General features: G+C 37.7%; 2 long non-coding RNA genes across 2 annotated transcripts in view; both read left to right on the top strand.

Moving 5' to 3' along the window:
* The window catches only part of LOC146435976 (uncharacterized), an 8,005-nt gene extending 4,446 nt beyond the window's left edge, over positions 1-3,559 (top strand). Inside the window, exon 3 of the long non-coding RNA XR_014852866.1 lies at positions 3,008-3,559. This is a non-coding gene — a long non-coding RNA (uncharacterized LOC146435976). The remainder of the gene's footprint in view (positions 1-3,007) is intronic.
* A 10,553-nt stretch (positions 3,560-14,112) lies between these two features.
* LOC146435975 (uncharacterized) lies at positions 14,113-30,742 on the top strand. Its single transcript, XR_014852865.1, has 4 exons — positions 14,113-14,211; positions 20,398-20,583; positions 29,562-29,601; positions 30,325-30,742. It is a non-coding gene; the product is annotated as an uncharacterized LOC146435975 (long non-coding RNA).
* Positions 30,743-72,089: the final 41,347 nt, after the last annotated feature.

The raw sequence follows: 72,089 nt of genomic DNA, 5'->3' as shown, positions 1-72,089 counted from the left end.
TCAAGTCAGGAAGGGAATATTGTATCTTGAAAAAGACCTAAAGGCTCCCAAAGAGAACACATTATTAAGTTGTATGACCATCCTCAAGCATTAGAAGACATGATAATGAGAAGTCACGCTCTATGAAATTAGAGACTACTTTAAAAATTGTTCAGACCACATTAATATCAGGCAAAACGCTTCAACAAGACTCTTATCTAGGAGGGAATTTGAGGCTGTGAAAGTAATAAATTGTTGTCTGTTGTCCACAGATTGTATTGCAGTAACTTGTGTTCATTTTATCATGAGATGTTTTAAAAATCTTGCTTTTGGCCACTATTAAAGGGAAATGGCCTTTCCAAAGATGATTGAAGGCAATAGAATATACAAAGTGGTTTAAAGGGAACATGGATCACATAGAGAACAAAAATTCTCTTGTTTTGGTGTGTTTTGCAAGTAATAAAGTTTGAGAATTAGAGCACTGTCAATATGTGCTGTAAAACCACATGTCCTTTAAGAGGATAATGCTCCACTAGACCTTTTGCCACAAATTACTCTACATAATTGGACCTAAGATCACAAAGAGTGCACATTTACAAGATAAATTGAAAATTAATGAACAAATAATATAGCAATTACCAAATCTTTATTATTTGAAGAATATACACACTACGGGGTCTATTTCTTCCTCAATGAGCATGTGTAACCCCCATTAATTTTAATGGGAGTTAAGCATGCACATCAAAGGAAGAATTAACTCATGATTTTAAAACTGACTTCTAAGATTAAGACCTGCACTTTTGGCTTTGAGTTGAAAATGTGGCATATCTTTTGATATTTATCTCTTTTTAATTGTGTATTTGTAGCTGAACCAATTTGCAAATCATTGTTATCCCTATCAGTACAAGGCAAAGATAAATTGCATTATATACCCTACTTCTTGGACTCCTTGATGTTCTTTTCTGATTAAATTGAACTGTACCAGCAGTATCATAATTAATAATCTATGCTGATCAAGTTGGCAGTGTTAAGGCTGTTTGGTATCTGATGGCAATGAAAAATTGTTCAAGCAAGGTGTGTCATTTGTTGTTTTTTTCACTAATGTGAGAAATTTACAATTAATAATACTGAGTCATGGAGATTTTCAGATAATGTGAACCCTGCAGTTTAGGTCTGGACAAGGTAAAAAACATCCAGTTTAATAAGATTTCTGAGGCAATTCATGAACTATGATATTAAGCCTATGTAAAAAGGATTTTACTCCCTAGAAAGGGATTATGAGATTCTCAGATTGAAACTTTCATTCCCAAATGAATTGGTACCAGTTGTTTTTTCTACATCTCATCTCAGGGAAAGGATATTTTCTTGTGCCCTTCTATGGTTGTCCATTAACTAATATTATTGAAATGGCTTCTGCAATTGTGCATAGCCTTTTTTATATCAATCTAGATATTGTTCCCCATCTTAGGGCAGGAATTAAAAATATTTTAAAGTGTCAACCAACATGGACTAAATGAATACAGATAAAGAACTTCTATGTTTTTTTTTAAAACAGAAAGTCTAAGTCTTTGCTTTTTCAAATGAATTGTCTAGTTGTTTTTTTTTTTTTTTTTACACTGAGACATAGCACTATGTAAGTGGTGGAAAACTCAGAAACATGACTAACAAGAAGGAGACCACTGTGATCTTAATGTCAGAGTTGAAGAAACTACAAAAAATAAATAACAAAAGAAGAAGGGGGAAAAATTAAAAAATTTAAATTCTTTTCCTTTTCTGTTGGCAGTATTACTAGTTAAATTTAGAAAACTTACCCTAGTAGAAGATTGCAATATATATGTTTCATATTCTGTCTGTTGCTCCTTACACTATTACAAAATAGGATCATTTTCCATTTGTTTGGCTGTGTGAATCTACAACTAAAGGAGTGCACTCACAAAAATATTTAACCCCAAAAGTATAGCCATTGAATAGCCTTTTAAATTTCCGTTTATTTTGTTCATCTGTTTAATTTTAAATATTTCAAACTGTTGCAACTATTAGCTGCTATTTGCATTGCCTCAGTTTAGTCCCATTTCAAGCTGGAGAGTGAGATTAGTGGAAGGAAGCCCTAGGTCTCAGTAGTGGAAATCAGTCAAAATAATTTAAATCCTATTAACTTTATCTTTTCAGCAGTGACTAATTATAGGAGGTTCCTCCACATTTCTGTGCTCACTATAAATACCACAATGGACAATATTTTCCAAACCTTCAAACTAAAATATGTGGCTAGCACAGGTTTTTCCCATGAGAAATTTTCTTGTGTTTTATAAATAAAGATAAAGTTTGGATGTTATTGGAACAGTGTCCCAGAACTTGGACAGTGCAGGCCTGGCCAATCAGGCCTGGGGAAGGCTTCTGACCGACCAGTCTGGGTGACTTTTGAGAACTCTATATAGGTGATGAAATCAAAACAATAAAGGTCATTCCTTCTTGCCACTGAGAACTGGTGCCTTCATTACTCTGCTAGCTGCTCAACAGCGACAAAAATGGGGCACTCAGTATCATTAGTCAGTTGTTATAATGCTAAGCAAGGTCTTGCTGTCCTTTCATTATAGAAGTTACATTTGAGATAAGGGAGCTTCACTGTTTTGCTACATCTGTGAATCAGAGGATGAGAACTTAGAATCTGATCAAAAGGAGAGTGTTCTGAGTGATGTCTGTAGCAAGTTTTGAATAGTGAGTAATGTGAAAAAAGTAGGAGACTATTTTCTTGAGAGAAAAAATAACTATGAACTATCAAAATGAGGGTTAGATGAAACAAATTGAAGAAAAAGATCATTAAAAGGGTATCCAGAGAAACCAAAGCATATTAATAATTTTGAAGCAGGTGGTTGAAGATGGATGGTAGTTGCTTGTGCTTGTATAGTCAGTCAAGATAGAATTTCAGAAGGGAAACACTAAACCTGTGGAGGGTCACTCAGATAATTAAGGGGATGGAGCTGAAAATGAATGAAGGGATGCTAATTGAGCTTTTTTGTTAAACTTTCAGAAGAAAAGGCCAAAGAGGGAATCCAGCAAGAGCACACATGCAGCTCAGATACAGGTAAAGGGAAGACAGAGAAGATGAAGTGAGTCCTTTCTCAGAGACTTACAGCAAAAGGATGACAGACAGATGAATGAGAAGTCACAACTTAAGAGTAAGGGAAAACTCAATTGAATATAAAGAAAAGTTTTCAAAAGAAAAGTGGTTAAATTCTGAGACTGTATCTAAGAGAGGCTGTGGATTTTCTATCCTGAAGGATAGAAATAAGGATTTTCACAAAGGTCCTGAACAACCAGGTCTAACTCAGAAGTTAGTCCTGATCAGTGTTGGTGGTTGAATAACTTTCAAACTCCATTTCCAATCTAAATTACTTTGTGATTCTAGATATTTTTACTAAAAAGTAATTTTATTACTTATTTTATGTGTGAAAATGTATAACTTAAGAACCACAGTGTCTAAACCCAAAATTTATTTGGGTTTGCTATTTTTTCTTGAGGGATTTTGGGAAGTAGAGAAAATGGGAAGTTGAGAAAACCGAAGAGAAAAAAAAATATTCATGACAGGTATTTACAGCTGCCTACACATCTCTCCACTTAACGAATTTATATTTCCACAAAAAATTTCAAGATGAAGAAAATAATTTGTTTAAATATTTTTTTAAATATTCACAAAGAGGCTTGTAAATTAACATCCAATTTTGTACACTGGTGAAGCCACATGTTGTAGATGCATTAAGTGCTCTGGTGAAGATATTCCCCATGAAATCTATGATCTTTAGAATACAGAAAGTTATATATAAAACTAAGAAAATATAACTTAGAAAGACCTCCTCAAAAATACTGTCTTAATTAATTGACTTCTACATAATTGCTTATGCAAAATTAATAATCATTAATATTGCTTTTCAATGGAGATGAGAGTATTATCAAAGTTATTTTTTTCACTTAAATGTAGTTATTATTTAGTAATAGCTGTAAAATCCTAGTGATTGTGAAAGGAAAATTGTGTGCTGTGCAAGAAAGTAGTAGTGATTCTTTGCTACGTTTTTTTGGCTTATGTTTCAAAAAACCATTTGCTGAGAACAGTGTACAGTGCCTGGTATTTTTTATTTGGAGTTCTGGATGAATTAATATCCAAATAGAGTATTTGCTTCCAAAATATCTTGGGGTCATTTTGTAATATTTGTAGTTCTGACTGCCTCTGAATTTGAAAGGATGGATTGCACTTGTCACGGTAAAAAGAGCCCCAAAATTCACTTGAATTTCCAAACTGGGTCCCTCAGGTCTTCAGATAGTGCCCTGAGTTTCTGAAGAAAAGCCATCAAAGCTTCAAAACACAAATGCCAAGAATTTGCCCATCAAATGGCTTGATTTAGTGCCACTGTAATCCTTTGGCTCTTTGCCATTGTCTTCATTAGGCTCACTATCGTGACCTGAAAGATTTTTACCATCAGCAGGAGAAAAAGATACTTATGAAACCCTCAACTTTTTTCGGCTGTGCTGTGGTTTTTTAACAGCACCAACTTTCTCTTTTTCCAAGCAGTTTGCATTTTGGGGTCTGACACAGCAAGTGTGCCATAGCAAGAGTACACTACACAAATATCACGGAAAGCACTGGGATAAAAGCTTTATACAAACTTGCCCTGCTTGTCTGAGCCAGACAGTTCTTTATTAATGACACTGTCAAAGTTTCTATTGTGCTCACATTGGAAGGGGAAGCTTCATCCTCACAAAACCAATAAAAGTTGATTACATACATATGAAATCTATGGATTAGGGGCAGGATTCTTGGATCCTTTACAAAGGAAGTGTCATGTTTCATCTTCTGTAGTGGAATGTATGGGAATGCATATGTGAAGCCACAGAACTCCAGATAGTCCCTTTCAGTAAAGATCATACAAACAGAACCAAGTTTTCTTTAAGGCACAACTATAGGTTTATAATTTCAAGGGGGAAAATATCCCTTTCTTTTTCCTTTTCGTCTTCAGTGCCACCTGAAGGCTGTCAAGAGAAATTAATGATTTTGATCAAGAAACAAAACATGGTAGATATTCCTAGTTAATAATAATAAACCAAAAAATTACATTAGTCAAAGTAATTTGAAATGGCATTTTGAGAGGAGAGATATGATGCCAGACCTGTGACTGAAGGGCCAAATATTCTAATGGGACTAGTTAACCATCAAAATAAGAAGTTAGATTTTCAAAGGCAAATATTATGCTACATTTTGTAGAAAATACAGGAAATGTGATTCATAGTAGCATAGGTGTAAGAAACAATATTATTTTCTGTTGAAATATTTGGTTCAGTTGAATTATAAAGCTTTGTGAAAGAAGGTGAATATACAAGCATGGGGGGTTGCATAAAAAAAACCCCATGGAAATCCAATAAATCACTGTGTTCTCATACCAAAGCATTTCTATTCTTTAATTTCAAAGGGGCATTTCAGAAAAGATTTATTTTCTCTGTTACAATCCATCACATAATTATAATATAAAAATATAGGAAATTAGGTGATTTGTGCATGCTAACACAATTTGTCCTTAGAGTTTTTGAAGTCTGCAAGATTTTGCAATTTCAATGATATCCAGACTTTCAGAATCTTTCCTGAGAAAGAAATCCTTCTTTTTATATTTGAAATTCTCTACTTAAACCATTTCTGGTTGACTAAAATGATGCTGAGCCTTTTGAACTTATTCAAATGCTCTGTTCCAGAATGTTTCCTAAGTAGACATCTTTGGCAAATACATTTTTATTACTATAGTAGCTCAGATTATCTTTGTGACATAACATTTTTCCATGTATTCCCATCACCTTCACCATCATCAACTTCTTTTTTAAAATGAAGCCAACTCCAAAGGTAGCTGATGAGCCTCAGTGAAACAAGAAAAGAGCACCACAGAGTAAGTCTGAGACATAAAGTCAAACAAAATAGCCTTTCATAATGATAGGACAGGATTTGGCATAGGCAGAATGTAATCAAAAAAGCCATAATGTGAATCAGATTCCAGAGGTTAAAGGAAAACACCTGACATTATGAAATGTGTGATGAAATATTCTTCACATAATCATGTATTTCGGAAAGCTTGATTGTTACATTACCGAAATTGAAGATAAAAGATGAAATATATATCTAGTGGTCTGGTAAATTACTATAGGGCCACCTTACCTTAATTGAATCTAATGGTATGGGAATTTCCTCCTGTTACTGGATGGGAGGGAGCCCCTGGTCTTTAAGCAGTCAGACCACTGGATTGATGGCAGACTGCATGCAGGAGGAGGACAAACCCTCTCCTGTCCCTGACATTGTGAGATGCTGGTGCTCTTCGTTGGTTACTGGAAATGAAGTGATACACGTTCAGCAGTTCCAGTCTATCTCCAAGAGTTGCTGCGCTCCCCTCTAGGATGCTCTAAGACACTCAGGATATTTAGACTTCCTTATGGTAACTGTTCATATTTTCTTTCTCTCTGGTTTTCTTGCATGAACTATATGGAAATAACTCCAATATCAAGACTCTGGAATGCCATAGACAAAACCCAGGCTTTTAATACTGTAGTATTCTAGGGACAGTTCTTGGGCATTTTTTTACACTGTGTAATTGTAAGTTGCATATGCTACCCTCAACCTCCACAGCTTACAATTAAGTATTCTATCTTACCCAATACTATATAAATAAACAAAAATGTTATGTGGATACAAGTTCTCAAATGCAAAACCACTAAGTCATATGTCTAGGTGCTCAAATGGACATCTGGCAATGTGAAAGGATTCTGCACCAATCTGGAAGCTCATTGTGAAGAAACAAGTCTGTTCTGCCCTGGGGGGTAGGAAAATCATCACATACAGACATACAGATCCTTGTTTGAAAATAAACTCTGACAAACTTTAATCTGTAGTTTCTAGAAATTTGGTAATACCAGGTTGCATCTAGACAGAGTTATTTATAGGAAATGGCCTTTCCTTGGAATACATTTTTTTCACACTGTTTTTAAAGGATTTTTCCTCTTCTTGAAAAGGTATCCTTCTGAAGTTCAGGCCATCAAAGCAAAAAGTTCAAACATAACTACAAAATATGTTTGATGATAAAATATTAAACATTCAGTAATAAAGGCACAGGAAATGATTATATAACTCTGTAGGTTAAACACGACCCACTTAAACAAATAGCTGGAACTAAAAAAGACAGTCTGTAAAATCAGTGTATTTATTCCCAGTGCTCTGAATGACATATGTTTAAATTGATCTCCCAATCAGCTCATATCAGCTTCAGCAGAGTCATCTGATACCTATTTAAATGAATCTCATCTGAGAGGTGCAAGATCACTCCTGGGTGACAATTCCATGGCACAGTGGGATGTATGCTAATACAGCTGAACTCTGGGACAAATTCTTGCTGATCCTGATTTAAATGGAAATAGAAATTTGTTGTCTCTCTAAAATGAGATAGATCAAACTTTGAAAGAGGAAGCAATCTGTTGAGATCTGCATGCTCCTTGATTAAAAAAAAAAAAAAATCCTTGGTTTTCAGGATCCCTTTTAAATAAGATCTGACATTAGACTAGCAGAGTACCTGGACAGTAATCCCAAGTAATTTTTTCAAGGCAGAAAGAATGAGGAAAAGAGATAAACAATGAGGGAGCAGAGGGAATTGTGACTTAATTGGATATTTAAAATATAATTAAAATACATTAAAAGATGATAAAATAATTCCATATATGTAAATACACAGTATCAAGCAAGCTGTATATATTGGCCCCGTTTCAAGGGCACATTTCTGTTCATTAATGTGCATAAGCTTCTGCTTAAGTGCTATTTCTTAGAGGGAATGGTCTTAAGTTCTTATTTAAGTGCTCTCTTGAAACAGGGCCAACATACAACTCCATGCCATTTTCCCTCAGATGCTCTGCCGTTGCTCACTACAGTCACCTATTCCATCTTGACTCCAGTACAACAAAGTCTTTCAGGTAGAAACCATGGCTCTACATTTATTGATGGAGTACAGTCTTGACAGCTCTAAGTCCTGAATGGGGTTTTCTGGATTTTCTGGTGTTTCTTAGCTGAGCTGTTAATAGTGGTAATACAAATAACAGTTAATAAATCAATCTGTTTCTTCCAGGAATTTTGCTAGGAGGCATTAACCCCTTCTCACCATCTCCCAGGCCACACCCCTGCACTCTTTACAATGAGTGCAGCATATTTTTTATTTCTTCAACTGGCATTTGCAATCTGTCCTGACATAATTTACACATTTACACATTTTACAGAGCAAAGCACAGTCATGCAATTTAATTCCAAAAAACATAAGCATAGGAGACTCGGCACACTCGATTAGCAAAGCATATGATCGAGTTTTGCCAGTATGATATCAAAGGCACACGTTTGATTTGAATTTGTGTCAAAATGTACCTGCTGCTCTTCATTTCAAAACAGACATGTGCTGATGTGTTAGCCCATATTCACACACAGGGGGCTTTTATATGCTGCAAACTGCACGTGTAGACCAGTGTCCTTTACAAATGCACTTTCTTTCCCTTCCTTTTCCCTTATCTTAAGGCAGCTGGTCTTCACATCCTGAGGGAGAGGGAAGGCCTGTCACCGCCTGAGAGACAGAGCAGGGGAAAGCAAGAAATCACTATTGAACCTAATGAAATAAAGTTCTGACCCAGATAAAGTCATCTGGGTTCTTCCACTGATCATTGCCCTATTGAGCCACCATTCCAGTTCTATTATTTCTTTTAAATAGGGATTTAATGCTCATGAATGGAAGGTGAATGCTTGAAAATGAAAGGTGATCAGTGCAGTAAAAGACAAATCAATACAGAACCAAAGTGCTCTACTTATCCACAGGGCAAACTAAAGTGAAAGGAAATGTCTTTGAGACCCTCTCAAGCAGTTGTACTAATAGAGATGATGATTAAATTTCCATGCTATTACACTTGGATTAAAAAAAAAATAATCAGTGATTAAACACTTAATAGAAAAGGAATTGGCAGCTACCTAGATGGTGGGTATTTTGTTGTTCACTTTCCTTTAGCTTCATTTAAAGGAAATTTATTTGATTGAGTTTTGTGAATTTTTGATTAATAAAGATTGATAGCTGCAAAGAGCAGTCTTAGAAGGACCAGAACAAAATTTCTCCTGTTATTTATTCAAAGTTCAGTTTCTAGGAATGCAGGGAATTAAGTACTTTGCTTGGGTTCTGGTTCACATAATTATAAATTAATATATTTGGAATAATAGATGGAAAGTTAGTTTGTTCAGCGGGTGTGAAATGGGCTTTTTTTCTTTACCTCTAAATGTGATTAATATTGGAGGCTGAAAATAACATGATAGCAAGAGAAGAGCTCAAGTTCGCAGGTAAAATATCTTTCAATCTCATGGAAATTGCAAAAAATGAAAATAGAATTTGGGCCAGGAACTTTCTGTGCTAATCTGGGACTGACATTTGGGGGTGTTGGTGTCAAGAGATTTTGGTTTTGGGTCATTCTCAGCAGTAGATGAAACAATAAAGGATTCACTTTCTTTGATCCTCCAGCAAACCCTGATTGGCTGGAAGCAGGGAGAGACAGTTAACTTCACCAAGTCAATAAATGTGGCCATCTGGGAGAATGCAAATTTAGACAAATGTGATATATGTGGGATGACACTTTTTCCTTAGAACATGCCACACCATAAAAGCATTAAAAATATATTCGTATGACCCAGAGCATTTGATTAAAGCCTTTAATATGCAATAAATTCAGCCCCAAGCAAACTAAATGGGACAACATGTACAAATTCCAGACTCAGATTCATTCAGGTTTGGTTTTCTGCCTCCTCAGCCTCTCCTCTTCAGACATCTCTATCTGTGTGTCTTCTCAATCCATTTGAGAGGAATCTGTGTAAAAAACTGTAATTCATTGTGCCAAAACTCCTTCTTTATGTGGAAAACTGTTTTTCCTCTTTCAGTTCTTTACATTTCATCCTTTTGAGCCACTGGCTTGACAAAAAGTTAAATATCTTTGCACATGGGTAACTTCTCCTTGGGAGGACTCCCAGTATGTCTAAAATGAGTAAAGCTGACCTGCTCAGGATTTGATCCCCATAGCTACTGGTAAGAATACTTCACGTCCAGCAGCATGTCCTTCCCCAGCTGCAGGAACATCACTGGGGCTCAGCTGGTGCCCAGGCAGGAAGAAATCCAAAGCTGCTCATTGTTCTTGCCCAAGTAGGACCACATGCCATGCTGCTAACCCCTAGATTGCTGGCTGCAAAGCAATATTTATCTGTCAGTCTGTGTCTAGATCTTTAGATTATTCGCAGAGTGTTTTGGCATGATATAAAATGCAATGTTTCCATAGACTGGACTGAGTCTTGAACATGGTCACTCAGTCCAGGGACCTTACTAAAAGTCCACTTTAAAGCAGTGAGTGAACTAACCTGATCCGAAACAGTAGCTATCCTTTTTGTGGTGGCCGAATACCTATGTTGTCTATTCCATGGTAGGCAAGCGGGTAAAACCAGGGATTGCCTTTTCCCTTCAATGTCTGGACAGACATGTGGTACACTATGATTTGCTCCTTATATAAATCCTATTGTGCCCAGGACAGGATAGAAGTTAAAAAACCCCATGTGTGTGAGCAATGTAGCTGCAGCACAGCACCTCCTGGAGGTACAGCTGATGTGGTACAGTTACTTAAGCACTTCCTTTAATGCGGAAATTGAAAGCTCACCCCAGCCTTACTTAAAAATTTTCCTTTATTTCTGGTTTTTTTGTTTTGTTTTTTTTTAAGAGAAGACAGACTAATTCTACCTAAAACAAACACAGGGGACTTGACAGCTTCCATTTTCTTTTGTGAAATGTTGTTTTTGGCAAATTATTTTGACTATTTGCATTGAACAAAATAATTGAAGGGATGAACTTGAACCCTTTATTTTATCTAGCAGTAATGAAATTAGCTACAGGAGTAAAACTTGCCTAACTAAGCCTTTATTTTGTGTGATAGGAGACATAAGGAAACAGATCAAGTGTGGATCAAGATTGCTGCAGAAGAAAAACTGGAGTTACTCAAAGCTACTTGCTCCAAAACAAACCACAGCTCTGTGTGCCTGATCTTCAGATGGTGTAACCTGTCATGGCACTTATATGACCTGCCAACACTAAAACATTTCCTGTCACCCACTGAACAGTCCTGGCTTTGCAGTAGGTGACCAGGCTATCACACCGTGGGCATAGCTGTAATACTGAAATGAGGGGGCAGCAAGATGAGGTGGCAGCAAGATGAGGTGGCAGGCTGAGTGGCATTTGCATATGATGGTGATGGCTGCTGGAAATCATGGTGTTAAGCAGAATGCAGAGGACATGACTGCTACTCTCGGTGAGATACACATAGAAAAAAGTGAAGGTTTCTGAGAAGGAGAAAGGAAGGGGTGGGGGACTCTGAAAGAGCATGAGTCCAAAGCCCAGTTTCCTCTAAAGTCTTTTGTGATCACATCTACTTGTGGTTGGAGAATTAAACATTCCACAGGACCAACTGTGCACTTGTTTGTTCGTTTTTTCTGTTCACACCAGTCCTTTAGCAGCTCTGTGCTATGAAATACACAGTGCTAACCACCACAGACTACTTCATCTGCACTTCATCAGATTAGCACTAGGTTGAAATCTCCAAGACAATATAAATGAGATCAATAAATAGTGCAATCAATCTCAGCTAGTTTTAAGTGTCCAGAGAGAGATTTAAACAGAACTCCTGTAGGATGACACTGCGGTACCAGCAGAGAGAACACCAAACACATTGCATCAATGCCAACATGTGCATCACCCCTTATTGTCCTTCTTGCATTTAAGCAGCAAAGACAAGAGGACTTCCTGTTGATTTATGGATGCTTTTGAAGAAGTATTTAAAACATTGTTTGAATTTGCAGAGATAGGAAAAGAAAAGATGCACCTGTACAGTTCTTCCTTTTATTTGGTTTTCCAAATGGGTTGAGGTTTATCTTGTTTTGCATATCTCTACATTTCTCGGACATTCAAGTAGGAGCTAAACAATCCTTGTTCAGCTCTGAGTGCTTTATCAGTGGCTAAAGAATGAAGTGTAAGGATTTGAAAGGAAAAAGAAGAATAACCCAAAATGCTCCAAATGAGGAAAACAAACAGAACATGATCTCAAATATCTAAAAGGACAGTGGTAAATATCTTAGAAAGCCAAAGCAGCATAGCACAGTCATAAGTTCTGTAGGATAAAATTCTACCTGATGGATAGAACTAATTGAAATCTGTGTCCTGAGAAAAGGTAGAATACTGGGGGTAAATAATCCTGTCCATGGTACGTATTTTGGAGTTTTCTTCATCACTTCATCTTTACACTGGAATCAAAGCAGTTGCAGCAGTCTCACTCTGGAACAATGACTCAAGACCTGACATACACTCCAGAGCAAAAGAGGGCAAGATAATTCAGAACACTCCAAGTTTTTTTATTATTGCAGTTTCCCCAAAATGGCAACAACTGTTTCACTGGGTTAAAAGAATCTTCCTTTTCTTGACAAAAGTCATAAAGTAAGCTTGATTTTTTAAAAGCAGAAAGAAGGTAGGGCATTTCTTATACCTTCTTTTCTTTTTACCTTTCTGTGACCCCTAAGAAGTCACATTCCTCTCACAGTCTAATCAGCATGGGGAATTGCAAAATGAATGGGCTGGAAAATTCCTTTGAAAGGCAATAATAATATTTTTTCATATATGAATTCCAGCTTAGGAGCTCAACAAAGTGAAGTCACGGTTATTGTTCTTTTAATTTTTTTGCTCCTTCACAGAGCTTTTCAAAGGCATTTGCTTTTGCATAAGTTGTAAGTTTATGTTAAAGTCCTGTGCTAGTGTGTGCTACACGTTTTAGTGTGTTCTGTACTGCCCTGGGAGCTAACCCCCCTCCCCCAAAGAACTCTTTCTCAGCCCCTTCATCTGTAACCTTTCTGCAAGTAAATGCTAATTGAAAAAGAAAGAACACCACTAATCTTGGAATTTAAATGCATTTAACAAAACCAATCTCAATCTAAATTGTTGTTTCACCATTCCCTTTTCCCCAACAGATGTCGAGAAACTGCAATTCCTATTAAGAACACTTGACTGTTTACTCAGCAAGAGAACTTCAGGCTCAGGCTGCATCAATCTAAATGCGTTTCAGGACGTCAGTCTTTTGAAAAGTGCAGACTGTTAGTTGGTTATTTTTAAATGTAATCTTCACATAAAAGCGTTGCTGCATTTTTTCTTTTCACTTTGTCATCCGTCTCTCCCTCCTCCCTCTTTTTATATTTTTTTAATGATAACATCAAACATAGATGTCCTGAATTTTTATGTTCAATTCCATTTAAGTTTCCCTCTCACGATGGTGTTTTATTTCATTTTCGCTCCTTTCTTTTCATTTTTGACCAATGAAATATCAGTGAAGACTGTGAACACTGTTACAGGAAAAAATAAAAATCCAGAAATATTATGTGGTAAGAATATTTGACATGAAAAACATGAATTTGTTTTCTTAATGAGCTTTACAGTAAAGCCCCTGTAGGCTTTGACCACAGACCTATCTAAAGTTATCTGTGCAGATAAAGGTGGCTCTGTATGGTTTTGTTTTGTACCCTGGGCGTTGCTCCTTAACTATAATCAGGAAAGTAAACATGTGCAAGGGTTTTTTTTTCCTCTTTTTCCTCTTATCTCTTCACATGATTCTTCAGTTAGTAAATGCAATGTTAGTATTTGCAAACACATCCTTAAGAGATAATCACGGAAGTGTAGTTTAGGCCTGCAATTACAGTCTGACTGCAAACACACAGGGTTACACAGGTATGAACCCCTGTTTAGCACAGGGGTTCCAGCATATTTTACCACAGAATAAATTTCACTGGTTTTACTCATTGGGTTTTGAAACATGGCGGGTCAGTTCTTCACTTGTTATGGGGAGCTGGCAAGGCTGAGGACCACAGGCTGCATTTTGCAGCTGCATCCCCACAGACAGCACTGCAGTGGCTGGGGCAGCCCCACCTCGAGATGTGTGCTGCCTGAAAGGGGGAAGCTGCTTTTCTAAGGTCTTTCAAATACCCTCCATTTTATCTGACAAAAGCAGGTGTGGGGAATGCTCTGGACTACACAAGGTCAGACTGAGACACATGGCTTTAAGCCCCGCTTTTCTCAACTGTTGCAATGCAGAGAAAGTCAGCAAAAGCAAGTCAGCAAATGGCATGTAAGTGAAAAAAGAAACAGTTTAAAATTTGAATGCAAATAAGCAACAGATAATTGGGTGCGTGGGGGTGTGTGGGTGAATGTCTGAAACTGAACTTTTGAACTCTCAAGCAGAAACCTGCTACTTGCTGGCTGCAGTCTGTATGGGCTGGCTGTAAATTTTGGTAACACCTGGACTGAATAAAAGTAGCACATCTTGAATACTCCAGTTAACCAAGAGGAGTTAAACACAAATAGCAAGTGCATGGCTGCTCATCTGTTTGGCTTCTGCATACAGACTATGTAGAGACTGAAAATGGCTCCAGAAAGAAAACCTGGTGCCAAAACAAAATGCCAAAGGATGACCACCGTGACTCCTGTCCAACCTCCCAGAAGGCAAGTAAAAATTTAGGAAACATAAACGTAGGGATGGTAATGTGTAAGGGAGTGTGTGAAATAATCAAGTTGGGCAATAGCTCTGCTCAACTGTTCTAGCTCTGTTCTTAACCAACCCATGCTCAGATCCACCATGGGCTTTTTTTTTGATCATCTCACTTGTGGCACGAGGGGGAAGAATGCTGAGCCAAGTGTTAAAGAGTGGTACTCGAGTACTATGAGCATCGAATATTGTTTTTTAAAATAGGGCAGGTGTCTCTTCAAGATTTCTAGGAAAAATGCAAATATACAAGAAGAAAAGTTAAATAAAAAATGGATTACAGTAAAACTTGAAATACTTCACAATAACCGGAAAATGAAAAGAGTTGTAAGGAAAAATTAAACCGAGTCAAATAAAGTGCAATATGCAAAGAAATGTCTCACAATGGCAATCTAATGGATAATTTGCAGTCTTTACTCAGCCACATATCCAGAAATCCATTGGAATCAATTGCTAGTGAGTAGAGCAGGCAGGAAACCATTTTCCACCTGCAACATGTCAAGATATCAGAAACAATTCCATTATGCAGCATGAAAAAGGAGGCAAATCAAACATTGAGAAGTTTACCATGTGGTTTTCAAGTCTTTTTCATGGAAGAATGTGTACTTCCAAGAGTTCACTTGGTCTCTGAAAGCTCCAGAGCAAAATCCAGAAAGTTTTTTATTCTTTCCTTATGCAAATCTTAATTGAAATAAATTATTTTATAATTCAAAAATCTAGTATTTAAAAACTCATCACCACTGAAAGTTTTTTTAGAACTCAGGAAACTCTTCAGGCATCATAGAATTAGCATGATCATGCTAATTGACTACTTTGACTTGAGTACTAAGCGTCTACGAAAAATTTCTCTGCATTTTAGAGAGCCTTGAAAGGAAGTCAAATAATAATTTGGCAAGAATGTATTAAAAGTTTTAGTACAGTTTTAATGATCATTTAATATCATGTTTTTGTAGCAACAGGGTATGTGCATAGCTGGAAAAAGTTACATATATAAATTACATATACAGTTTCTCAGAACAGCCCCCACCATTCTAAATAAGTTTGTTCTAGTAATTTTGTTAAACCAAAGTTGATGGCTCTCCAGTTTCTTTGGATGGCTCTCTAAATTACAGTAGCACAGCCGATCATCCTAGCAGCCATGACAAATGGCTGGGCAAAAAGGGCAGTATACCTTTTAGACACTGCTGTTTAGACAGCATAGCTTAAAATTCGAAACCAATGTATGAAGTCACCAGCAGTATAGTTAAAAATGTTTCTGTAAATCGGATATCTAATTTTGGTCCAAAAAGTAACCTTGGTAACAAAAGTCTTTTTCTGAAAAGACTGAATTAGAACTGAACAATTTTTGTTTCCAAAATGTTAGAACCTAAGGAATTAAGGTTTGTGGTTATGCTTTGCTTTTCTTTAAATATGAAAAATGCAGGTGTTGGTTCTCTGTTTATATTTTCTTCAGAAAGCACATTTATTGTGGTCACTGCAAGGGAAATTCCCTCTCTGTGAGTCTGTGTCTCACCTGGCTTCCCCTCTGACCCTCTCTCACAGAATCAAGGTCTAATGAGAGAATAGGAAATCTTGTACATTCCTGTTTTTCATGAAGAATCATCACCCTCTTTCAAGATGTTAAAATTCAACTCATGGTGTTTAGTTTTCTTCACCAATATGATTTCATTTTGGATTTGTGCTTTTTTTGCGTGGTCTGTGGTGGATTTCTTTCTTTATTCTTTAGTAGGAAGATGCTCTCCACTCCAGTAGCGAGCTGAGTGAAAGAAACAGCATGTGCAGAGGGGCAATAACAGGGGAGGAGGATGGCTGGGTCCATAAAGACATAAATCTCCATCTCCAGCTTGCCAGGCTGCACTCTCAGTGCCACAAGGAAGCACAAGAGCCTCTCTGACCTGTGAGGCAGCACATCAAAAGCTGGAGTCTTTGATGTGCAACTTCAAGCAAGCTGGACTTGCAGCTCTGCTGGCAAAGCATCCAGCCTGGGACTTGGACACAGCCACCTCTAAAGATATCCCGTTGGCATTACAAAACAAATCTTTTGTGTTGAGACGGAAATGTTGCATGTTGAGCCTGGAGCCCACTCAGAGCTTCCTTCTCCTGCCTGCTGGCATGATGGGCTCCCTTAGCAGCTAACCCAACCACATCTTAAAGGTCATTCAAATGGAAAATGTGCCAAGCCCAAAGAGAAACACATCTCTTCTCATACAAGAGTACTCAGTTCCCTCACTGTCAAAGGCCAAACACGACCTTTTTGTTATCACCTATGACTTGCTGCATGAGTTAAGTGGCTACTTACCTTTTTGGTCTCAAGACACTCACAAAAGATCAGGGGAATATTGTTGCTCTGCACAAACCAAGTCATCTCCCACTGATAAAGCACAAATAAGGTGTAATTGATACATCTTCTCTACTGAGGTTTTCTATTGAGAATGAAATGATGTTTTTTCAAGATTAGTCTGTAGTGGGTTTGCAAACTGCAATTAGACAGAAGAAAGTTTTCCTTCAACAATTAAATTTATGCTCTCAGTAGTAGAGGGCTAATGGGTAATGTAAAATAATGCTGAAATATTTAGGAAATTCACTTTAAAAGATTTGTTGGTTCAGTTAGGAGTAAAAGCCTGTAGCCTTGATAATTATTCCACCTACCCCAAATTCTCCATGCTGCAAGCTGTGTTTGAAAATCTTTTGGGAACAGCCATTTTTATACAGCATTCTTCATATCCTGTGCCATGAAAAGTCAGAAAAATTAGAAATATGAATTTAGTTGTCAAAGGCAATAAGGTCTTTAACTTCTGGGCCTTGGTTCAACATTTGTGTATATTTTACTTTTATTCTTCTTGCCTTTAAGTCTCAAATTAAGACTTTGATAGACAAAGCAGCAAAAAGAAAAACAAATACTTTTCTTTTAGCTGCTTCCCCTTTGTGAATGAGTAAGACCAGTTAAGACCCCAACTGATATTCCTATCAGTGGTAGCACTAATGCTACCACTTGTGATACAATGCAAATTTGAATTAATTAATTCTAATTCTAGCTAATAAATTATAATAATTTTTCAGTATAAAAATTTTTAAAGCAAACTATATGTTAATTTACAGATGACTTTTGTGAGGCTCACCTTTATTACTCTTCTCATATAAGGTGAGAGCGAGGAAGGCACAGGTTTATCTGGTGTTGCAGGATGATGTTACAATGATGTTACTCTGTCTGGAATCAGAAATTTTGACTTGAGCTGTGATTAAAATCCACATGATACTTTAAAAACAATGACCAGCTCACTGCTCATGGTCACTCAATAGATAAGTGATATTATGCTTGCCTCAGTCACTACTAGCCCAGAACTCTCTGGAAAGCAGTTTTAGATTGTTAAAAGTAGTTTACCACTGGTGAAACAAAATATGATTAAAAACAAAAACAAATAAACATGATGATCTTTCACAAAAGGTGAACCATTTGTAAAAATTAACAGGCTTTCAAGAAGCATTTGATATAATTTCAACATCAGTTCAAATTTATACCCTTCTCATTAAAAAAAAAAGTAATCAGATCTGCAAGGTATTTATCCTTTTTATTGCTCATCTTCTCTGTAAGGTTTAGCAATACATACCCCACACAGAAATACTAGAGGGCTCATCTCTTATGCCAACTGAGAGCCCTATATTTCATGTTAGGGAGCACTTACTCAAAAGAATGCCCACATTTTTTATGGATGAACTATTCATTCATTTGTGTGAATAATATATTCAAGGGTTCAGAATTCATAACCTGTTTCTTTAAGATACTGCATAATTGTGGATAAAAGATGATATTACAGTGAAAAATACTGCTAATTACCGTTTATTATTATCCATTATTATTTCCATTTATATCTCACTATTTTTAAGTTGCTCATAAAAATTTCTCTTCCTATGACTTAGTCCAGATTGTATGATAATAAGTGAATAAATAATGCCAGCGCTTTCCTATCCAGTTTTCTTTTTTTTTTCTCATGAAACCAGATTTCTAAATGTGAATTGTCACTTTGCATTCCCCACCCCACCCGAAAACACAGCTATAATTTTGTAGACATTGCTAAGTATCTGAGGTGAATGTTTGGTAGAATTCTGCTGGCATGTGACAAACAAACAAATACGTAAACAGAGTAAATACAAATACAATACATTCTGCAGTATTTACCAGGATTCTGAGAACATTTTTTTACTGACCTGAAAAACTATTTTATTTTTTTTCTCATGTTGTGTCACACAAAGCATATTCTCTACAATCTGTGAAGCCTCACGTTAGGCAGAGTGAAAGTTAAGTGAATTTTAGGAGGATTATTTATTATATTGCAAATCACAGCCTGGCACTGTGCATTTCTTCACTGAAATATGCTTTTAGCACTTTAGAAATCCCTTTGTATGCATCTGAGTCGATTAATTTCTCTGCAACTATACGTGCTACTCAATATACTTGTTATGTGTTTGTAGCTCTCGGTGTGTAATGAGACATTTTTGCTGTTGCTGATAATTCTGTAGATTCCATTGTACCCAGACATATGGTGTCAGTTGTGTGAAGGCTTTAGAACCCCTCGGATTGGCTGTGATGTAAAAATTCAATAATCCCCACAGAAAACTTCGGACTTCTCGAACCAGAGTTTAAAATCCTCATGTTCGCTTGCAGACTGGGGAGTTTTAAAAATAAACGGGCCCTTGTAGATAATTTAGCATTAATGGCCCGAGTCAACAAGAAGTGCAAAGCATTCAGCCCCCAGGAAGAGTGATGCATAGTCTGAGATGTGCTTCCACAGGGTATGTGCCAGATGGAAATATGTACAACCAGTGTTTTACCAGTAGCCAGTGTGTATTAAATTAGCGTTATTAAAGGACAACTTTTCAATACTTTAGTAAGGAAGAGCAATTATTTGCCTTCTCTCTGTAGTCCTAATCTGAAGCCAGCAGCAGCCAATTGAAAGACCCCATTGGTTTTGATGGGTTTTCTATTGAGTCAAGCTGGATGAAAGGCAGCTGCAGGGAATTGGAGAGCCCTGGTTTAGCAGATGCTTCTGGCTTCCCCTAAACCCATGCAAATCACCACAGGTCCTTCACATCATGTGTGTCTGGAGTGAAATCACAGCTCCATCACAGTCAGTAAGTCTTACCACTGACTATGGGTGGATTTAAAATTTTTCCCCTGGTATGACCAGGCCAGTTGATTTTATTTGCTCTAGATATTAAATATCCCAGACAAGGGTGTTCTGCCTGGATTGTCTCAGTGGGCTGGTAAGCAGAAGGGTTTGGCTATTAAGTGTCTATAGCCCCGTTACCTGATTTAGAGTATAAATACATACTTTCTATGTGCAGAACCTTGGTGCAAAGCATTTGTTATTGTAGCCGTCTAATAAAAAATATTGGCCAAAGGCCAAAATCAGATGAATAAGGACCATTTTCCTTTGCCATATCATGCCCCTGCAACAGGAGTTGTTAAACATAGTTGAGTACAGATAATGTTTGAACAAAGTAGGCATAACATTTCCTCCATCTTTCTAATACATATATTTTCATGCACTATGGTAAAGCATGGCATTTTTAGGAAAAAGAAGTACAATAGTCTTCCATACATTTTAATGAAATGCAGGGCCTCCACTTATTTTTATGCATTACTTTTATAACTCTTGTCTTTAGGGCAGCAGTGCCCTGAAATCCAGGTAGTAAACAGGTCCCAGAAACACAGAGTGAATCAGCTGAACAATGAACAACAGCTTGTAACTTCATTAGTCTTGTATGTTGCAGGAATACCAGAATGGGTGCAGCCCAGCATTGTGTGACCAGCTAGAAATGTTTCCCATCTTCATCTCTTTCTGAGAAAACTACTTAAAACCCTTGGCTGAGCACTGGCCAGCAAACAGAGGTCAAATATGCAGCACAGAAGCACTATCAGTCTGGCTGAAGAGCCTAGGTATGGGTGTACAAAGAAGGGTAAGTAAACTGGGAAAGCAAAAAAGGTTTCGGTCTTTAGGATCCCTTTAATTGCTTGAGGCTAAATGAATCTTTTAGGTTATGCCAGGAATAATATATCCCTGGTGATGAAAAGACACTTTTTCCTTGTAACACCTTTTGACTTGCAGTCCCTCCTAGCATTAATGCCAGGGGAATTTCCAGATGAGATATTTGAAAGCTTTTTGGTTTTTATGTGCTGCTGGACCAGCATTAAGGGGAGTTACGTGTACTGGAGGATAGAACTCCATTCATATCTATATGATTCCTCCCCTCCTGACTCTGTGCAAGATATACAAATGAGAAAATTCCATTCAGAGTTTCCCAAAACCACAAAAAGACAATGTTTCCTCCCTTGAAGTTGGCATGGAGGAAGAGGAACTGAGCCTTTTCTGAAGACAGCTCTATCTCAGCTGAAGTTCAAAAGATTAGGAGCATCCAGGTAAAGCACTCAGAAAACAAAAAGTTGTCTGTTAAAGGCAAAATTTTTATCAAAATTTGATTTTACTGTCAAATAATTGCTTTTATATGCCAAAAACCCCCCAAAAAGATAATTTTGCTGGAATTATCTAGGTAAGACAAATTTCATTTCATTATCCTTCAAACATAGAAGCCAAATTGCTTGCAAGGTGTAATTTTCCTGGTTTTTTTTTGAGTGGCATATTTGACAATGGGGAGCTGTGTCTCTAGAGCCCAAAACAACCTCATTTGGAGATATATTGTTTCTCTCTCATATGTAAGCAGGAAACCGTAGCTGATATCAGAGGAGTTGCACATGATGAGTTTTATTCTGTGGATAGGAAATAGTGGGATTCAGAGTGCCTGTTACTTTCTGCATGCTAATGCCCTGTTTCTCTAACATAAAGGGCTCTATAAGTTGCAGATAAGTGTTTTGTGAATCAAGCCCTAAATCCTCTCTTTATTTTAACTGGAGACTTTAGCCAGTGCATAAGCACTGTGAGACATTATTCAAACATTTTACGGCTTGCAAAGAAAGTATTTTATTTTTTTTAAAGAACACTTTAAATAAGAGAAAACAAACAGTTTCATTGGGAAAGGCCTGGTTATGGATATCTTCTTTCCACCCCAGTGGCTTGATGTGACTGTTAACCGGCATTTGGTTGCTTTATAACTGGTGCAATTATTTTGTCAAAGGTTGTAGGGGTTTTTTCCTCCTTTAAAAAAAAAAAAAAGTTAGTTTACAGTTTATTAACTTAGATTACTGCTAATAGCTCCCATGGGTCTTTCTACTGAAACAAGGACCGGGATAACTGATTTCTTAAGGCCAATCTGGAAGACTTTAAAACACATTAATAGCTATCACTGAAACAGCAGGAGGAAGAATAGTCTGTCATTTGGGTTTTTTTCTTTTTTTTTTCTTTTCTCTGCATAAACTTTTCCCCCAACTTTATCTATTTATCTATTATTGTGTCTTGCTCTTTCTCTCCCCTTTTATCTTTTCCTTCTATTTACAGCTATTAACAGGCTAAGTTTTCAGTGAGTGCAAATAATCAGCAAGGACTCTTTTTTTGACTGTTCAGGGAGCACATTAGCACATAAATTGGAAACAAAGACTGGTTCAGGGAAAAAAGTAAAATGATACTTTAAAGTGAGGAGGCAGGCCTGAAGTCAGAACACCCCAATTTCAAAGAAGTATAGATCCAGTACAGAATATTATTCATTATTAACATTTGATTTTTTTTTAAATTGGGGTTTTTTGATGCATAAATATTTGTAAAACCAACACACACAGGTTAAATAGTAAGGCATGTAAGTGTGTAGTTTACATATCTTTGAAGAAGGCAATCATTTACTGTACAGGCTTATCAGAAGGAAGGGTATTTCCCTTCTTCACAGCTTTGGCATGACTTCTTCGGTCATATCTTTCAATCCTAATCCTCAGCTTTGTGGCCAAAAGAGAATGCATGAATGAAGGCTGAGCAGAAGTGTTTACTCAGTGTGTCTGAACCAGCACCTAGGATATCTGCTGAAGGCTATAACAAAAACCTTTTGCTTACTTTTATTCCCTTGTCACAGTTGCTATAGTGTATAATAGAGGAAATTTGATTTTCTGTGGAAAGATTTTGGGCAGTTAAAACAGCTGGGATATTTGTTATCCAGCTACTAACATTGCAGTACTCAGTGCCAAACATCATGAGGAAGGGATGAGACCAGGAATAAGAGTGTAGATATAAACAGGGAAATTATAATATTCTGAGTGTTCTTGAAGTTGTGTTAGGCAGTCTGGAGCATCAACCATCCAGATGAGATGCTGAGTGAAATTTCATGTCTTCCTGTTTTTCTTGCCTGAGTAGTGAGAGTCATGCACTTGTTACTTGTCTTGATTTTCATGGGTTTGGTGCACTGCCTGATTAGAGAAGGAACCTTTACTAGGTTTGGTGCTATACAAATAAAAGTAGCCTATAATTGTCCTTTCCTGAAAGATTTTATAATTAAAACCTTCTGATTTCTATTATCTGAAATAAAGAGGAATCAGGGTGGGGATGGGAAGAAGGGATGCTCCTCTGATATCTAATGGGAAGATGCAATAAATGAGAAATAGTGGCTTTGAGACCTGAAAAGATCAAGAAAGTTCAGCTTAGATGTTTGAGTTTTGTTCTTCCCGCTACTTTGCAGGGGGCTTTTGATCAGATACAGCATTGCACGCATGTGGGAAGTGAACTGAGACAGTTATTAAATCATCACTCTGCCTCTGCCCTTCAAGACTGGGAACTGGTGTTTGTCATAGCAACATACTTTGAATTGTCCATGATATTATTAGCCAGAATGCAGAACATGAAGGAAAGATCTAGCCTACCTGCAGCAGAGGTGTATTTTATAAAACAAGTAATAAAGAAAGAGCACAGAACTACTTCTTAAGGGTAATTTTGGAAAATGTTGCCTGGGAAATAGATTAAATTATGCAGAGTTCAGTTATTGGCATCATCAGGTGCCATAAATCAGCATAATTCCTTCAAAGTTGGTTTTATCATATTTACAGTATTTTGCTGTGGTCTGTATTTTGCTTAGCTGAAAAGCTTTGCAGACATATATTTTCATTAAAAATGTATGCTTCCAGGAGTTTATTTCAAACCTATTCAATACTTTAGTAAAAATGTTTTATTTTCAGTCCTGAATGGGGGACATACCATTGTCCTCTCTCTTCAGTGCTTTCTGGTTTTATTTTTTATGGATTCACAAATGTATACTGAAAGACCCAGAGTTATCACACAGACAAGTTATGGCATAATCCCATTTTCCTGGAATGAGTTTTGCATATAGTTCTGTAGTGTGCTAAAATAGGGTCCACTTATATGAGAAAATCAAAAAGTAAAAAAAAAAAAAAAAAGCCCAATGGATTTATTGGGAAAATACACGTCATTTTCTACTACCAGCTCTTTTTGACACTCAACTGTTGATGTTCAAGCACTCCTGTAGTAAAAGTGACTACAGTCTGTGACAGAGAATACAGTAATGAAATGGCATACTTTTCTCTTACACTGAAATTTCAATAAGGGTGGAATTTTGCCTCAAAAAGAGGGCAGTGATCTTCTCACAAACACTGTCCTTTGTCCTGAGGCACACAAAATCCCTAAATCCCTAAAATATTTTATCTAAAGATAATTTTGCACCAGCCCAGGCATGAAAAAGAAAAGTATATCAGATGCAGCTGGAAAGGTCCTGTTGCTCAGGGAGAAGGTAAATTAAAGGTTTCTATCTTATCTGTATTTCAATTACAATTTTATTTTTGGTCCCTGACAGTGCAGACAGTTGAAGTCTTGGGAAGTGGAAACACTCACAGGTGTAAGAAAAAAGGAATCTTTAATGGTGGAGATGTATATATTTGAACTATGTGGCTTTTCATGCAGGGTATACATGACATTTAAATAAAAATGTGGACTCTTTTGGGGGGCCTATCTGTTTGAGCTCACTTGAAGATTTCCTTTAGTCTACCTTTTTTTTCCTTAGCAATAATGACCTAGTTTAGGAGTCTGCAGCTCTGTATGACTCATTCTAGGGGTCATCCTTAGCCAAACCAGTTGTGCAAGGACCAAAACAGTTAGTCACAAAGGGGCTGCTCTGACTTTGCTGTCCATGGTGCATATCCAGAGAACTGGATGGCAAAGTCTTGAGATAAATATTTTTTAGCTCTGGGAAACCTGGCTCTGTGGGAAAAGACCAGAGAAGACTTCCACCTGTTTAATGATGATATAAGTCTAGTTCTTGATGAAGGTGTTGCCATTTAATCAGATGCCTTGGGCATTGTGCTTTTGATAATTGCCTTACCAAAGATATCCAAGACCAAGTTCTCTGGTGTAGCATCAATCTCAAATAATAACAGAAGTACAAAAATGGTCAGTTGACAAGACCAGTGCTGGCGAGTGTGCAAAGAGCACACTCTTGGTCTTCAATGAAGGGATTTTTTCTGTAAATAGAGTACCTTACAGTCATTGTCCAGAATTGATTTATCAATATATTCTGGTGGTTTAGCACATAGCAGCCATAAACCTGGTTTCATGGGTCAGAATATGCAAGTGAATCTTGTTCTTCAAAAGGATCCTAGACCAATAGGAAGATGACGAAACATCCATCCTTTGCCTATATTTAAATTTTGAACACCATGTTAGGCAGGGTATTTTTCTTTTATTGTTATCAGGAGACTTTGGGAGACTGAGAGGGGCTGGTGGTGGGAGAAGCACAGTGTCCCATGAGCAAACACCATCCAAGCACTGGAGTTTAGGTCCCTCAGCTGAAGAAATGTTCACAAGCTCAATGCACCTTGGAGAAACATGAAAATTCTTTTTGGCAGTACAGGAAGAAGAAGGATGAGTTGGAGCTCACCTTTATGGTTCCAGAAAGGTTAAGAGGGACTGCTAAAATCCCGTAGTAGATTTGGGGTAAATATGAGTCTCAGCTGGGCTGCAATTGCTAAAACTAGTTTCTACTTGGAGCTTTACCACAGACAACTCTAGTCTTTTCTGTTTTCTCCCAGATAAGAAATGCTCTGAAAATGATCCTGCTGACCGAGATTTCAGTACCTTCTGATTTTAGCTGCAACAATGCTATTTTAAAGTAGAGGGTTAACATCACTGAAAACTGGTGAGAGAAAGAGGCTAGAGAAGGTGAGAGGAGGTGAGAGAAAAAGGCTCGAGAAAAATTATAATCGTGAAAAAATGTCAAACACCAAATCTTTTCAAGTCTCGTAATTTTCACTTGCTTAAAAAAGTTAAATATGAAAAGATCCAAACCTTTTTAAATAGGATGATTCAGTGAGTATATCTCTTATTGTCTGTGCATACATGCACACACATGCATTTATGCTCTACGCTTATACTTGTATATTTGCACCTGTGTGTATCAATAAGAGTCCATGCATATACAAAGTTTATTTTCTGCCTTCTCATTTGGGAGAGGAAGACTGAGAAGAATGTTTTGCCTTCTACTTTTCCTCTTGAAAAAATTTCCATGTATCTGTCTCAGATTCACACAAAAACATTCACTAATGCAATTTCCAGTCAACACGCGATGTGAACAGTTCCATGACTCGTTGCATTCTATATTTCATTATCTTCAGCAAAGTGTGTGTCTCCTCATTGGTATCACAGAAAAACATCAAGGTTTTCATGTGACACAGTTAAAATTTGCAGTGTGTTCTCAGAAAGTGTATCTTGCAAACATTTCAGGGTCCGGTGGTATCCTATGGAGAAAGACCTGCAGAAATCACCAGGATGGAATGATGAATGGATTCTGGATTATACTGCAGTCAAAAAGTATCAGAAATCTATCTAATACATCTTCTACTGTTTAGTGAACAGGGCTCACATTAGGTAATGGCAGCAGCAAACATTAAAGACAATTGTATATGATGTAGTATTCGGTCAGATTCGTTCACAGTGTATAGTCATTTCCAAATGGCATTTTGCTGTTCTTTGTTCTGCAGCAGTGTCTAATATTTCTAAACATTTTTAGGCTCTGTGACACCTTAATGGTATACAATAACAGTATGCCTCCCTCTTAGAAAAATGGATACTCTCATTTTTCTAAACATTGTGCCTTTACCTTTAACCATTTCCATTTAAATGCAAATTTCAATCATGTCCACCTCTCTGTATTCCAACAGAAACCTGGGGAAAAGACTATACGTTAAATCCTCATTTCTCCATAAAGGGAGCTGTTTCCTTCAGGTGTGTCACTCCATGTTATCTATCTTCCTTCTCATTTTACACATCATCATTGTGGCAAGTTTAACTTGCAGAATTCACAAATAAAAAACAGTTTTCTTTTTTGTTGAAAACTCTGTTGGTTTTATGTGCTAAAAGAAAATGGGCATTTTCAGTTATATTTATTTCCCGTTAAATTTGTCTGACATAACTGTCATGGAAATTTCCCATTCACAAGCCTTTGAATTATTCCCGGCATTTGCAACTGTTTATACACTCAAAAGTTTATAATTTCCTAAACAACTGCAGACAAATTAAGTTAATTTGTATCATAGACTTGAATTAATCTTGCAATTATTGTTCCAGTTTAAAGTAAATAATTGAATTTCAGGGTTAAGGATAAAATGTGATGCTATGAAACATATGTGATACTGGTGTCAGTTTCCTTAATGTCTGTTCTTCACATGCAGCTTAGCAACACATTTGAGCAATTCATTAAGGTGTCTCTGCTTAGTGAGTCTTCGGAGAGAAAGTTGCATTTGAATCTGGTGTGTAAAAAACACTCAGAAAACAGCCAACCGAAACAAAACATCTCCCTCCCCTCTCGCCCCTCACCAAAAAAACAAATCCCACACCCTTTATCTGTAGTTAGTCCCTCTTGATTTACTTTTGACAAGAGAGGGCACTGTGATAACATTCTAAAGAGTGGACATATTTGTATATTCTTGCCTCTGAGACAGAAAGGAAGCCAGGGATTAACCCCTGAACCAATTACTTTACAATACAGCAACTACTTCAACACAAAGCAGGGTGGGGGGGAAGAGAAAATTTAACTAATTAGTGCAAGTCACAATATTCTTTATGGGTGTTACTTAGTTGTAAGAAAAATTGTATAGTGGGCTCCTTGAAAAAAAAAAAGGTCTGATTTGGAGTGTGTTTATTAATTCTCACTTTGAGTCAGCTTTTACTGGCTGAGAAATTTAGCTGAAGACACTTGATGGCTTCAGCCTTGCAAGAGAATTAAACATACTAGAAATACTGTGCAGGTATATTTTTCCAGCAACATTTGTTAACCTATATTAAACACATTCATGTGGATTTCTAACTCTTCAGCATATTTCTGGTATTGGGGGGTTCTAAGACCACTTTATATAGGTCAGAAATATCTTGTGCCTGTCATTTTAAAATTAACCATTAAATATTCTAGCCATGACATACAAATTGCCTTGCAAATAACTTGCCTTCTTTATTAATTGGGATTAAATTTGAACACCATTTCAAATGTAGATAATAAGTTAGGGGCAGTTCAGTTCTGAGGTGGCCACGGTTCAAGGAAGGAGGCAATTTAAGAATTTATGCACCTGCACTTTGAAAACCATATTCTTTTTAAGTGCCACAAGTTGGGTACCTGGAACTGTTAGTTATTTTCAGAAAATCCTGCCTATGTGTGGCTTATTGTTGTGGTTTCAGGAATGGCTTTCCCCAGTTTACTGCTATGCCCCCCCCCCCACCCCCCAAGACTTTCCCAAACCAGACACTCCTTGCTTCCCCTGACCTCCCCTTCCCCTTCCCACTCTGGGGGTAGACTTGAGAGCTGAAGCCACAAAAAGACAAAAAATTTCAGGTTGAATTAGGAACAATTTACTGGAAACAGCAATTAGATAAGAAAATGAACACTAATAGCAACTATATTAATAACAAAAGTGTGCAAAAAGAGACAATGCTTCATATACACAAATGTTCACCTCCAAGCCTGACCAGACCACAGCCATATTTTCCCAACTGGAAGAGGAACACTTTTTTTCATGGGAACCAGAAAAAAGAATGCCTTTCTCCCAACCCCTGGCAATGATCTAAGATGGTATCAAATAATATTTGGGCCATGCCCACTCAATACAGTGCATGGCAACCCAGAAATTCTGGGCTCAAAAGATCCGACAGGCTCAGCCCAGCCACTGTAAAAAATTAAATTTTTCCTCATGGGAACCAGGACACTTTTAAATGGAAAACTGTATTGATGGTAGGGGCAGGACAGGTTTCTCCTGTCTTGCTGCCATATTCCAAGTGCATCCTTGGTGAGATATTTTTGCTAAGAATTAATGTCATTTGAAGGAAAAAAAAAATTAGAGGATTTATCAGAATTTTAAATTTTAATAAATGTCTTTTGGACCCTTAATTAATTTTTTTTTCTGCAACAACTACTGGAAGCATTCAGAGAAATCAGTGTTTCCATAAATATTGTAGTTTATGTGAAATATATATGCTTAATCCACAATATTTTTTTATGTTTCACTGTATGTTTGGATATGAGAGAACAGATTTCTATGATGAGAAGAGATAGATTAAATTGATTATGCAAGCCTTTGGGCCTTTGACTTTAGCTGTTCTGGGTTGACATCAATGGCCCAGAAGAGATATGTGGGAATGACTGTGTTCTGTTAAAGAAATTTTACTTTTTCCTGGTAATACTAAGTTGGGGAAAAATCCCCGTGGTAGGTTGGGGAGTTATGTGACTACCTTGGCTTTCTTGCTTATATTTGTTTATGCAAACTTCATACAATGAGTCTTGAAAAAATGGGAAGAGGTCCTTTCCTTTTCAAAACAAAAACACTGATGTCCTTACCCTTAAATATTTTTTTTTCTCAAAAGTGTGAATTCTCTTTCTCCTATAGAAAAGCTATGGGAAAATGACAAAGAAAGAAATACTCTGAAAGTTTCAACTTTCTGAATTCAGTGAAATAAACAGGACTATTTTTTTCCTGCTTTATAATTATGTTTGTTTCTTTCTAATTCACACAGGCTGGAGCAGATGACTACATGACACTAGGTGAGACAGCAGGTGAGATTGCTATTTCCTGCAGGAGTGAGAAGACATCATTTGAGTCTACTTCTCCCTTCTATTTTATTCTTCTGCTTTTGAGCTTGAAGGATATATTAGCTAATGGGTAGTTCCCTGCTCTCTGTCTTCATCCAGAAAGAGACAGAGAAAATTAACAGACAGTGCTTGAAGATTAGCTATCATTAAGTCGAGCTTTGACATATGTGGCTAATTGAAAGAATACCAGGTACAACAGGAAATGAAGAATAATGGGTAATACTTATGTAGAATAAACTTGTTTAGCCTTAAATCCAATAAAAGCATGATAGTGCTTAGATAAACTTCAGGGAGTTAAGATCTTATACTCTTCATGCACCGATTACTGTTAAAAACTCTGTATCCCAGATGGTAATTCTTTGACAAATGTTATTTTTTTTTTAAGTGACAACTGATAGACCTTGTTGTTAACAAAATTATAATCCTTTTCTTTAGTCTGGTGCAAAAACTTGTTTCTTGGATACTTTTTGTTTATTTTTGCATTTTGGCTTCCCTCAACTTATTTGAAAGGTAGACAACTGCAGATTTGGACCTGAGTGTTTCAATAGTTGATGTTTCCACATGGGTCACTGTAGAAACAGGATGGAGTCATGGAGAGCTGAATTATTGCAAAGTTGAAGCTGAAAAGGAAAGGCTTTATAGATCCAGACTGCTTATGTCTCATCTGTGCTTTCATCTCTCCAACAGTCATTGCACAGGTGTGCACAACAGACAAACCTACTTTGCCAAAGTGCAAAGCACACACGTTAGCTTCTGGGACCTTGTCAGGATTACACAAAAAAGGGGCTTAAGGCATCTCTGTAAAATCCAAAGGTTTGTCATTCAACCTGGAATTTGGTCTGATATTTTCTATTTGCACAACTTTCAGGAAAGTGTATTCACATGATAAAATGTGATTTAAAAGTACTGTAATCAAGAACAAATAGAAACTTCAGAAAACATTTTGGCACATAATTTGAAATACAGTGCAGATAACTCATCAGTATATATTGGTGGCTTTTATGAAATAAGCCCATTTTCTTCAGGCAAATACATAGGGATGCATTCTCTTTTTCTGCCTATCCCTATGCTATGATAATGATGCATGGAGCAGTTTGTGTGTGTGTGTGTGTGTGTGTGTGTGTGTGTGTGTGTGTGTGTGTGTGTGTGTATGTAGGTGTGAGTGTGGGGAGTGAAGGTATTTAAGCAAGCAGCCTCTCTATTACATATTTATATTGAGAGCATGCATATAGCTCTAGCACAAAAAAAAAAAAAAAAAAAAAAGAAAAAGTAAAAGAGAAAAACCCCCACCAAACCAAAAAAAAACCCCAACAAAAACCTTTGCAAGCCCTAGGCTTGTATTCATCTGTGGCATGTGGTTGACTGGCAGGCTGAATTTTGTCATGAATAATGTTTAAAAGGCACTGGCTTTCTTCCATAAGCAACACATAACTTTTCTGATCCACATCTAAGGAGGCAAGTATGTAAACTAGACACTTAGAACCTGATCATCTTTGTGTAGCTATTTTCCTTCTTCCTATTTTCAGTTGGCTTTGTCTAAAAATGGGTCAGAGTTAGCAGTTACCTATGAAGATGCTATAATGCTGATGAGTTTTAGTTTGCTGCTTGCTCTGGTGGGTAGAAGAAGGCAAACCTATTCCATGGGTGAATGGTGAGCAGCCAGGTCAGCAGCTATCCAAACTGACCCAGATGGTGAGGTTCCATGGGTTTATTCCACTGGAGATACTGCACCACACAGCTCCACTGTACAATATGTCACACACAAGAGGCTATCACAGCTTCTTATGATGTCTTGTACATCATAGAACAGAATTTGACTTTTCAAAATTAACCTGTTTTAAGATCATAAATTGTGCCAACCATTCATCTGCATGGGGGAATCACATCTGAAAATTAAATCTTGGAGTGTGATCCATCTGTTTTCACTGTCAGGCTCAGCCCCAGGAACTCCTAAGCAGTTGTTGTTGTTGCTGCTTTTTAATAGGGTAGGACAGTAATGCACAGTCCTCCAGATGTGTCCTGATCTTGTCTTGAGATTCACACACTTGACCTCAGGTTGACATTGAAAACCCATCTGAGGCCCAACAGAATTACAGTGCCCTTCTTAAAGAGGAGAAAAAAAAACTTCTGAAGTGCTGGAAAACATTCGGTAGCCAGTGGATGGCTCTGATATAAACTTTAGTAACCTCGTGAGAGTGGAGAGAAAAAGGAGGGAGTTTTTCTGACTTCTAGTGTGGCACAGCACTTGTTCTTGCCTCCTGAAGTCTGGTTATTGAATACTGAATCACGTGACAAGGAGGCCTGTGTTGTAGCATATCAGAAATATAAAGATAGATCATTTTCTTACCCCAAAAGTTTGGTAATTATTAGCTCAATAAAAAGCAGGTCTTTTTTATTTTTGCCATCATCTATGGGTAGGAGTGAGCAGCAGATAATGCACTGTCAGAGCATTTCTAATTTTAACTAATTCTAATTTTAGTGTGGGTATTTCTCAGATAAGCAAATAAAGGTAGTGAAACTGTGCATTGATACAACTCAGACAATGAGCCTCTGGACTTACTGTAAGTGCTGATAATACAGACCCAATGCCATTCAATGTCTAAGTCATTTCAAACAACGATATTTAATGAGATTTGAGTCTACACTGCCCTGAGCAGAACATTAATATAACACAAGGCACTGAACTACTCTAATGTCCCATTCACTTTATACAAAGCAATGCGAGGGTGACTCCAAATGACAAGTTGGCACTATGATTCCACTTCTGTTCCTTAGAAATACCAGGTGCTGTGCTGAGAAGCAACCAGCTTTACCTTTTTGGAAACCTGAAGCTTGTTTTCTTACTGGCTACAGTGGACCTCTAAGGCTAGTTTTGTAAACCACCCAAATAAACCTTATTTTTATAGGAAATAAGCACAGAACAAATAGGAGAGGAAATATTTTACATTGGAATGTTTCTGATAACTGCAACTTTAAGAAGAAAGTTGACATGAAGGACTGCCTTCATCATTAAAGAACTGCATGGTACAAGCTGCCCTGCCTTAATCACAGCTGTCATGAGAAAAGGAAATAGATTTTTAGGGTCCAGATAGGATTTCTCCTTGGAAATGTCAGGAATGATTGATGTAAGACACAAGTAAAAAGCTACTCACTAAACGTGTGTTGTCTACACTTTGAATCCTGCCTCCCCCCACCCGATATGGTGTTGTCATGATTTTAACAAGTCACAGGAAGAGTTAAGCTGTGCTTTCTGAATAAATTAGTACAGTCACAAAATGACACTTCCCTGACCTTTGCAAAAGGTGGAGAGTATAACGGTAAGACATACAGGGCTGTTAAACAATGTCGGGTTTTTTTTTTTTAACCACTCTGACAAAAGGTGCAAGCTCTTTAAAACAGTTTCCTAATGCACTTCAGCAAGAGAGCTAACTGACTGTCATAAGATGACATGCGTAACACAGAGATCCTGCTACACATTTTGATGCAAAGGAACACCCTGTTAGTTGAAAATCATTGCTAACTGGATTCAGATGTTAGAGATGAAGTACACAGAGCACAGTACATTTGGTAAAGCTTAAAGAAGCTTAAAAAAAAAAAGAACATAAATCTTTGGCTGTGGCCTTTTATCAGCTCTTAATTTGTCATGGTATTTTAATTACTGACACTGTAAAAATTTTGATCCATATGTTAGGGGAGATGATGCTTATTTCTTGCTCCTTCTCTCAAAAAAGAGTTTTTAAAAGTTATCAGGCCTGCATGCATGTGGAAGTTTTAAAAGCTTGCCATGGGCTGCTTCAAAGTTCTCTTAGCTCTGTGCCATGCACACCAGAAAGAAATGCACATTCAGAAAGTTTTACCCATATTGGCTTTAGAAGTTAGAAATTCAAACCTTAAAATTACATAAATGGTGACTCCAGTTTGATGGGACCTGAATTTTAGAGAGCTTCTGCTCAGAATTGCTGTAAATTGTATTTTAATTGTTTCAAGACAGGTATTCAAATAGATAAGTGTACGATTTGGGTTGTTTGAAAATAAAGAGCAAACCTGATCTCTTGTGTGGTGAGAGACTGCTTTTCTTCCTTTTCCATTTTTCTCTTTTTTTTATTTTTGTGAGGTTGTTGCCCTTTTAATCACCTTATTTTCAGGACTTACATGTGTGACTGCTGAGACATACACAAAATATGATCAAATTGGTACATGAAGCTAAGGGAAGCAATAAGGTATTCTCAGTACTGCATGACTGCAGTTAAGTCATTTTGAAATCAATAATCCCCTCGCAATTCACTGTGCCACTTGACTGGACATACAGATGCAGATGCCCTTGTAAATGAATTTACATGGCACTGTGCTTGTAGCCATATAATCTTTCTTCCCTTCTCAAGTCTGTCCCATTTTTCCTTGCTTCCGTTATGCATATGAAACTCAAATTAAGATTGCACGTAAAGTTGACTAGCTATTCCAGGTTATTTATTGGAAATGAAACTATATAAGCATAAAATATATGGTTTGTTTAAAATTGATTTACCTAACTCTTTCCATAGTCTCAGGCAAATACAATTGTTATACAGCAGAGAATTGTATTGTAGGGGAAAAGAAACAGAAGAAAAAGAAGGTATCAATAGATAATTTGCTGCTAGTTTATGGGGGCTTCAATCTGGTAATGAAGAGGGTAATTCATCAAATGGAAAAATTAGACACAATACTAAATTTAAAATTTTTATTAGTTACCATAAAGAAAGGTTTTAGCATGAAAACTATGTTTATTTCAAATGTTATCTCAACACGGCTCAGGCACAAGCTTAGGCTGAAGTCCAGGAGATGGATCATCTCTGAGGAATGCAAGGTTCTGGTTAGCAGCTTTCATTGGTCCAATCATGCCTTCTCTGTGAACACTGTATGCCTATCTCTCCACACCTGCCCAAGTGGTGATATCAGGGCATTTTGTATTAGCCAGAAAGAAATCTGTGGTGTATGAGATTCAGCTGTGTCAGAGTCCCAGGCTGCAAGGGAAGATGGCATACAGACAGCCTGAGGTTCATCTGTGCTACAGACACTTGGCCCTGTGGACTGTGCAGTGGAAGTGTGAATCACAAGCTATAAAAAATGGCATGGCTTAGCAAGCTTCTTAAACTGATTTCTAGGGCTGTGATTTCACCAACCATCATTACTGGAGTGTATTGTAACACCATGAAGGAATCCAAGCTCTGACAAACCAGACATGATATTTGATGGTGACATCCCTGCCCATGGTGGGACTAGATGATCTTTAAGGTCCCTTCCACACTAAGCCACTCTATCCATCTATGATTCTTTGTATGATGTGGCCAGAAGTCTCTAGGGTTTTGGCTATCATAAGCTGCAGGTCTGTAAGTATTACCCCTTCAGAAGGAATGACAGCTGAAGAAGAACTGTAGCATGGTAGGTTCTTGCATTGAAGTCTGAGAAATTGCCTGCTGCTGACAGTCGTTGGGAACTGGAATAAAAGGGAAATGATCTTTTGCAGGGCAGCTGAGGAATAATCAATCCCAATGAAATGCCTTCCTTAGTCTCCATACAGACTGGTTTCAATTCTGAATCACGCCTTGCTTTTCACATATTTCTTTTATGTATACATATGCATATGTAGGTATGCATGTATGTATTTAAAATAGGTATGCACACACACATGCAATAATATTTCTCAGTTTATTTTTCCACTCCAAAAATGCCCAGCTTTTTTTGGAATTCTGTTCAGCCACTGGGCCACAGTGACCTTGTGGTAATCAGCTCCCTGGGCTAAGAATATGTTGTGTTCACAACCTATCATTTTTGCTGAATGTTCTCTGTGTTCTTTCTCATTGTTAGGAATAATATCCTTACCTTAAGACTGGGACAATATCCACATGATACTCATGGAAACCAAGCTGTAGAGAAGACAGATAGCTGCCATTGATGGAAAGAGGAGTAGGTAGGAAAAATGGCTATGGTTCATCACATCTAACTTATTAAATAGACTTTGCTTGGGCCCATCTATGCCAAGAGTGCAGAAGCTTTGAGTTTCTACGTTTCCTTTAGGTAGCAGGAAATAACTTCTTTGCTTCAAGGAGGTGGAAAAAGCAGACTACAGAAGGGCTGTGCAACACCGTGAACACTTGCGTGTGCGAATGGGGACATTCCAGCCAAAGATGCATTTATTTTATTGTTAGATACTATTTTCCATTTTCCAGAGAAACAATAGTTTCTTATTACTCTAAGTTGGCATGACATAGTGTGAAAAATCAGATGCTGCTTCATGCAGACTGAGAAAGTCACACACATTTTCACTCTGTCTACAATCTTTCATAACAGCTTCAATTTGGAGAGGGATCTACCTGCATCTTGTTTTCCATTGCATTAAAAAATGCCTCTTTCATTATTTATTTGACAAAAGACAAAGGAAGTGAGATACATGGCCTACATTGGTAAGTCACAAGGTTTTTCAATCTCCAGAGATTTACCTGTTCACCTCATAATCATCACTAAATCCCTCAATGTTGAGTTAGGATATCTTCATATTGCTTAGAAAAAAAAAATCATAGTCATTACCTCCAGTCCTATTATCCCATCCCAAATTTGAACAATTTTTCCTGTCAAACCCTGATAAAAATCAAGGCCATTTGGATGGGGCTTTGTGCAAGCTGGTCTAGTGGGAGGTGTCCCTTGCCATCCAAGGGGGGGTAGGAACTAAATCATCTTTAAGGCTCCTTCCAGCCCAAACCATTCAATGACTCTACAATACTGCCCCTGCTGTAAGTTGTTCTAATTAGGTGTTATGGCTAATACAACATTTGTGTTATGTCTGGTTGCATGAGCATTGCTGAGTCTGGCCTAGTACAAGAAATCACACATTCTGCAGAACATTTAAAAGAAACAACAGAGAAGAACCAGAAATCCTGCACTCCAATAATAAAAAACTGAAGCAGATCTAGGGAGAAAACTTCAATTTCATTCTTGTATTTCAATATTTTGGAATTTACTTCTTCATCTAATCCAGTTGCCCAAAATTCTGCCAAAATTCTTTTTCCTACATGAATGTACACATACATCTTTCTTCCTCTGGTTTTCTACCCCTCCATCTGCTTTTGTCTTTTTCTCTCCCTACTCAGAATTAACAAGAGAGGCCTCAAAAAATTTCTAGCTAAAAAAATTTAAAATTCCTCTGTTTTAATGAAATTACTTTTCTGTGATGAAGCAAAATTTTTTTGATAAAAATATTTTCTGTTAACCTGTTCCTCTGAATTCCATTAAAAAATATAATCATGAGAAACTCAAAGTGAAGTAGAAAGTTCAAATGATATCATCATCATCAGTGTCCTCTTAGAGAAAACCTATCCTAGCTGTCATATACCTGAAACTTTCAGCCTGTGTTTTTGTGCTGAACCAGTTAAAGCAGTGAATTTTTTATAACTTCAAATCTTTGTTACTGATGATCTTCTAAAGATCTACATGACTGCTTTATTTCACTCTTCAGAGGGTTTACATCTATGTATCTATCTCTGTTGATGCATATGTGCCTGTATATATGACTGAAATGAGCATATTTGTTTGACTTTATGAACTACATGCCAGACCACATCTGAAGAACTGCTGAGCTTGCAAAGTGCAGTACCACACTCCTCCTTCCATTCTCTCTCACTTTCTCTCTCAGTGCTGATAGCTCTGGCCCTTCAATGTTTTTAACCATTTCATGATTAAAAGTTCAGAGAACAAAAAGGATTTTCTTTATGTGTGAGTAGTACGTACTCTATAACTGAATTTTATTTCCTGGACTCCAACACAGAAATACGTATATTTCTTGACTGAGTAAGTTACATGATATGGTCAACATTTCAGAAATGTTCAGAGTGAGACTTAGGTCTGCAGAAAATCTCACCACTGGGAAATAGAGACATTTGGAAAATCTGATTACACACAAAGCCAGAAGAGAAGTTTTTGGATGCTTAGAATGCTTGAAAAAACTTATCCTTTTAACATTGCTTAAATGAGTTCCTGAAAAATATGGCCTTAACTGAATGTGTTGAGAAATTTGAATTATGACCCTGCATACTCTTTTCCCACACCTCAGACACATTTCTGCTGTCATTAGTGTTGCTGTCAGTTAGCTTTAGGCTTTAGTTACCATGATTAAAATTAGGATGTTCTTATTTTGGAAGTATTTTTCCTGATATCACACAAGTAAGAGTATTTTTTTCCCCCCAGATTTGCACAGTCGTTGTCAGTCGGTCTTTGCACTGCTGGTCCAGGATAGCATCCTGATTTTCTGAGCATGTCATCTGGCAATGCTGGTTGATGTCTTTGCATGAATCTAAGGAAAGAATGCGCTTTTTCAAAGGGAGACTTTGACTCTGTCAGAAGCAGGCTGTGTGCTAAAGATTTGTTACTCCATAACAAAAGGCGGCCACTGATTTGCAGACGCAGCTCACACTGATGTCAACGAAAGCTGCACATAGAGTTCAAGTGTGCAAAGGGGCCCTTTGCCTCTAATTCATCTCAGGGCTTGCCTTATTTTATTACACAACTTTGAGCTGAATGAGATCGGGATATATTTTTAAAGATGTTGGCTGCAGATCCACGCTGATGAGAGGTGAGAAAATCCTTGCAGTTCCACGGACAAGTCGAAAACCTGCCTGAACAAATTGCCAGTTCAACTGTTCTTAAAGCAGCTGCAGACCAGGGAATTGTTGCACACAATTGAGTGTCAAATACTCTCCTGGTGTGTTTTGGCAAAATTTCATTTGCTTCAGCAGAGGCATGATGATTTTCATCAGCTAAAGATCTGTTTTCAAAGTGCACATATATATTTTGAAGCTTCATCCTCAAAGTTCACAAATTTGGGTTGTGTTTTTTTCTGCTCTCTCTGGGGTAACAGTTTAATTTCACTGAGCTGTTCCTATATTGTTTTATTTTTTCTTGAAGAATACAGACATGATGAAAACTGTAGGGTAGAAGAATCCTATGTTAAGGTGTAACTTCAGAAGTAGCACAGTTCTACACTGGACAGTACAAACAAAGGTGTTTTTTTTTTTTTACCAGCCACTTTGCATACTAAAAAAAGCATTACATTTTCTGTCTCTAACTCGGCTCTCTATAGCCTTTCTTACACTGATACTCAGTGTGGTGCAGACTGATTGACATCAGTCACTGACTTGGATTGCAGTTAAGCCAAAGAAGGAAAACTAGAAAAGTCCTGAAGCAGCCACATGGCAGAGGGGGAGCAGGGGGAAAGGTAAGTCAGAGTGTAAACAACTCCCTAAGTCTTTAGACGCCAGAGTAGAACTTACTTTGAACTAAAAATAATGAACTCTATGCCTGTACAGCAGTCAGAGAATCAGAGCATTGTAAGGTTTGGAAGGGACTCTGGAGATCATCCTGTTCAAACCCCTGCCAAGGTAGTGTCGCCTGAAGCAGGTGACACAGAAATGTGTCCAGATGGTTTTTGGATATCTCCAGAGAAGGAGACTCCACAACCTCCCTGGACAGCCTGTCCAGTGCTCTGTCGCCACAGTCACCTAGATAGGCAGGAATAAGCAGGATGTGCAGTAGAAGACATGCTATTTCCTCAGCCAGTGAAGCACTGTAGGTGGAAAGGTAGAAATTTGTCACAATATTTGGTTATTGTTATTTTGATCATCCTAGAATAAAGTGTAAAGAACGCAGGAATCCTGGTCTCATACAGCTTCTTGAGGAATTTCTGAAGTTGCAAAGTTGGAATTTCCTGCAAAACTCCATTTTCACCACAGTCATGAGCAAGTGATGTTATTAGAGCTGACCAGATCTGAAGAGACACCTGTCTATCATCACATTCACAGAAGATTCATGACAGCTCTGAACTCTATCCAGTGTGGACACCATCTAATTTCAAGGCTAGAGACATCGCAGCCTGTTCACCACAGGGCTCTCTGCAGTGTTGAGTTGGCTCTCAGCCAAGCCTCCTTCCCTGGAAGACACTTGTCTCCTTTCTGTGAGCTACTTCTAGAATTTCCCTCAGCTTGGCTTTCTAAAATATGCAGTATACACCTAAAAACGTTTAAGGCGTGTGACTTGTATGGTCTGGAAAGCTGGAATATTCTCCATTGGGAACCCAGCACTGCTCAGAAGCAGTGTGTTCTCACTCAAGATCATTGCAGAGCAGAGAGGTCACCATAATCAAAAACAGTATCTGTTTGGCATTCAGGCTGAGCTGAGAGTCTGTTTTCCATGCTCATCACTGCTAAATTAGTTATGCTGTTACTAAGTGGGGAATTAGGACTTAGGTTTTCAAAGTTTCCAGCATGAAGTTACCAGTCACTGTCCCAAACTGTCATTTTGGTAATGAAATTAAACTCACCGTGAGAGCATTTAAACAGAAACCAGTATGCATCAGCACAACAATGGATGTGTGTTTCACATACATTCTTTTTCAGAAAGGCTTGAAGAAAAAGTTAATTTTGATAAAATATTAGGTCAGTGTTTCAGATTGTTCAATGACACAGATAGTGAGAGAATTTGTGTGGCCAGTATGTCCACCCAGGCTAAAACCAAACTAGTTTGAGCTGTACAGTGGAGTCTGAAATGATCACCCATTAGCTTTGCAACTCCCAGTGTGTATACTTGCAGGATGAATTCTGTTGTGAGAAATACCCTTTCAACTTTAATTTTCCATGGCTGTTGTAAATGGGAGGATCATTCACCTCTTTGACATAAACTGTTATGTTTTTGTACATTTTTCAATAGCTGCCACAGAAATGGATACATTCTAGCAGGAGGCAGAATTATTCACACATATGTGTGCTCCTTTTGCTCATACATTATACTACATTCTAATTTTATGTGATTGTCATTAATTTACTAAAAAAATATCTTTATTATTTCAGACTCAGAGCAGAGAAACAATTTTATAAGTATTGAAAACAGCCAGGCATCCTGAATATTTCCTTGACATATTTTGGTGTACTTCTAAGTTGCTTTATCTGTCATTAAAGCTCAGCTTGCAGTACTTAACAATCTTGGCCTTGATCCTATAAGCATGCATATGCCTTGCTTTATGCATATAAGCACTCTCATTGAAATCAATATTCATCCACATTACATTAAGTACACACATAAGTGTTTGCAGGATTGAGGCTGCCTTTTTTTTTTTTTTTCCCTGTATTCATACTATTTTCTGCCTGGTGTCTATTGTAGTCTTTTGAGTAAATGATTTGTAGGATGAATAGGGCTCTTCAGATCGCATTCCTCACTGAATGATACAATTCCTCATGTAGTGCCAGGACCCACTCAAGGCTTTTCAGCTCTGGAGGCAACATTAACTTCCACTTCCCCCAAGAGCAAAATTGAATTTTGTGATAATGACACAAAATATTCAACGAGTGTGTGCAGGGAGGTGTTGATGGCTGAGAGAAGCCATTAAGGGCAAGGGAGATGAGGGTCCAGAAAGGCATGAGGATGTTATGGAGAGCAGTGTGTGTGTGCAGGAGTGGTCCATAAGAACTCAGTAGAGCTCCATGTTGTGGAGGGAGACAGAGAAGCCAAGCAGATCATGCGGGAGGAAAGGAAGAACAAAGGGAGGGAGTACAGTGGTTCTTGGTGGCTGTGTATCTTGTCCCATCATTAGCTGGCTGTGGATCATCTACTTGTACAATAAGTTAAACAGATTTCAGAGAGGCTTTCTCCTGGAGACACACAATCTAATGCTTTCATGGCTCTCCTTTCTTCTTTTCTGTGAAAAAGGAAGCATTATTGTGAGAATGAATCTTGGAAAGTTTCATTACAAATGGTTTGTTTTAAATATGAGAAAATATTTCACTTTATTAATATCTTGTGTTAGGATCATTATGGATGACTTAAAATGTTGGATGGAATGGAGGACTTTATGCCTTTTACTAGATCTTGTTTGTCAGGCTATTTAATCTGTCATTTTTCAAGGGTTTGGGGTTTTTTCAAGAATGACTTGTGTGTTAATTCATTGCAATTATTAAAATCTTTCATTTTACAAAGAAAAACCGAATTTGTTTCCTGCCATTTGTGCTGGCTCTTTGTGTTCCATCTACAACAATGAAGAAAGGGCCAGTCATATGCACTGCTGTTTGCAGTACATTTATCTCTGAAGTTTGCCTGTCCCAGAACTGGAATTTTTGTCTTACAAGGGCAATAAGACAGTTTTTTCTGTTATTTAACTTTATGTAGCTGCAGTGAAAAGTAAAATATGGAAGCATTTTTTGGTTCTGGTGTTGAAGCTCTATTTTTAAAACAAAAATATGTTTAACTTTCACCTGAAAATGCTCTGTAAATCTCAAGAGTTATGACATTCTATGATTGTTCATCCACTTAGGTCTTGGCTCATCATTCATTATTTTTCCACTTTTTTCATAGTGTGGGAATCTATTATTATAGATTAAGTTTTAAGTTAGATCTCCAGTTTATTAAGTACATGACTAAATATATTCATCAATTATGCCCTGCTTCATCTGTACACATTTCAATACCTTGGTATTTAAAAACTGAGGAACTGTGCCTGAACAGCATGTCCTTTTTCCACCTCTGTCAGGTTCAAAAAAAAAAAAAAATAAACATCTCCCTAAAATGTTGTTTCTTTTAAATCCTAAGCCTATGTGGCTACAACGAGGCTATTTTCTTAGACGTGAAGGCATTAATCATATCTGACAGATTTTTCCCTTCTATAATAAGCAACATTTCTCATAATAAGACATAAAAATAGGACATGAATTAACATGACACACCACAGAAGATCAGTGAGTACAAACTCAGATTTAAATTTCCAAGTCTTTTGGGGCTATGTTAATTTTTTGCACCATTAAGTAGTTTCCAGTTTCAATCCCCATTTGTTCTTAGGCAAAACCACAACACAAGCATACAATGCATTACAGCCTGCACTGGCAGAAGGTTCCAGCAGCTCAGCCACGCTCTCATCCTCCAAAGGGCGGTGGGTATTGCAGGCATTCCTTCAGCCCCTGAATTACTGCCACCAACATCTGGCCTTCCCAGAGATTTCCAACAATGGAGCAGTGGGGGCAAGGAATTTCTGCTGGTTGAAAGTGGAATTTGGCTTCAATAAAACAAAAAAAACAAAAAAAAAAAAAGAAAAAAAAGAGGGGGATGTTTGGTTTATGAGTTATACACCCTTTAATTTACAGGCTTGTATAATACTTATAACCACTAAATATCTGGAGTTAGCTCTAGATCCAGGACTCTTTTCTACTGTCATGTAACCACCAATACTATTTTAGTTCAAGTGCAAATATATAGTATTAGACTATTTTTTTCAGATTTCCTTGAGAGATGAGACAGAACGGGGAGTGTAGTGGAAAAGTTTTCATTTCTCCTGTGTAGTGGCCTCCAAACACATTATAATCTTTTGTTACCTGGAAAGTATTATGGAGTCAGATTGATTTGCACTTGCAAAAGATAGATAGATGAGAACTTCTGAAGGGACACTGTATTGGTCAGAGGATTCCATATGGTTGCAAGCAGCCTTCTCCCTGGTCTCAAGAAACCTGTTTTTGAGAGTAAATAACTGAATGAAAACAGATTTCTTGGAAAACTGTTGTAATTTAATGCACGTAAACAAAAGCTTTTATAATAATCTCAGTCACACTGGGATTTCTGGAAGAATTACTTGAAACAAATATCAGTTTTCAATTGAGAGGCACCCAAGAGGGTGGTGATGGTGTGGTCTTTTTCTCTTTTCCGTTATTTTTTTATTTTTCTTTCCTTTTTCCCCTTGAAGTGAGAAACATTGCAAGGTTCACAGTGCTCTCACTTAAAATTCCTATCAGACTTTTCCAGCACTAAAACTTCCACAGGATATCAGAGAATCACACAAGAGTTGAGGCTGGAAAGATCCACTGGTTATCATCAAATCCAACCACTATTCTGAGCCTGGTCTACCAGAAAAAGCTTCCCAGGACTGTGTTCAGTCAAGTTTTGAGTATCATCAAGGGTGGAGGCTCCTCATCCTTCCTTGGAAACCTATTCCTGTGTTCAATAGGACAAATAATACTTTTATTATTAAACAGGATTTCTTACATTTCAGTTAAATTTCCACAGCCTCCTTTCCTTTCACTGGTCTCCACTAAGAAATAGTCTGTCTTTACTCCTTAACCTAGGGTTTCCCCCAAGCCTTTTATTCATGAGCCTAAACAGTCCCAGCTTTCTCAGTCTTTTTACAAATGATGGACTCTCCAGGCCATCAATAAACTTTGCATCCCATCAGTGATCTCACTCCAGTAAGTCTGTTTTGGCATCAGGGAGCCCAGAATTGTACCCAACATGTTGAATATCTCACATGTGCTGAGCACTGGTTTCCTCTCTCTATCTGATAACAACACCCTTCCTAACGCTGCCCAGGATTAGTAGATGTTGATCAGCACCGAGGGTACAACAATAATGGTTGTCCTCCAGCTGGACATGGTGCTGCTTATCATGACCCTTCAAGTCCAGAATTCAGTTTTCAGTCAACCTCACTGCCCACTTATCTAGCCAATACTTAGATTCATGGAATCATTAAGGTTGGAAAAGGCCTCTGAGACCATTTTTTCCAACTGTTAATCTAACACTGCTAAGTCCACCACTAAGCCATACCCCTAAGTGTCCCATCTACATATCTTTGGAATACCTGCACTGATATTGACTCAATCACTTCCCTGGGCAGCCTGATCCTATGCTTGACCATCCTTCCAGTGAAGAATATTTTTCCTAATATCCAATGTTAACATTCCCTGGTGAACTTAATGCCATTTCTTCTTGACGTCATTTGTTACTTGGGAGAAGAGGCCAACTTTCACCCCACTACAACCTTGTATGACTTGTACAGACCCTTCACCAGCTCCCTTGCCCTTCTCTGTCCTCAACATCTTTCTTGTCCTGAGGGTCCTAGAACCAGACACAGGATTCAAGGTGTGGCCTCATCAATGCCAAGTATGGGGGAAGATCACTGTCCTGGTCCTGCTGGACACACTATTGCTGATCCAGGCAGGAGTGCCATTGGCCTTGTTGGCCACCTGGGCACAGCTGGCTCATGTTCAGCTGCCATAGCACCCCCAGCTCCTTTTCCACTGAGCAGTTTTTCAGACACTCTTCCCCCACTTGTAGGATTGCATGGGATTGTTGTGACCCCAGCGCAGAGCCCAGCACTTGGCCTTGCTGAACCTCACACCACTGAGGTTCACCAGTCCATCCTGTCCAGATCCCTCTGCAGCGTCTTCCTACCCTCCAGAACATCAAGAGTCTCACCCAGCTTGCTGTCACCTGAAAACAGAATGAAGTTCCCCTCAATCCCCTTGTCCAGATCACTGATAGAGACATTAACCTAGACTGGTGTATTAGTTTGAAAACAAACCAGTGGGAGATCACAAGTCAGGATTATACATTTAGTAGGAAAATGAAAAAAAAAAAAAAAAGTGCAATAATACAAGGAAAAAGCACTGACAAACTCAGATACAACCTGACACCCTGTTAGAGTGGTGGTAGCAGTCCAAGTGAAGTAGATCAGTTGAATCAGTCATCCTGTGGAAGGTCTGGTCTCCACCTGAAGGCCCAGTGGTAGTTCTTGTCCTCTGGGAACCCAGTAGACTGGGCTAACTTGGGCAATTCCAAAACTTATATCCAGGTGGGAATGCTTGGCTCCTCCCTCCTGGGTGGAGCATCTCACAATTGGATGAGATAAGTCAATGAGTCACGCACTTGTTTCTTGTTGGCCCATTGACTGTTATCAAGGGTGAGTCATAGCAGGAGATAACAGCTCATGCCCCACAGCTGGTGGTAATAGAATACTAAATACATCTATATTGTAACCTAGGACAACTGGCCAAAGTGATCCCTGGGGAATATCACTAGGAACCAGCTGAATGTAGCATCATTCACCACCACTCTCTGGCCTCAGCCATCCAGTCAGTTTTTTACCCAGCAAATAGAGCACTCATCCAAGGCATGACCACCCAGCCTCTCCAGGAGAATAATATGGGAAATGATGTCAAAGGCTTTACTAACGTCTAGGTAGACAACATCTAGAGCCTTTTCCTCATTCGGTGAGTCACTTTGTTGTAGAAGGACATAAGGATACTCAAGCAGGACTTCTTCATAGTTTGTCTATGATGATATTGTGGAAGGTTTGGAACTCAAATCATATACACTGTTCTTCCCTCATCCATCAAAATAGTCATTAGATCATAGAAGGCTATCAGGTTGATCAGGCATTATTTCCCTGTTGTAAATGCACACCAACTTAATCCAATCACCACCTTCTCCTTAATATGTTTTCCTTCTCATTAATATGTTTGCAAATAGCTTCCAGATTTTTTTGTGCAAAAGACTGAGGTGGAGTTGACAGACCAATAGCTTCTCAGTTTCTTCTGCTTGTCTTTCTGCAAGACAGGAATGACATTTATTTGCTTCCCATTTTCAGGAACCTTTCCTCATCATCTTGACCTTTCAAATATATAAAAGAGCAGCCTCACAATGACATCTGCCAGTTCCCACTGTGCTTGTGGCTGTATTCTATTAAATCCCACAGACTTGTGTATGTCCAATTTGCTTAAACATTTCCTAACCTGATTCTTTTCCACTAAGGGTAGGTCTTTCCCTCTTCCTAAACTTTCTCACTGCTCTCAGGACTCTGCAATTCCTGAAGGCATGTCTTATTCATAGAATCGTGGAATGGCTTGGATTGAAAGAGCCCTTAAAGACTGTGTAGTTCCAACACTTGCCACGGGTGGATGCCACCCACAAGATCAGGTTGCCCTGGGCTCTGTCCAGCTGTTCCTTGAACATTTTCATGGATGGGGCATCTGCAGCTTCTCTAGGCACCCTCTTCCAGTGCCTCAATGCCCTTTGAGTAAAGAATTTCTTACTAGCACCCAAATGTCTTCTCTTTTAGTTTAAAATAATTTCCCCCTGTCCTGTCTTTAAATGTCTTTGTAAAATCTCTTTCCCTATTTTTTATACAGTCATCTATGTGCTGAATGGCAGCAATAAAGTCTTCTTGGAGGCTTCTCTTCCCAGGTTGTTCTCAGACTGAACAACCCCAACTCTGTCAGCCTGTCTTCATAGGAGAGGTTGTCCAGCTCTCTGATCATCTTTGTGGTCCTCTGGACTCACTCCAGCAGCTCCATGTCCTTCTTACATCGTGGCCTCCAGAGCTGGAAGAAGCACTCCAGGTGGGACCACCAGAGCACAGGGGCAGAATCCCTTCCCTCACCCTGCTGGTCATACTTCGTTTAACGCAGCTCAGGACATGGTGGGCTGCAAGTGCACATTGCCGGGTCATGTCCATCTTTTTATCTACCAACACTCCCATGTCCTTCTCTGCAGGGCTGAGCTCAAGTTCTTCCAGTCTGTGCTCATGTCTGGGATTGCCCTGATAAAGATCTGGCACCTTGCAGTTAGAATTGTTGAACCTCATCAGGTTCTCAAGGCCTCGCCTCATAAGGATGTTGGCCTAACTCTCTGAAGATTTCCAGAACTTAATTTCAAAAGCAGAGGTCTAAAACTGCAGCAATATCTAAGCAAAATTACTGTGGTTATGTATAATTAACAATAATTTTTGAAAATAACCATGGTTATAATATGATAATTATGTAATACTAAGCAGTGTCATAGTGAGTCGGAAAAGAGGTGTTTATACAGGCAACCAAATTCCTCTGTTTTGGAAGTGAGTAGGTCTGTATTAACTATGTGAGAGCTGAGCTGCTTTTATAGGATGTAGTAAAAATAATGACTTAATCAACAAATTCTAATTACAAATATGATAATTGAAAATAAAGTTTGTTCAGTGTATGCTATCAAAAGAACCCAAATAAATATTTATTTACATAAATATTTGCTTATCTTTCCTGCTCAGTGAAGACAAAGTTTTGGAGGGCATGGATGAGTGCTGGATCACACTTAAGAGGAATTTCATACTCTCCAATCTGACTCAACAGATCAATAAGAGGTCTCAGCTAGTGCTGACCTCACCATGCAAGAGTCACACACTCAGGGGCTATTTGCCTTTTGTTTATGTATCCTTGAGAGAAGAGTACATTCCTGAAAAAAAACCCTGATCTTTGGAAGAAACAAGATTAAGAGGAGAGGAAAAAATGCCATAATCCCCTCCTGCCTACTCAAAGTTTTCAACTCATGTCACACTAAGAAATGAGAGGTGATTTTAGAATGTCTATATTCCTACAGACATTTTAAATTTTAGATGTTCTATATTCCTATAGACATTCTAGATTTTATAATGTCCATATTCCTATAGAAAAATGGATGTGTCTAGTGTTTGGTATTGTGGAGTTATAGTTTTCTCAAACCACTTTTCAGTGGAGGACAACTGGATATTAAAGACACTTTTTTGAAAGCTTCAGGGTTTTTTTGTTTGTTTGTCTTTTAACTAAGAAAAAAAGTTTCATATTTTTAAGCATCTTTCTTACAACATATAATTGATTGTGTGATGAAAAATGAAAATTTTCTAAGAGTGGGAAAATAATTTTCCAAGAAGTTCTTATTGAGGTGTTGATAAGGGTATATCAGATGAAGATGCACTGTATGGGCTGATAGAACTGCTGAGTAGTCAATGAGAGAATCTGCATCCAAATTATAGATACAGTTTCTGATATAACATTAAAAGTAGATTTCAAAACTCAAATCAAAGTGTTGGTATGTGCATGTATGTGAACCGAATGATTTTGGCTCCCTAAAATTTATGAATCAGAGAAAAACAAAAGAACCGGAAAACAAAAAGAAAATAATTTTACATTGTGTTTTTATTCCATTTTTAACTCTTTAAAGTAATAAGCCCAGCACTTAAAGCTGAAGAATCTTACTCATAAGAGAGTGAAAAGTTGAGGAATATGAAAGCGACAAATAATAAAACATGAAAGCTTTCCTTCTCTTCTTCTCCCTCTACCTTTTTAACCAGTTTTAGATTGTGAGGTATTGAGCTTAGACTATACATAAGACCCAAGTGACACCACTAGTCTTGCTTATCAAATCATGAAACTCACTTTGTTCAGCTACTGGTCTGTGGTTTGCTACTGGTTCAGGAAATGATGTCATGAATAATGCCATTACCTTAACTTCAGTTTTAGTAACATTGATAAGAGATAAGATTTCAACACATAGTGTCAAGGGCCTTACGTGTAGGTCCTTCAATTTAGGTCTAGAATAATTTTTGCATTGTGTACTTCATCAATAGATTTCTGTGTGAAAGAGCAGCCAAGATTATACGTGTTGGATAGGATCCATTTCATTCTTTAAATTGACATTTAAGTGGGCCTGGAAAAGGGTAGAGTCCTTGACCTCCAGGCCAGCACAGTTGGCTTTCTTCACTACTGGAATGCAGCCTGTAACCAGGTTGCAGCTTTTACACCCATAATCTCTCTGTGACAACACGTGTCCTTACATCCACCTTAACCTTCATGAAAAACAAAGTTATTGGGTCTCCCCACCCCAATCTATACCCTTCAAAACTCTTGTAAAATCTTTAGACAGGGGTTATTTGGTAGAAATACTCTAAGTCTCTCCATGCTTGCCTATTGAAATTATGTGAAAGTTCACAAGGATTCTGAAGAGTAAGAAACTGCTGGAAGATGACAACAAATGTCTAGGACGGAGGCAGACTTTCTACAAGGCTTCCATGTTCTATGAAAACCAGCCCAGAGACTGCAGCTCAAAGTAAAACATGGTTAAAGCATTATGCAATAGTCACAAACTGAACCTTTCTTGAGAGAGAGCATTAGGATGCAGATGGGTTTGACAGCAGAGACAAGGCTGCCTACAGAATTTAGCCACTAGCAGATTTAAAGTCTGTGATATCACCATCACGATCACTATGAATGAAAATTAAATAAAAATAGATAACCACTAGGATGTCTATACGTTTTCTGGAAGCAAAGGCTGTACAGGAATATTGTTTGAGATCTGGAAAAAAGTTCAGTAATACAATTTTGCTCAACATATTTTAAAGAAAGAAGTCTTTTACAGGAGTTCTTTTTACAGGAGAAAAAGTCCTGATGAACAGGACATTTGTTTGGATCTTCTGTGCAAGTGAGAAAGAGTGATTTAGGTAACAGGAAGAACAAAAACCTTAAAGGAAAAATTAGTCAGTTTTGAACTCAGTTTCATAGAAGGAAAATAGATAGAATAAGTGGTTGGCCCCTTACAGTGATGAGCTTTCTTAACCCCTCTCGGGTTATGGAAAACAGAAATAGTATCTTCATATCTGCCTAATTTAAACATAAGGGACAATGGGAAATCCCACAGCAAATTGCCATAAAAGGAAAAAAAAGTCTCAAAGAAGAATTCATTGTTTAAGGCAATCACTAATTCTATAATAGGAAGCCACCATAAACTGCAGCTGAATACAGAGCAGAAATACTGAAACTATTGAGATGACTTTTCCTGAGCAGTAGATATGAACTTGCCTTGCCAGCTATGACATGAACTGATGATATTGCTGTCTCTTACGTTTACCAGGAACTGACAGAAGGGGTCAAGATAATTTTCTTGGTCCCATTACATCGTAAACTTCTCACTGGATCCCATCTGAGGTTAACATTGAAGCATGTGGTTGATTTGGCTGCCTGGTTGTTGAGTGCTATCTCTTGATTTGCTGTCCTCTGGTAGAGGTTTTTATACTCTCTGTTGGAGAGTAATGTTCTGCAGAAATCTGACATAGGATCCAAATATTAAACCCTTGCTTGCTGTCTAATGACAGCATAATATTTATCTGCTATATAAATCTATATATAGCCTTTATGGTTCATTGACATCCCAGTATGTACTGTTGGTTGCTTTTAGTTTCCAAAGGTTTTATTCTTCTGGCTTAGGAATGCACAATTGCGTTGCCAATTCAATTGGAAAATGTAACTTGAGTAACATTATGTTTCTTGCTTACTTTAATACAGGGAGACTTGTATATCAGTAGCTTCAAAAGCAGAGTAGTAAAATCCTCATTATTATACTTAAAATGTTTGAATTTTCAGTCAGCTATAATCAGAATATAACCCCATGGCTATTATTTAATCATACCTGAAAACACATGAGTAAAACGACTTTGTCGGTTTGCTAAGGAATGCAGTTAATAAACGCCTCTTATTTGGTCACATTCCCTCGTGTTTTCGTAAACAGTCTTATCTCAGATGCAAAGAACTTTCTTGTTTGAAAATATATATGAGCTTGTGATCTGCAAAATGATGTGACAAGTTTGCATGCTTATTCTGAAATATCTTGTTCTTTCTAACAATTGTATTTACTAGATACTTACTAGATGCTCATAGTCTCACTAGTAACTTTATGAGTTTAGCATTACTTGTCAGAAACAGTGAACTCACACCTGCAAAGACTAAATGGCTGACAAAGTGGGGATTTGCTCTAATAGAGTAAGGTCTGTAGTATGTGGTTATATATTGGGATTCTCCAACTCTGCTTTTTTCTTTCCACACTGAGATTTTCCTAGCTCCTTCTTAGCAGTGAAGAAGTTATTAGTCCTTGAAGAAATTATTATTTTAATAGTAACAACTTTTTCCTTTCAGGCTATCTAGGAACATCACTTTGTACAGATATTTGTATTGGTAGGGGTCTCAAATTTGCACAATCACCACTTCCTTAAGACATTCAGGCATGGCTTTATCTTTGCCTTTTGGATGGGTAGGAATAGGGATTCCTGTACAAGAATGAAATATAAGTGAGCGTCTGGAGTCAAATGTGTGTGTCTGACTTTCACAGTCATGCTGGAAACTCAGCCACAGGAGGGTCTTAATCATAACACCAGCCACAAGGGACCATCGGTCTCCCTTGCCATCCTAATCAAGACACCAAGCACAGGAGCCTGAGGACTCTGAGGAAGAGAAGCTGAATTGGCTTAGAGCTGAAATATAATGAGCAGGCATAGCCTCTGTAATTCTTTTAGCTGAAAACCTCAGTGTCTTAGTGAATCAGATTGGTGTATTACATTCTATTAAAACTAATTGTCTACAAGACTCGTAGGGTAACATAATATTATTTTAACATTTTTGGCTCTAAGACTGTCCTTATACCTTTAAATATAAAGATTATTTCTTGGAAAAGTGATTAGAATATTAAAACTCTATAAAAGTAGGCATTAGCTGATGATCCTGTCATTATGTTGAGTACCCATGGATTCACCTCAGCACACCTAGTGATTTCACAAAGGCTATTATCTCATGGCTATATCCCCTTCTTCTGAGCTTATTACTTTAAATAAAAAATGTTAATGGTTTCTGAGAAGCTCATGATGAGAAATGGAGAATTTCTTAACAAAGAAGCATGCTTTCCAAATTTCAAAGCTTGCATTAAACTTTCCAGCAAATGCCTGAAATTCTCAATTGGCCAATAATATTGCAAGATGAATTCAGACTTCTTTTCTTCAGAGCTGCCATTTAGATATGCTTTATTATTATTTATTAAATTACACAGCACTGCATGTTATGCATAGCAATTTCATAAGAATGTGCATTATGCTTTCACATACAGGGAGAACGGAATGAAATTATAAATTCTGAATCGTAGAAGAGGTCAGACGGGATGATCTAAAGCTCCTTCTGACCTTAAAATCTGAGGTCACACATTGATCTCAGAATAATGGGTACATGGGTAGAAGAAATGATGGACAATTTTAAAATCTGAAGAGCAGACAGAATGGCATGGAGATATTTGGCTGTATTGCATGAATGATCCTGTGCTGGGGGGTGAAGAGACCTGAATGCTTTTGAGTGAGTCACAAGCAAAGCAAGAGGTTGTAGTAGAAGCAGCAGGTGTTCAGATGGAATTTAGGCCTTTGCAATAGGACCTCAGTCTGTGCATGCTGTTGGCACTCATAACAAAGGCTTTGAGTGCCAGTGCACAACAGTTTCCAGTAGTAATCTGCCTCCTTTCAGAGATACTCCAAGACCTTCCTCTCTTTAATCCCCCTGGATCAGTGGAAGTTGGGACTCCTTAGTCTCAGACCATATCACTTGCACGTTTCTCCTCTGCTTTCAAATCCTTTCAGATCTACAGAGATAGTATCTTCTGGACTCTTTGCACACAGTGCAAGCTACAAGGAACCCATAAATTATTGGGGAATATGCCAAGCATAATCACAATCCAGAATCTTCCCAACAGCTGGGATCCAGAGGTGAGTCAGAGGGTATGAGTGATGGCAATATTTCTAGCTAGTCCAGGGAATAACCAGCCTTGAAGAAACCATGCACAGAGTTCTTGGCAGTCAATTAAAACATTTTGAGGGGCGGAGTAATCAGACTGTAACTTTTGCTGGAAGGCAGGGAAAGGAGAATAAACTGGTAGAGATGAGGAGATCACTCTGCTGACAGCATGGCCAATTCTGACATAATCTGTGTATTTTGTACTTTGTCACAAAAATAAAAAAAAAAAAAAGACATACAAAAGGCTCCAAACTAAATGAAAACAACCTACCTGGACATATGGAGAAGAAATGCAAACTTTAATGCTACAGAGAAATATACACTAAAAAATTAAAACCCCAGGGGTGCTGAGATGTTATTATTCACTAGGGCTAATAAAGAAGGGAGAGAAGGCAGAGGTATTATATTTTGCAGGTGATAAGCCTATTCAGGCAAGGAAGTATTTCAGCCAGGGAGTAGAAGAGAACTGGCACACACTGTGCACTAAGAATGATGCTGGCAAAGGCCTAACTGAGTGAAAGCCAGAGTGGCTCAATGTGCTGGATTTCTGTTGCTGCAAATAAAAAATCTGTTAAAAAAGGCATTAGAGAATTTCAGGAAACTTGTCAATGAGATTTCCTGCTAGAATATTGAAAGATGTTTGTGTTATACTGAAGAAAGGAGAATTTAATAGCATTCATTATAAATAAGGAATATAGAGCTTAACATTAAGAAATCTTTCACCTACCTGAGAAATGGCTCTTGGTTTTGTACCTCTGAGAAGTTCTGAGAAGTTGTCTTTCTCTGAACAGGGAGGTGAGCTGGGCATTAAATATCTTCCTAAGCAATGCCATCTTTTCCAGCTGATGTCTTTACAAAACTTTTATCAATTTCTCTCCATTTGCCTTGCCAACATCACCCTGGATATATGAGAAATACAGACGATGCTGACTAATCTTTTGGCTAGTCTCCTCAAATACAGAATCAATAAATTAATAAAATGGAGGAGAAAAAAAAGATGAAACTTGTCTTAAGGAAATATCTATCTAAGCGGCATTTAATAAAACAGTAAGATTTTTAGCACAGTAAGTGAATGGTCCTTGCACTTTAGTGTGACCCCTCCTCCTGCATGTGTGGGTGGAGTGACACTGCTCTGTGAGTGATCAACACAGGTCTGTCTGCTCTGGGGATACAATCAGAGCATCATAATCTGCAGTTTATGGGCATTCAAGACATAACTGATGGTGAAATAACTGCAACATAGACTACTTACAAAGCAGGAATTGAAATGCAGTTTTCCAGTGAATGAGCAGATCTGGGAAGGATGAAGGTGTCTTATTCAGTTGGAAAAATAGTCCGGAACAAAGACATATTCCTTCACCAGAAAAGATGGGCACTTACAATGCCAGTTCATTGCAAAAAAGGAGGACTGAGAACTTTGTTCTACCTATTTCACTTTTCTCTAAATTGTCAAGTCCTACTTGTGTAGCCAATACAAACGTGCAGCCAGTCAGGACAAGGACTAGAAGGTTAGGATGTGATGAGATTTTTGATCTCTCCTTCACTTCTGAAAAATGAAGTACCTGGACAGCAGCACATGGCATACTTGCTTTGAATTCATTAGTAAAGATGTTTTTGAAATGTAGCTTGTGATTGCTACCCACTATAAGCACATTAAAGGCATATCAGCATGGGGTAATGCTGTACCCTACAGCAATACTCTAGGCATCTATTCACAGAGCTCTAGTCTAAACAGCTAAAATCTAGATTCAGGAGGGAGGCAGAAGGTAGAGCAATAGGCTTGAAATCCCTGCAGCATTTGCTGCAGTATTTTGGAATGCCAGCCTAGAAAAGTAAAGATAAAATGGGGAGAAAGCATTAGGGAGACTCAATAAATTCATCCAGTCCTTGAAGAGGTGTGACTTGCACTGGTTTTCCATTCAAGGAAGCTTAAAACAAGGGCATACTTAGGACACTGACAAAGAAAAAGTGACAGATGCTGTTTAATTCTGAGTGGGCATAGTGGAGTGTAGAAAACCTTTTCACACAAGAGCCCATAGCTTGCATGTTGTATGAAGTACTAACTTGGATCCAGAAAGGTGTAAATAAATCACAGCTGGGGTAGTCATAGGAAAATCAGTTGTGAGGTCTCTTCCCTCAAAACAGGACAGAGTTCTTTTTTCCATCCTTATCAGAATTTAGGATGTCAAGTCTGACTCCTGTGCAAAATTGCTTGTGTTCATATTCTGATAAAAAGACAGCAGAACACTCAGAAGTATTTTCTGGTGCAGTCTTTTGAATGTCTGTCTGTATCAAACCTGCTGTCCTGAAACTAAGCATTGCCACAAGACTTTATCACACATTTATGTAAACCTGTAATTTTCTGCTCTGAAAGGCGGGGTGTTATAGGGTCAGAAAAGTCCAGGGAGGGCTGGTTACCAGAGAGAAAATTGTGCCATGGCTGAGCTAGCATTTCAAAGGTGTTCAGACTTCCCTGTAGAGGGTTAACTTTGAAACTTAAGTTGCTCATTCCGTCCATTAAAACACATTTTTTTATTCAGATGACACATTAATAGCTGAAACTCTTGCTGCTCCCAGACCCAGAAATAAGATCTGGCAAATCTGTATTCACTGCAGTAAATGGTTCCTAACATTCTCTGCTTGGGTGAGGTGAGGAAAAACTTTGCACTTCAGTCTGAAATGTAGACCAGTTCTGTAAATTCAGACTCTCCACTTAGGTTCCTGTTGGGACTTCACAGAGTACTTGCTTTCTTTCATGCTAGATTTATTTGAATGACCTTATTATGGAAAATGGGATTTTATATCTCAGTGCCCATTACATTTTTTTTTTTATTTGTTACAATGAAAACATTTCATTAAAGCCCTTATTGAATAGCTAAGTGTGAATCTTGGGAATGAATAAAAGTCATTTATTGAATCAGCCCTCACTGGAGCTAAGAAAGCATGTACAGCTGCAGAGCTCTAAAATGCTCAGTGCACTTTGAGTTTCATAGGAAAATGCTACAAAACCCAGCTCAAGTTTACTTTAAAAAAAATAAATTAAGGGCTCCATTTCAGGGCCAGCCTTCATCCTTTTTTTGAGGAGAAAAATAGTACCTCCTACGTGGAGGAAAAGTGAAGTCACTGCTAGATCCTGTCTGTGACTGTTAGTTGCCATCCTCAGTCTGGCAGTCCTCCTTGCAAGGCTGAAGGGAGTGGACATTTCAGCTCCTGGACCTCACTTATCCTTGAAAGGAGGCAGGGAGTCATTAGGATCTGTTTCCCCCAAAACAGAAGGCAGAGCCACTGGGGCTTGTGCTGTCTGTACCATGGAAACTCAAATCATAATCTCCCTCTGCCCTCCAATTAATTAGATTATTAGAATCATTCTGAAGCTTTAACTTAAACTATAATTCAGTTCTTTCCTCTTTTTAAATTATTGAAAGTCAAAATGCAGATGTAGGAAATTCAAATGTACTTAAAGATCAGGGATTTTAATTTGGGGTCATTATTGGTGTACACTGAGGTTGTATTTCATCAGCTAAAGAAAGGGGAACTGATTTTGCTCCTTGCTCCCCCACCATAAATCTAGAGAAATTCCACTGATTTCAGTGGCATTTATTCTTGAATTACCCTGGCTTAGTTGACAGCAGAGTATGGCTGACTGTGACTCCATAGAGATATAGACTGTTTATGTGTTGAGTCTATTGTTGATTAAATATGCACACAAATGCAACAAGCCATCAGTCAAAGAAATCACATTTGCTCTGCTGCCAGGATATAAACTAAGATCCTGAAAAGAGAATGTATTCCTCTGATATATGGAATGATACAATTTCAATAGAAAGCATTGCTCCACATTATTTTAATGTGATTAGTGCCCATGAAAGGCACTGAATTGGAAAGGGGTGGCCTCTGTTCACCGATTAAAAACCAGAAACACTCACAGCTGGTATGCTCTACCCTGTTCTACCAGTCTTTCTGGTCTAAGGATCTCCCATGACAAACAGGAGATTCTCGTTACCGTTGCTGCTTATTCTGAGGAGCACACAAGCAAGATACCAGCTTTATTTACAATGGCTTTCCTGAGACATGAGTGTTGGCCCTTTGCATTTCTTATGATCTGGCCTGCTGTAGCAGCACTCAGTTGCTCTCAAGTAGTTTCAGGTCTGATCTTGGGATCAAAAATTGGAAGTTCAAACAAGTACTATTAAATAAAGGTCCAATGCTTAAATACCCAGGTACAACTGTGCATAATAAGTCTATTTCTTATTGAGAGGAATAATTTTCTTGGATGTCCATATACTTTCAGTCAATGCTTAAAACATTTTATAAGAGGCTTATCACAAGAATTGTAGATAGATATGGTTGGGTAGATCCTCTCTGCTCTGCCCAATTCTTATTATGAGATTCACAGATTCTCTTGCACATCTCCAGTATCTTGTAGCATTTTGGTTTCAGAGATGTTGCTATAAAGTCTAACTGAAAATATTCATGATAAAGAAGCAAGATGAATAGTCAAATATCTTTCCAGCTCTGAGCATCCTAGTAATCCATATTTTCCTGAGAACAGTTGAATACATTGCATTTAGCAGTACATTAATAATGACAGTGATGTAGCACTTGGATGTAGTACTGACTTAATGTGTGTTTCTTGTTTATTTACAGATGTCTTGATTCTCCATTGTTTTGATCACTCATTCAAGGTACTTGGAATTCATACTCAGCTAACTCTAAGTTTGTGAAAATCTGGTCCATTGTGGGGTTGGGTGCAAAAGTCAGCATTGCTCCTAAACTTAACTTTGGTGAAGAAAAAAGGTAAATATTTCACAGAGGCCCTCCTAAAAATCTGTCTTTTGTCTTTCTATTTTGCACATTGATTTGTACCTTTATTTTATTGGTTTATTTTTCCTGTTCTTAGTGACATGTAATATTTATGAGTAACTGCATTGTCTCAGTAGAACTCTTTGAGGAATGAGCTATAACACGCCAGTTTTAAAAAGATTATAAAATCCAGCCATGTACTAGGTTTAATACTCTTACTGGTAATGAATTAACACCAGTGCAGTTATACAGCTATTAGCCATAATTTTTTTGTATAAAGTCAAAATTTGTCGCCATTGACTGCGTCAAAAATAATGTGAAGTATTAATTTTGTCATTTAGAACAAATGAAAATGAAAAGGAAAGAAAAGCAAAGCTGTCTGAGGTTCAATTTCCTACCAGTGTATTCTCTGGACTGCTGGCACACAAAGGTTAACGAAACCTGGAACTGAAGTAGTAAGTGATGTCAGCAGTTAGCACATTATCATTTTCTCTCATCTATTCATCTAAAGTGCAGAGCAGATAACTTTAACTATGATCAGTTAAAAAAAAAAAAAAAAAAGAAAGTTCAAGGCATTGTCAAGGAGCCATTCAGCTTTAGCTCTTAATTTAAGTAAACACAGTAAAAAACATTTCCATTTTAACCTCTCATAACATTCTGACCACATTCAAATGAGGGTGGAATGCATACCACCTCATGAGAAGAGCTTGCAGCATAAAATTTTGCCAGTATAGTGGCTGCCAATAAAAAATATTGTGATTTTCATTACACTGTGCTCATTTATCATAGGAAAAGTGCAAGGATGAGATCTTCCATACAAGTTCAGACATATGCCCTTGAGAGCTACAGAGTGACTTTCAATGCAATTCCAAATGTTAATATCCCCACAGGAATGCAGATCCAACAGAGGAACCTACTATTCTCTATAGCCATCATGTTCACCTCAGTGAGTGAACATCATACATCAGTGTGGCTTGATACTGTGATTAGCTGCTTTGGGGCTGTGCTGAATAATCAGCATCACTCACAGTTCTTCCTTATGCTCCTGGATTTGTTATGGGAAGACTTTCCTTGATTTTTAAAGATTATTTATGATTTTTTATGATTATACATATATATGTATATATATGCACACACGTCACAAAACAATCTAGCACAGAACTAAATATTTTACTGACTTGGTTTTTAACAATTTTGATTTTACATTTTAGCAACGATTAAGTGAGAGATCTTAACAAGGATAGGAGTGAGAGTGGAGGGAACTCCATTGCCACAGAATAGTAGACAGAAGTGTGAGTAGCAAAATGTTCTTACACAGATCTAGCATGTCACATCTAAATTATTTGGCTTGCTTCTGGTGAACTTCTTACCAGATAGGTGTTGGCAATTTTGAAAGAACTCTTGCTTGAAAAGAAAGCATTGGTCTCTTCAAGAGAGCAATAATACTCAGTAAAACACCAGTTAAAATAATTTATGGGATGGAAGAATAGAATTATTAAAATTTCAAGGTCTGGCTTGAATTTAAGGGGCTTTAACATTCTATACACTTTGTGAAATAAAGCTATTCGAGAGACTGATACTTAGTACTTTTATTAAAAAATGCAATATAGAAACAGAGAGTCAATAAAAACAAATACATAACAACCTCACCTTAACCGAGACAGAAGTTTTTCATTTAAAGACCACTAAGTAAAAAGTGTTATCAGTATATGAACTGTGAAGGGAGAGTGATGCTGAGTCCCTATAGAGGTATTTTAAAGTTTTGTGATAAATGTTCAGATAAGGACAAAGGTATTGAAAGAAACTGGATTATATTTATTTCATTTGCCTTGCTTTCAGCAAGGAAATACTTTAAAAAAAAAAAAAAAAAAGGTGCTAAACACAAGAAAGGTGCATAGCTGATGATGTCTCTGCTGGTGCAGGCTAGACAAGTCAGGGACAGATTTATCACAATGGTTCAGGGAATCCACAGCACCTCTTTAATCTATTATCTAATGGTCTGATCCTTCAAACATTTGTGCTTGGATTAATGGCAGAATGACAATCACACTGAGTCTGTGGGATTACCTGCCACTGAACACCAGCATGAGTGTTGGCAGAACTCAGTCCTAAACCCTTTTGTGATGGTCAATACCTTTCAAATTGAATGATCCTAGACTAACACTTATTCAAAAGTAGGCTGCAGCCTGGCATTTTTCCAGCAGATAACATGATTGGGGCCTGATTCCTACTGACTTCAAACCTTCATGTATTCACAGTGCCTGCTCTCTGATTTTCAGAAGTGTCACCAGAAGGCAGATCTAATGAGTAGAACAGAAGTTTGGATTTCACAATTTCCTGCATTTTAATTTCATGTATCAGATTATTTTTTTATTTATCATCTTCATGTATCAGATTAATTCAATCATAGAAACAGAGCTGGATGGGATGCAAGACATAACTCAGCAAAGTTCTGTGACCCTAGTCACAGACCAAACTGCTGTTATTTCAGGTGTGTATAGGTCAGAGGGAGAAGTCTGCTCTTAACCTTAAAATCAGGAAAGGTATGTAGAGAATTACTTAGGGAAAGTGGGAAGAGACTGCTGTAGATCTTCAGTAGACCTTAAGATGCTGTAAAACTTCAACTTTTATGCGAAGACCGAAAAGAAATGTCAAAGCAAGATGAATTAAAGGAAATGGTCATGGACAAGAGACTACAGAAAGAATTAACTTTTCACCTCCACAGCTAGAACTGACCACAGACCAAGAGCAGACTGGTTTAGGCAACCACAGGATGTAAAACTCAGGCTAAAGGTTAGACCTAATCTGCCCAGGGACAGGATGACAAATGAAGTGCATCCACTTGCCATAATTAGATAATGATAAGAAGGCTTTGCTTCAGATTGACATTCTTCTTCCTTTGAACCTATGTTCATTTTGAGATTCTTACCTGCAGGGTGAGGAGATCTGCACTGCCTTTAAATGCAACAATTGAGACTCGGGAAAAATTTAGCTCTAGCATATTGCCTCCAAACAATCTTTCCTAGCAGGTTAAGAAATGCTGCCAAGTTTGTAAATGTGACTAGTTTGTTTTAAAATATGCTTATTTTTATAAAATTGTGTTATATGTATACCTGTTAATAAAATGTTTACACTAGACTCTTTCAAATTAATTCACTATATTATTTGATTAATAGTTTCAGTATTATAAAAGCAATTCTTTGAAATACTTCAGCTTGTACTTTAATGGTCCTTTGAAGTCTTTTGGTTCCTAAATCATGCTGGGGCATTAACATCACTCTCAAAGCAAAGTAAGTCACACCTATGTCATTCTTGGGAGATGTTTGTTTAACTCATTCTAGAACTCTTACTGCAGTTCAGTGAACTTCTCTGATCATCAAAAGGTACTTTCTCCACCCCAATTGTATCACAGCTTATGTTTCATCTATTCACACTCACACACATTAAACCCTTCTCAATTTAGGACAATTTCCAAAGTTCACAGAGGTCAATGGAATCACTTGCACTTACTTTAATAGAATCAGGCCCTCAGAGATGAAAAACTTATTTTATACATTTTCAGTCATCATTGCAAGGTCATTCCATTTAAAAAAGGAACTTTCCTAAGCAAACATCACAATCTATGGGTGGGCAATGATGTTTACCTTAAAATGGAAACTTTTTCCCCCACAGGTAGAATCTGCACATGGTAAAATGCAGAATATGGCTGAAGGTGTAACAAAAGTTCTAGAGGAAATAAAGAAAATTAACTTTAAAAAAAATGAGGGAACAGTAAAAATGGTAGGTTTTTCATGTATATTAAAAGCTTCATGTAAGCATAAACCAGAACTGAATATGTCTTAACAAATGGCTCACTGAATGAGTTTTGTCTCCGTGAATTGTTTGGGATTAAACTGTGATTTTCTCAAATGCATTTGTTCTTATTGCTTTACTGACAATATATTATGAGGAAGTCTTGATCTGTAGCTCATTTTTGAGCTCTGTTTGTTGGAAATAAAATTACATAGTACGTTTCTTTTTCCTGATTGGGGGAGTGGTGTAGTTGTTAGACACAGGTTTCCAGCGTCACTATTATGATTAGGATTTTAAATTCAGCTGGGAACAAGTTGCTCTGTGATTCAAATCACACTGAAAAGCCATTGACTGCAGCAGCCCTGGCTTGTAATCACATTGCTCAGTGGTAACCCAGAATTTGCAACCTTGCTCATAAACATTTTCTGTGGGCTGAAAGTACTGAAAGAACAAGCAAAGCTCTGCAATCCATAGTTATTGACTTATATTCTGGATTAATAACTGTGTTTTATTTTTATAACTTTCTTTTCATTAGGGGGATTATAGGCATAATCTAAACTCTTTGTGTAGGGAAACATATTTTTGGGTGCATGTTAGTAATCACCATTATTTTATTTATTATCAATTAAACATTAAATTAATAATGCTATTATCTTGGGATCAAGATCCATGTTATGAAGCTGAGAATTTAAAGATAATAATATTTTTTTATTATTTATGTTTCATGCTATTTTAATAAGGTTTCCCCTTCACCTTCCTTTACATAATTGCTATATATTTGCAACATTAATTCAAAATTAATGGACGTTTATTTATGGGAATTAATTTTGTTTCTGTAATAAAGCTGCTAATGAAACATATTGGAAGGTTCGTACTTTGGAAGCAATTATTTCCTATCATATCTGTAAGTAACATTACAGACCAGCTTGCAGTTATGTTCCCGAACATAATTGTCATTAGATTTTGTGCAAGTTTCCTCAAAACCACATCTAAACATTAACAGACTTCAGTCTAAGTATTTCATCGATAAACTTTAAACAAGCCATTAGGATACCCTTTGGATTTCTGAGGAATAGCTTTTCAACAATAAAGAGTTCACACTGAAAACTTTGTTTTAAAATTATTCACAGGACCTTCTTAAAAACACACAAATATGAGACCTTTAATGGATGGAAAATATAATGAAGAAAGTTTATTTTTAAATTTGGGTTGATAAATCAAGTTCAGGTGACTAAAATGAACTATCCCCACTTTATCAATCGTCTCAACTCTCAAATAATTTTGTGGCACTAAGCATTGAAAAGTACCTTTTAAGAAGCCTGATGTGATCATAAGACAATAGACAGAAAGATCAAATACAAATTATTGTTCACAGAAGTATGCATTATGATGGTGTATCCAGACCACTATCATCACATGATTCATGACATTCATTCTTTAATTCTCATACCAGAGGACATTACTCCTTCTTTCACTCTAAGCAAGCAACACAATGTGCAATCACCTCTAGCTCAATTGAAATATTTATCTTTCGAATTAGTCTATCTCCTACGGTGCCTCTACATGGAATTTTCTTTACACCACACAGATTTCAGTGGTTGACCTTCTCAACTGATGTGACCTGAGCTACATCTGGTCTATGGCATCCTCACAGTTACAGAGAATTGTAACAGTGTAGTACATGGTTTATGATGCACTCAGAAGTCCAGTTTTCGAGTCTCTGCACTAGAGTGGATAATCTCCCTCTCTAGGGATGACATTTAACTTAAGTATCAAACAATAGTGATTGCATCAGAAAATATCCTTTAACAGCTGTGCCATGTGAGACAAGTCTGGGGTGGATAGTGAGGGAGGTACAATGAATTTCTTCCTGGTAATGGTCCTATGCCTAACCATGTGAATTTTAATGTTCCCTATTTTAGCAAACATAAATACCATTGTTCATAAAATTATCATCTTGGTCATAAAATTACCTTCCCCTTTTTAAAATTCAGCTGAAGTGTTTGACTCAGTGACCCTCCATGACAGAAATCCCACAGGCTGATTACATGCTGTGTGAAGTATTATTCTCTCTCTTTTGTTTTACATTTACCTGTCATTAACTTCAAGTGACCCTGCTGTTGTTCTGGTGTTCCGAGACACTGTTAAAAAGATGGACTGGCTAGTTTTTGACTCTACCCTTCATAATCTTAAATGCTTTAATTAAATGCCTTCTAGTATTTCTTTTTCACTACTAAATCATCCTGGCTCTTGCAACCTTCATATGCAAATCCTCCTATATTCCTGGCTCTATTTTCTGGACTTCCATAATTTTAATATTCTTTTATAGTTAGCATCCTAAACCGAATTTTGTGTTTTATATTGCGGCATATCTTGGCCACTGGTATAGAAGCAAATATTTTTTGCTTTTAACATGGAATACAAATATTCCTTTTCAATCACTTGACATACAATCTGAGACTAATTTAACATTCCTTGACACTGATCACCTCTTGTATGATATGACTAATCCCCAAATCAGGCATGGATATGCTGAATAAGGAGTACATGAGAAACATGGCTTTCCTCCTCCCAGAATCTGTGTTGTTATGTCTTCTGAGCTTCTGGGCAGCTGCTGGTTTGCTCTGCTGTGTGCTGGGGGTACAGTTTGGTATCTTAGAACTGTCCACTTTCTCTTCCCCACTGCCATTTCCTACAAGGTGCAGCTACAGAAATCCTGTACTTTCACTTCCTGAAACGCTGGGAGGGAATACCCTGGGTTCCTTGCTTACACACTTTGCCTTTCAAACACCACAGAACTCTCCCTGAACAACTGAGCTGGAGTCTGTGACAAAAGCAGAAACTCATTATGATCAATAATTTTCAGTTTTAGAGTCTATGCCCTTGACTAGGCACTAAATGGATTTTAAGACCAAGACCAGATTTTCAAAGATATTAATATGCCTCAGAAGGCATATAAACAAATAGTGAGATTCAGTTTCAAATTCAAAAAGCCCCCACAAATGCACAGCTATTATTCACAATTTCTGTTGATATGTAACTTCATGATAACACAGTTCTGTGGCAGTAACATATTTTTTAAGTGTGTAATAAACATTGAAAATATGCCAAAATGATGCCTACCACAGGATTTAAAAGCAATTGTCTATGTCATTCTGCTTGCTTTTGGATTTTTTGCTTCGAGCTTTGCTTATGTCTACAGTAAGTCTTCCGAAGCTTGCAGAGCAACATGGCAGTGATCTTTCTTGCAGAGAGCTAATGTGCTTAGCTGCATGCCTGTGGCATGAGTGGAGCTCTCACCCGTCAGGCACTGCATTGTACCCCAGTGGTGAAAGCCCTCTGATCCCTCAGCATTCCAACAGCACAGAGCAGAGACACTCACCAAGTGAGGCAGCAAAGCTTTTGTGTCCTGAGAGTTAAGATCAGGAGCACTATCTGTGCACCCACAGCATCTCATAGGGAACAGTGGGACAGGGGACATTTTCTTTCTAACTCTCCAAACACACCAAATGTAAACTGTCTGAACCACAGCAGTTGTCTTTGTGTGGATGAAATAGCAGGGCAAAGGCAGACCCTATGAAATAGCTGTGGTTAGTGGCTTGTGGAGGGGGGTGAGGCAAGAAACTCGCTTTTAATCAATGCAATAATTGATGACATATGGCATCATACTCTTGCCTGATTCCATTCTTTCCCTGCAGACTTCGGGTCTCAATGCTTTCCCCAGTTTTTCTTCCAGCCCAGGCTCTTAGCAGGCCTACTAGAAGTCTGTCTACTGTTTTTTTTATTTTTTTTAATACATCCGTATTTGAAAACCAGACATAAGTCTTCAAAAGAGATTAATTTAACTGGGGAAGGACTGTTTAACAAACCACAGCTTGTTGAGGAGGCTGTGATAACATACACATGCCCTTGCTGTGCTTTGCCATACCAGTCTGACTCCATCCACTGCTCCGTGATACCACTGGCCAAAGGTAGCAAAAAGCTGAATCAGGGATTCGTGTGCTATGATTCTATATTCATATTTTCATGAACTGCAATGCAAGCAGTATGAATGAAAATCATAGTGTGTTCTTCTGATCTTGTGCTCCTTTTTCATCTAGTAACTTTGGGTTCATAAAGCAAAGGCTGTGCTGGATATCCTTTGAGTGGCATTTGTGTTGGCGTCTGAGAACAGTTTCTACATCTCATATTTTGGCTTTTGTTGGTGGCACAGGCAACACAAGGTGTTTGCTCACAAGGCTAGCTTAAAGCTTCCTATTTTATGCAGAAAGTCCTGCAGATCTATGACTTTTTCAAAATGAGTGCTGAAAGTCACTGTTACAGCTCTTTTTCTCCTTCACATGATTATCTAGGTTTAGAATTTCCTTGTACTCAGCCAACATAACTTTTGAAAAACTTCTCTGTAAAGTAAATGAACAATCTGTGAACTTACAGGGAATCTTAGAGTTTTACACTGAAGTCCATATTTTCATGACTGAGGGAAAACAATTCTCTCATAATCTCTTTTTCTCTTGTTCATTAGCAATGCCATCTGTATTTCACCTTTAGCTTATTTGTATTTAAGGATAATCTTCCTTTCACATTCCGCTATCAGTAACTTTGTTCCTCTAATTTGTTGTATTTCTTTGGTACCTAATATTAATACAAACCACTTCCTAGGGCTGTTTCTAGACCAGACATGTAAATTTATTGCCATATATATGTGAGAGTTTTTCTCTGTGGGATGCCCACCTGAGACTGACCAGGCTGAACTTGGTATACCTTTCAGGAACCTCTTTCCTTCCTCTTCTTTCTGCTTACCACAGAGATTTTGCCTTGACAAGCGTTCAGTTTACCAGCTGCAGTTAGGTTTCTTTTGTCTAGAGCAGAGTTCTCTGTGTAGGTAAATTCAGTTTAATTCAATAATACAACTACTTAGAAAAACTGTATATTGCCTGCAGAAGGTTTCATAATATTAAAATTTACTCAAATGCTGCTACCATGTTTAAACTAAAAGCCTAACACGTACTTATATACTCCTCATGTGTTCATAAAATATGTCAACAGCTTCTGTAATTCATTAGCCTTTAAGTAATTCAGGTCCAGGTAGTTTCCTTACTAATGCTCCCTAGGACTTGGGCTGTCTAAGTTGGAGGTGTTAAAGAGTAGAAACCAGATGACAAAGAGTCAATAACCTGTATTCAGTAAAGTGGGCAATTATAAAAACATACAAAGTAACCACATCCAGAAATGAGCTGATCTTCATTCTGATCCAATACCATGAGCAGGACTGACACTCTAACAAATAGTTCTTATTTTAAGTGCCACATAATGATTAAACTTTTTCTCATAAACATTGGCCAGCTCTTGCCTATAACTCAAAGTTTTTTGAGTAAACCCAAATAAAACAAACATGTTCAAATGGCGACTATCGTAATCTTCACATCATTTTTGTGCCCTGAATACCAGGAGGTTATGAATGTTTATTTTCTACTGACCACATAATGAGGTATTTAGAGAGGTAACACCATTGTTTTCCTAGTGTCTTGCCTCTGCAAAGAGTAATCTCTTGTATTTTTACCTCTGAAACAAAAGGTTTGGGATTTGACAGTGACTTGCTGAACTCACTCAGCTTTTCCTCTTTTCATTTCAACTTAAACCTTCCAAGGAGTATGCAACAGTCACCAGCTGAAATGTTTCTGCATCTATATGGCACACATATACTTTTCATCTTTAATAATAAAAATTATGTGTTATAACAGCAAGCCAATCTTTTGTATATTCTTACTAAAAATAATCTTCAGAGAAACTGATTCATGAGTCAAGTGTCAGGAAGGTAATTTACCTTTACTTCTTATCTCTCTGCCCAACAGGCTTTTGATACATTGAACCCTTTAGGGTTTTAATTAAATACCCTCCAGTGAGAAACTTCATGTCTTTGACGTTCTTCTAAAGACTCATCACATCAAGGGTTAATCTGAATTTCAGTATGTTATAGATTGCATGAAGTCTAAATGGAAGTTTTTGTGTTCAGGCAATAGGACTGATTTTGTCGCTTGCTAGCATGGATAGAAATGTTGTATCTTGGAATACTGCAAATAAAGGTGGCATTTTGGAAAGCAAAAGGATCATTTTGAGGAAACATATACAAGAGAGGAATTGTATAACATATTTTCAACAAAAGCACTTCTACCTGTCCAGCTCAGTGAAATACACAAACAGTAGTTCACAACAGTGAGTGACATTATGAATAATAACATATCATGCACACCTCTGGCCACTAGCAAGGTAAATGAGTCTTGCTGTATACAAGCATGGGGCATGAGTTTGTTAGTCCAGCAAGCCATAAATGTGAAGTCTAGGCAAGATATCATAGAGCCAAGACACTGTCCCAGAATTATTATGCAAGTTGGAGTTGATTGCAAGCTTTCAGACTTCTTTTTTATACCAAAGCCTCACACACAAAATTATTTGAAATATAGATCTAAAAAACCTTTAATAAATATTAACTATGTGTTGATCGCCTTGTGTGATGCCCAGTTTGACGCACAAACTTACGAAAGGCAACCTCTAAACAGGTATGCAAAAGTCTGCTGAGGTACTTTTCAGATAATGTGGGAATAAGTATCACAAAAATGTTATGTCACTGCTCTTTAACTTAACAGGGAAATTCTATAGTAAATGACTAGATATTAATTCCTGTGGCAAGTGCATTTCTGTAGAAACCATTGTATTACTACAGTGGCATACACAAAGGAAGTGGGTTACTGCTGGTATGGCAGTGATAGCTACCCCTTAGGTGGTGTTACCATAAAGTCATTTTGACAGTTTTCTTAATAATAATTTTCTTTGAAAATTATGTGTGACTTTTTTTCCCAAAACTTATATTGTATTTAATAAGATATCATTCTCTTCATCCATTGAACATATAGAATTATACTGTTTGAACTTTTCTCAAAATCCCACTCTATATCAAAAGTAAATTTTTTGAGTTCAATATCAATCATACTTCATCATATATCCTGCTCTAGTTTTAATTCATTTCAGTGTGTGCCTATTCATACAAGGTGCTTTACTTTCTGACATTCTCACCTATATTAATGATTAATTGATTTTAAACCAAGTTCAAAATCCATTCAGACTCACAGGAATTTTTCCTTTTGAAGATTTCAGATCATGCTCAATCCATGAGATAATTTTTTACATTTCTTTTGCTGTTCTTATGTTAGTAGACAAGCTGCTTCCAAGCAATTTGTTTGAAGAGATTGTGATCGGTCATTTAACAGCACTCTTCGTCTTGCATTCTGGGTCAGCCACATCACAGCACAGAGAGACAACAGTTGCCCTATTTCTGTGGCTACCTGGCACACCATTACCTCATTTAGACAAATGTGAAGGCTTTGATCTTCTGCGCTCTTGAATAGAACCCAGAGGATTGACGTGAAAAGGAATAACTGATGATTTTAAAAAGAAAAAAAAAATAGACATTATAGAGCTTTCAAAATAGCCCAAATTAGGAAATTACTTGTCTGCCAGGTGGGTGGTTTGTTTTTTTGTAGGAAAGATTTGGTATATACATTTTGTGAGTAATTCAGAAGGTGTTTGGGTAGATTTCACAGCCTTCTGCCACTTTTCCAGACCTGTCTGAACTTCCGATGAGAGGTGCCTAGATTGCAGATTTCATTTCTACCCACTCAGCAGTGTCTTTTTTCCTTTAGATTATGGTATGACTCCAGATCTGTTCCAAAGGTCAGTGCTAAGATCACGCCTTGGAGAGAAATTCTGCATACATGAATCTAAGAATATTCTCTTGTCATTATAGCTGGCTGGGATGCACAACATATAGATGTCTTACCAAGCAGTATACAACTCTGGCAGTGTGAGGGTTTTGGGGTAATTTTTGATCTTTGTTTGCATTTAACCTTGCTGATCACCCTCTCATAACATTCATAAGAAAGCTGGGTTGAAGCTGTGGTTGTTTATCTCTCCCTTTCAACATAAGCAGCCTTGCTGCTTCATTAATCAACATTTCAACATGACTTTTTACTCGCATGCCCAAACAATATTTGCCTTTCTCCCACTCTTCCTAACCACCCTCTTCCTGCCATTTTAATACTCCTCTCTTGAATTTCAGGAAGGTAGGTTGGGTTAGCACAGTGCAGGATTAACACAGCTATTGAGCTTCTTGGTAAAGAACAGTTCATGTCCAGCAGTTCTGAATGTGGATAAATGCAGATATGTGTTCAGACCTTCCACATCTGGTCTTATTGCTTAGCCTACTAGAAGTGTCATGCAAGGAAATCGGGACTTGGAAAAGAACTTTTGAGGGGGAAAGTTACCCACTTTGTTGTCCAAGGGGTGATTTGTAGTAAAGTGGGTATGAAATTTAGGGTTTTGCCTGCTATTATAATGAAAAAACATAGTGTTCTGAAGTAATTATTAAAAGTGTAAACACTTCAAGTCTCAATTTAGGCTTGGAAAGTGAAAAAAAAAATATTTCAAGAGAACGGTAAATGTAAAGTGTGGCTGTATCCTTCTGATATGGAAATTATCAGCATTATGTTCTTCATCTTCTAGAGTGAGACATCTGGACTTCTGTCTTTATGGTGTGATTTCTCCCAATAACGTAGTGATTTGCATTTTCTGTTTGTGCTGTCTCACTCAAAAAACAATGACTAAAGTTTAAAAACAACCAAAAGATATTCTCATTTAGCAGCACCTATCCACATTTTCCTCAGAAAAATGATCTGCCTCTACACAGAGGGGTTTTATTCCACCTGGCATTCAGGCTTGAAGTTAAACAAATGTAGTTCTGACATTATTATTGTCAATTGACGCCCAGAGATCCCATGAGGATCACTAGAATCACCATGACCCAGACTTACTGAACTGCTACTCTCAGGCCTAAAAAGCAGCTTGGCAGAACTGGTTATGGCTGTGGTCAGCTGGTGTAGAACATGGCCACACTCTGGTTTTATCATATTGAGCAGATGGCTGTAATGCAGGCTGTTCATACTGGTGAAATGCCTCAGGCTCATCACCTCACCTTTCCAGCTCAGCTTCCTTCCTTCCCTTCAAAGTGGCCCAGCTCTACAGAGAGGAACATTCTCCTCACACTGTGTTTCTGATAGATCACAGCTACGAAAAATAAAAGCAAAACCTTTGAATCCAGTAGAAAAAGACTAGGGAACAATAAAAATTATTTTACCATTTCATAACAAATATTTGAACTCAATATGCATCTTCAGTTCACTGGCCCAGGGCATGTCCCACTGAAAGATTTACCATTGAGTTCAATGCAAGAAGAGGCAGGCTCTGCTCTTGAAAGCTATCATCCTATTAAGACAAATGAGAAACACAATCAAAGCTTTGCTGCTGCCATTGTCTCACTGTCTTTGAATGTGGCCTCAGCATGGCATTGTTTTAACAGTGAAGGCCAGACTTACATTTACAAAGAAGTTTCAGGTGATTTTTCTTTTCATACAAAAGAGAATACTATAGAGAATATTAATAAAAAATACAAGAAAAATACAGTCCTAAACTTTGTTGTCTCAGATTTCTTTCTAGTCATTAGGTTCCATCTGTAGCCTCAACTGATAATAATATTAATAATAGTAATAATAACAAGGTTTATAAACTGTAACTATGTTGCAGAGATTAAAAACCCCAAGAAACAATGTTACATTTTCTAAAAACCTTTGAGCATGAATAGGTAAGGAGCAGCTGTTCCAAGATACTCCTATCTGAAATTTCTCCCATTACACATTGGGGTTTCAGAATATTCTTTGACCTTGAACTCATAAAGCACTTGGACTCCTTTTGTGAGAGAAGGTGCTTTGCTATGATATTTTTATTTAGTATGTTAATTTTTTTTTTAAGACAAGTCAGCTATTACTCTTTTCCCCCCTTGAAACCCCAAATCTATACAATTCAGCGAGTACACATCAATAGACTGACTTTTACTAATCTTGGGTGATTTTGCCATTTGTCCTAATCTTTCAAGCAAAATATGGTCTCATTCAATCTTTCTCCAACATTTGTTCCCACTACATACTGCAAGCAAGCCTGTGACTTAGGAATTCTGCTTTTATGGGGTGTTTTTTTTAAACTACAGATTAAAAAAGAACCCAGTTGAATGCATAAAAAGTTGTTGGAGCACCACACAACTTTCCTTCCTCAGAGAAATGCCCAGAATACTGGGCTGAAGCTGTGCTCCTCCTTCCTGGGAATTTTAATATGGTTCTCTGGATCTAAAAGTAAGCTGAATATAAGGTGGCAAGGGGTTACTCAGCCATGCCTGAATGGACACAGATCTGGAGGGCTGAGCATCAGGGCAGAGATCTTCCAATCTGGGCAGTGTGGTTTAATTTAAGCACATGCTTTTGTGCATGAAGAGCTAGGAACCTACATTTTTAAAAGATCAGCTCTGATCTATAACTTTTTTCCAGGCTCCAGGAAGCAGCAGTCTATGTAGAGAAATATTACTTATGCAAATCTTGATCAAATTAGTCAATTCTTAGGGATGTGAGACAGTTAAAATGCAGAAAGCTTCAGTAAAAAAAAGTGGAGTGTATTTATGGCAAAGAAGTTGAGATGAATTATTATCAGTGGTCTAGAGTCAACACAATATTTTTAGGAATAATCATAAGTCAGGTCTTGGAAAAGGTGAGCTGAGACCTTACAATTTTCACTGAAGCTATCATGGATTTGGAGGTGTTC

This window comes from Lichenostomus cassidix, chromosome 5 (genome assembly GCF_008360975.1).
Source record: "Lichenostomus cassidix isolate B80296 chromosome 5, HeHo_3.0, whole genome shotgun sequence".
NCBI lineage: Eukaryota > Metazoa > Chordata > Aves > Passeriformes > Meliphagidae > Lichenostomus > Lichenostomus cassidix.
Note: the sequence above shows the minus strand (reverse complement) of the source record. Positions and strands in the feature narration are given on the sequence as shown.